Source organism: Columba livia, chromosome 5 (genome assembly GCF_036013475.1).
Source record: "Columba livia isolate bColLiv1 breed racing homer chromosome 5, bColLiv1.pat.W.v2, whole genome shotgun sequence".
NCBI classification, from domain to species: domain Eukaryota; kingdom Metazoa; phylum Chordata; class Aves; order Columbiformes; family Columbidae; genus Columba; species Columba livia.
The window spans coordinates 44,046,589-44,115,284 of NC_088606.1; the positions used below are offsets into that span (position 1 = coordinate 44,046,589).

The 68,696-nt window shown below is 43.5% G+C and overlaps 2 protein-coding genes across 3 annotated transcripts; one reads left to right on the forward strand and one right to left on the reverse strand.

Moving 5' to 3' along the window:
* Positions 1–4,035: 4,035 nt before the first annotated feature.
* On the reverse strand, positions 4,036–17,680 carry LOC102093192 (astacin-like metalloendopeptidase). The gene is made up of 13 exons (XM_065066523.1): positions 16,599–17,680; positions 16,343–16,367; positions 14,054–14,070; positions 13,252–13,276; positions 12,138–12,209; positions 10,987–11,121; positions 10,220–10,337; positions 9,249–9,427; positions 9,038–9,122; positions 8,524–8,651; positions 7,406–7,521; positions 6,764–6,989; positions 4,036–5,775 (listed from the first exon to the last, which is right to left on the reverse strand). Exons 1-13 carry the CDS (start codon positions 16,665–16,667, stop codon positions 5,744–5,746), a joined length of 1,227 nt encoding a protein of 408 aa, XP_064922595.1. The 5' UTR covers positions 16,668–17,680; the 3' UTR covers positions 4,036–5,743.
* Positions 17,681–36,131: 18,451 nt separating this feature from the next.
* On the forward strand, positions 36,132–58,478 carry SYT13 (synaptotagmin 13). Of its 2 annotated transcripts, none has more exons than XM_005500252.3 (6): positions 36,132–36,683; positions 43,210–43,432; positions 45,331–45,465; positions 47,072–47,385; positions 52,109–52,238; positions 52,509–58,478. In XM_005500252.3, the coding sequence occupies exons 1-6, from the start codon at positions 36,501–36,503 to the stop codon at positions 52,811–52,813; spliced, it is 1,290 nt and encodes a 429-aa protein (XP_005500309.2). In that variant the 5' UTR covers positions 36,132–36,500; the 3' UTR covers positions 52,814–58,478. The 2 variants fall into 2 exon arrangements, with proteins under 2 accessions (XP_005500309.2, XP_013227388.2); XM_013371934.3 differs by having other exon boundaries at positions 36,135–36,683; positions 45,325–45,465.
* The last annotated feature ends 10,218 nt before the right edge of the window (positions 58,479–68,696 follow it).

Genomic DNA, 68,696 nt, shown 5'->3' on the forward strand with positions numbered 1-68,696 from the left:
GAGAAGCTGTAAACTCTTCTAGGTGCAGGAGGGTCAGTTATAACAGGAGAGTGCTATAGAGGTAAACATCGTTTGCAAAGAACAGAATCCTGCGGAAGTATGATACAAGTGGCATCCAGTTTATCATCAGGCTGGTGTAAATGGAAAATGTGATGAAGATGAAGACTAATTATTGGATCCTAAAACCCAGCAAAATGGGTTCTGGCTTGTTGCAGAAGTGGCAATCAGTGTGGAAGTCTTGTTTGCTTATCGATTGGGATGCCTATAGTTTGTTAATTTTTACTTCTTTTTAGGCAAATAGCTATCTATTTATATATAAGTAACACTCTTTACAACATTACTGTTTAAGGTGACATCTTGGATGTGTGCATTAGTCCATGTTCCTTCTATTACCATCTCCACATACCCCCCTAAAAATGCAGAAAAAGGATTTTACATTTTATCCACTAGTCTGCTAATATCCAGGAAGCCAAATTCTCAAGTTATTAAATAAGAATAAACACTTCTCTGGAACAATCTTTTCTATGTAGAATGGCTGTTTCATATTTACAGCTTTTTGAGAACCCATTTGAAGAAAAAAAGATTCTTATTACTGTCATCGTTCATTTCACTGGAATTGCCTTTTGAGTACTGAGTTACAGCTTAGTCAAGATACTGTATAATTACAGTACCTTGACTAAATAGTAAATGTAATATATTATAAATATAAGGGAATTAGGGCAGTAACTTTAAAATGTATTATTTTCTGCATGTTTGCATGCATTCTTTCTGCTGTGTGCTTCCCTCTGATACTGGTTTTGCCATTTTCCTAAAAGATATATAAACCAAACAGATTCGTTAATGCCAAATAAATTTTTTAAATTTTCGTTTCAGTTGTCATGTCTCTTAACTCTTACGTCGGTCACTCCATTGAATTAAAAATACAGAGTGACATTATTGTTGAATGAACTTCTGAACGTACTTTGAGCTGCAACTGTTTTCCTACGTTCTCCTGGTAGAGGATGATAACAATTGCTTTGAAGCTAGAATGAGATACAGAATAGTTGCTACAAATTACTGTATGTTCTAGAATGGGAGGGAGAAGGGGGAGGTTGTGCTTGTTTGCACTGGTGTTTTGAGAGGGCATTCAAAGTGGTGGAAAAGACAGACTAAAAGTTACCAGCTTTCTATTAAAAAAAAAAAAAAAAGAAAAAAAAAAAAAGAAGAAAAGTTATCCTTCATATAAAATAATAATGTGAAAGTTATTTGTAAATAGATTTTCCTACTCAGCTCAGGAAGGCTGTGAGTCAATATAACAACTTCCTCACAATGACCGAGCAAAAATGCTTTCAGATGTTTCACCAGCACATGCGGCAGTATATACCAACAATAAGAATTCAAGGCAAAGATTACAGAGAAAGTGGAGTATAACCTCAAATGAAAATATAATCTGTATATGTAGAACGGATTTTCATTTTTGGCATGAAATTCAGTTTGTTCCAGTTCTCTTTTTACTTAGTGCTCCATACCAGAGCTGTTTATAGAATTTTTTTATTCCTTGAGCAGTTAGATTTAGAATAGTGTTTGTTCTTTTCTAGTTCAGTTAGGTTTAAAAGGTTTGTTCAAAGGAGAGCATTTGATCTACAACACAGAACTTTCTTTTTCTTTTTTTTTTTTTTTTAACATATAAATAGTCTGCCTATTGATGCTAAGGTATAGAACACTACTCTTCATCTTCACAAAGTAGTATTTCCATCTCCCCGTTCAAGCACAGTATCTTAACCCAAGTGGCAGCTGGTTAAGAAAGACTGGCTTTCAATAAAGTAACGTTTTTCCACATAAACTAATTGCCTGAAAAAAAACCCAAAACTTGATTATGTAGTGAAGATGTTAACTAAATGGAAAGTAAAATTGCAATTGGTGCTGCTGATGTTCACCTGCTGCTGTTGCAGAGAGGTCTTGGCCCACCTTTTGCTGGGGAGAGGGCAGGGGGGATCTGGTTGAGCGTGGTGCTCCTCTACTTTGAGGGGTCCTGCCCATGTCCAAGGCCTTGACCTGGACACAGCTCTGTGTCCTGTGGCCAGTGGAGCTCAAGGGAACCTTGACTGCTCCGGCCAGGCCCCACACCCAGCCCAGCCTGCACTGGGCCAGCCCCATCTGTATCTGTGCTCCCCTGGGGCATCAGCTCCCCTGCCTGAATCAGTGCAGGTTTCTGCGCTGCCTCATGTAGCACAGGGCAGCCAGAGCCTCTCTGTGTGCATCTCCCCACTCTCTGGAGACCTTATGGTGAGCTCAGCGGGAGCGGGGTCTGGGTGAATGAGGACAGGTATGGTGTGGAAAAAGAGCCCCATGACAGAAAGGGATCCCTCTATTGTCACTGCCAGCATGGGCGGTATGGCAGAATGGTGCACAGACTGGGCACTCTGCATGTGCCTCAGGACTCTGAATGCAAAGACGCCAATGGGTGCCTGGGGTTTGAGGTGACAATGTAGTTCTCCCATGTCTGCACGGTGCACAGTGAAAAGTTCAGACCCTGAGGGGGAATTATACTGCTGAAATAAGCATGGGAACTGCAGCCTTGCACCTCCCCATAGAAGAATCCCTTGTGTTCAAGCAAACGGTTTGTCAGTGTTGGAGGGGTATGTCTGCTTTCTTGCTGGGGTAACAGAGGAAAAAGAAATTGAACGTTTAGTAGCTGCAGACTTGCTGGCATGTGAGTGCAGGATCTTCCACTGACGAGTCATTGTGCTGTTGCCTGAATGGAGTACAGACCCTGTGGTCATGCCATAAACAATGCATTCCTCCATGATCCTCTCAGGTGAGGTGTCATGGGAGAAGTGTCATGGGAATGATGTCCCTTGTTATCAATACAGGCTGTTCTTGTAACCCCTGTTCTGCTGCTTCTTCCAGTGCTTTCTCACACGTGCACATTTCCATCCCTACAGCATTCCTGCCGATCTTTGTATTTCTGTTAAGAATATCTCCACAAGGACTGGCCTGTCTGGATTGCTATGGATGTGGTTTGGGGGAAGAGCTGGTGTCCTAAAAAATATGTTCTGCCACATCCCTGCGGGACCTTGTGCATATGAAGGTTTCAAAACGCTCAAAGTGGATTTGATCTAGCACAAGAAGCAGAATTCCCAGCTTCACCCCCTGGGCAGCACCAAAGGAACATAAACCTTCAAGGGAGCCTCACAATACGTCTGGTGCTCTGTCCTGCTGAAATAGCATCTAGACTAGAACTGCATGAGGCAGATGCCCACTATTGTCCCAGAGGAGACTGTGCACACACCTGGATACAGGTCTGGGAAAATCCCAGCTGTGATTTATGATGCTGCTCTCCCTGCTGAAGTACTCCCTTGCTGGTGTTTCTGAAGATAATGTTGCTGCATTACCTAATGTTTCTTCTAGAGGTGATAAAGGATGAGGAAGAGGATGCAGACATGACTGCATTTGTGTGTATATATGTCTGACAATGAGTTTGGAACCACAATCAGACTCATTCAGTAATAGCCTCATGAAGCTGTTCCTAGGCTGAGATACTCATCAGATGTCCTACTGACCTGTCTGTAGCCTAGTGCATGTCCCTACAGCTGGAGAGAGGCCCCCATCTATGTGAGAGGAAGGTTACACTTGTGCTATAGAGCAATAGGTGGAGATATCAACCCTGTGAACAGGGTGGCTTCTACCCTCAGGTTGAGCTTGGGATGAGAGACATTTATGGTCACAGGAAGGGGATGTGAATCTCCTTGGAACAGAAAGTATTTCCATACAGACAGACAGGCTGCCAAGTGCTGCTGTCCCTGTATCCTCCAGTTCATGGCTGGGAACCCGAGCCAGGTGGAATCAGTGACTGTCCTGGGCTGCTCACAACACTCTGAGCTGTTGCTATCTGTGAAGAGTTGCCTGGGGGCTAGTGAGTGGTCACATGCTGAGGTTTAACCTTGGCTCCTCTTGCAGTGGAATGAGAATGATCTTAATGTCCATTACATTTGTCTTTTTCTTAACACCGTTTACTTTAATTTCCCTTAAAAAAAAAAAAAACACTCTTAATTATTTTAGCAATACACAGATGATCACAGCTTTATTAAATTCTCAGTCATTGCCAACAGTATTTCATGTCTCTTTTCCACAAATCTCATCTGATGTATCCCTCCTCGAAGCACAAGAACCTAGGTCACCTGAACCTGTCTTTTCATCACCCTATGGAACACCTTAAACCCACCTGAAATTCCTCTCCAGAAAAGCATGTTGCTACTCACTGATCTGTCCATTGATTCTGGCTTTGCATTATTATTTCCTCCACTTTGTTTTGTAGGTTATTGGGAATCACAGCTGTCAAATATTTTTCTCTAGAACTGCATATTTAACAATATTTCTTAAGTACTACTCCTTTTGTGATGTATTGATAGCAACACTTGACTGCTGAGAGTAACTAGAACAATGTACCAGGAGCTGAACCTGTTTTGCAGCATCTAAAGAACTGATGAAATGTTTGTTCTAAAGCAGTCTCAAAATTTCTGTCTTCAGAGGCATTTGCAACAGCCACTGTGGATAAAGAAGCGATTGTCAATGGTATTATAATTTTTCTAACATGAGGAAGTGAGTGATTATTCATCAAATAGTATAAATACAGACAGGGCTTTGAGCAAATTCTTGCAAACTGAGTCTTATTAGTGCATATATTAAAAAAAAAAATAAATAATAATTTGGCATTTGCTGTATAAATTTTACTCTGAGATTCAAATGGATTTCCCACTGTCCTTTTCTAGAAATGTATTTCTATGAGAAAAATACCAAGATTCCTAGTGTTACAGAGTAAGAACAGGAAAAGCATTTGATTTTTTTTCAGTCCTGAATATACAAGTATTAAATACACAGGTTAGTCATATGTTATACTGTCTGTCTACGCTACAAGAGTAAAATAACAGCCTATTTAGTTCTCAGATCTTTTACAGGCTTGACATGGTCAAGAGGACGTCATTTTAAAAGTGTGATTGCAGGCAAAGGCTATGAAACGAAGTCTCCAGGAGCTCCACCACTCTTACAGCTCTCTATCCTTGTGAGATCAGAGAGTTGGGCTGCTTGCCTGACTCTGGGGGCATTATCTAGTCCACCTTTTGTCCTGTGATAGGTTTAACTGTATTGGTGGACTAAAAATGGCTTGTGGGTAAACAAGCACCCTTAGCTGGCCCCTTCCTACTGGAGCTGTACAAGGAAAACCACAACAGAAGTACCAGTCCTTTACTGGCAACACGCTTGTCTTCTCCCTCTTTCTTGCAATTTATGGTATAGGAGGATTGTTAAGGGAGATGTCATTTTTGGAAGTTTGAATTTTAGGCTGGGAAAAGAGGCTGCATCTAAGACGTGAAAGACTGTGAAGGTCATAAAATGAATTTGTAAAGTTTTGAGCTGGTCTCTTCAGCCAGCTAACCAGACCTATGATGATGTCAGTGGTATAAGACCACATAATGTGTATGGCTGGAAAGGACTACTGGAAAACAGAAATAGAAACATTTTTTATGAAGCTTTTTATTCAATTGTTAAATAGAAAGAGGTAATAACTTAATTGTGCAGACAAAAGGGTAGCACGCTGGATGTATAGAATTCATACATTCGTATGGCTTGAGGAATAAACTCTCTCAGTAAGATGAAGACTTAGATTCTTATTAGAATTAAATTTGATACTGATCCAAACCAGGACAGGAGCAAAGTAAGAAACACATAATTTCAATATTCACAAAATAGGTTCTTCTTCATTACATCAGTTGTTGCCAGCTCTTCTTTGAGTCTTCTCTGTAAATGAAATGAGAGAATATCAGATCTCTCTGAACAAACCATTGTATCTCTGAAGTATGTAAATGTTAGTCACATTTTATCTGACAACTAGGATCGTTTTATAGTTTATGAAACATCAAAGTGGCATGGGGAGCTTTCTTATTCCTCTTTCCTTCCATAGATACAATGGACAGAAATGGATACTACATAGAAAAAATGCAAAATTGCTGTTTTGATTTGGGTGTGCAGTTAAGTTACTGCATTTCAGTGAATTTATGCAAACTTTCTGTATGCTTGTGCTTATTCCATGGCTAATAAAAGATCATATGACATAGCTGATCTTTTTTTCATGCTAAGTCAAGCTACACTACAGTTGTTGTAAGCTAGATGTGCTCACAGGAATTTTTTTATTCCAGCTGACATATGCTAACTTGGAAGCCTGCGCAACTTAATTGTGTAGTGGTGTCCTTAGTTATTAATTAAATGGGACTGAAGAAAATGTGTTTTAGGTGGATACATTCCAGGGATCCTGACCATGAAAATACTACCTCTCTTCTTGCCATGGGGCTGGGTGACCTGTTTCACCATAGATCTTTCTCACCCTCTGAACTGTGTAATTAAAAACTGCATCTTTTTCAGAGAAGCAATATATTTAAATATTACATTAGGATTTATTCTCAGTAACACTAGCAGTAATATTAAATTGATCACACCCTTAACGATGCATGCTTTGAATGGCATATATCTGAGAGACAAAGCAAACAGCAGATCACCTGGATAACACTATTTACTTGTCCTGAGCATGGCCCCATCTGCCTCAGCAAATAAATAGTACCAGCGTAGGACTGATGCACTGTATCAAAAACAAGGTAGGAACTGATGTCTCTTGCAGAGATCAGTTCCTCAAACAATGTTTTGCCAAATGTCATGTGAAGAGAAAGGTAGAACACTTGTTGATTTGACACAGATCGTTTTTCTTTGCCATTTTCCTTTTTTTCAAACCTACCAGAGGTAAAGACGGCTTGGAAACCAGAAGCTGTATCAGCACCATCTGTGACGAACTCTACGAGCATAAGACTGCCAGAAGCAACTACATCATTGGGTAACTTCGATCCACAGGTCTTGTCCATTAGAACTGCAGAAGACTTGCTGGATCCATCATAAACTTTAACATAATCACCCTGACAGCCTTTGGTTCTCTGCAGGTCAAAGGCTTGAAAGTGCAAGGTAATCTGTAAGGGAAAAGAAAACCAGCCTTTAATAGACATGTATGTGACTTCTTTCATGGAGTGTCCTTTAAAACAGACAGAATCTAAACTGTAACAAGGCCTGAACTGGAACTGCTTACCCAGTCTTGCCTCATCCCCTGAAGCTGCAGGGTTCAGATCTAACGGGCCTGTGACTGAATGCTCCCATGCTCAGACTGCTTTGTCTTGATTTTGCAAACCTGAAGCCCAGTGTATGGAGGTTTTTCAAAATCGCAACTCTGCAGTTGTCTTTGCCTGGCTTAAGGACATGAAGAAGAAGTAGAGACTAGTCTGAAATCTCTAATGGAAAAGATCTTAGCTGGCAGCTGGTAGGCAGGCAAAGTGCAAAATGCTTAACATAGTTCAGCCATATTCCAAGACCACTATTAACACCTGATTACCTTTCTGGATCGGGTTCGGATGAGCCAGACACAGTTGGTGTTATCTGAGTAATTCCTTGGGTGGTTGGCAGATCTCAGTAACCCAGATGCTGCATCCAGAATAGTGCTGCAGCGACCTAAGAAAGAAACAAAGTTTGCTTCAGCACTAAGCATGTGGAAGCTCCCACTGATTTACAATTACAATCTCTTCCGAATGGACTGGTCTTGATTTTCTGATCTGACAGGATTCATTTCAAGGTGCTGGTACATCTTGGTTAAACGAAGAATTGTGTTATCCTAATTTTCACATAATGCATCAAAATGGGAAGTAAAAGAGTGTGTGGGAAAAAAATGAGTTTTTATTGCTTAGCTCTGTAATTTTGCAAGGGATCTCTTTTTTCACCTCTATAAAGACTGTTAGAGGTTTCAATTCACTGCAATTGGTGAGGTGGGCAAATCAAGTTATGTTAGAAGAGTCAAGTGCAAATATGATGTCCTACAATGCTTAGATTCCAAGCTTAGGAGGAGGACTTCGGCTTTCCTCTGTGCAAGGGGTGATACTTTATTCATCATGTTTTTTCTGTTTTACTGAACAAATATCTCGGATTGTATGGGAGAATTTATTCTAGCAGGCACTAAAATTTAAAAGTTAAAAACACACACAAGTCTAGAATGTCAAGTTAGACATTTGAAAACTGGACAAGGCATCATGAAACTGTTCCAGTTCAGAGAAGCCTACAACTGGTTTGGTTTGACTCAAGTTTTAAATACAAACTGCAATGAGGAACAGACATGTCTGGCTCTTTGTGGGATTTATAGTTGTCTCTCGAGCTGTAAGAAACCGAATTACTTCAATGAAGCACACAATGTGGTATGCAGTTAGGCCAGTTGCACAGCAGCCACCATTTATACCAACAGTGTGTTTGATTTAATTTGAAGCAGAAAGCATTTTCTTACTAATCACAATGTGCCTTCAGCTTCAGCTTTGGGTTTTCTTCCAGAGTAACCCTAATAGGTACCACAAATTTAGGAGAACAGTCTCACAGTCTTTGATGAGAAACCGCTGCCTCTGCAGTGCACCCAAATGCCTCTGTGAAGGACCTGAGTAGAAAATGAAAGGATGGATTTGAGATACTTACTGCAATTGTAAAGTTTGTTGATTTTAGCCACGTCCAAGTTGCTCAGTCCCTGCCTCTGTCCAATGTGTATTGATTCATCAGGAATTGGTACAATAGTTGCTTGCCCAGAGGTATTAGTAAATGTGTACCTGAAAAACAAAAACAAGAAGCGTGAAAAATTTTGTTATTTAAGTACAATTACTTCTTTCAGGTTTTAATGGCATGCTTTGAAGGGAGAACAAGAGTTGCACACAAGTTGTTGTATCTAACAGTGCTATTCAAATAAGTTTGATTAAAATGTCCAGCAGTAGGAAGAACCAACCTCAAGATGCCCTCCTTTGCCCCCAAGCTCAGTTGTGAATGGCTCCTTAATGGAAAGCCAGAAGACAATTACTCTTAGAGAATGGTTCTCCGAACGGGTTCACAGTGTTTTTCTCAGAAGGGGAAGCAGGGAAACTGGTAGTTAGGAGAGAGTTACTATAGAAATTAGTGTAAGATTTGAGTTCCAACAAAAGCAAAACATGCTGCTACTTACGGGCCGTAGTGCATTACTGAGGAATAGTCATATGGAAGACCCAAGTTATTGGAGTTTTCAAACTTCCTGAAGTCTGACCTGTCAGCTGTAATATATGATATTGCACTTAGAATATGCTTCCTACCTACTCCCTCCAGAGAAGAAGGAAGGACTGGGAACAGTAGGATGTATTTACACCACTTTCCTCATTGAGGAATTTGAAGGTACTTACATGGACTGATGTACTCCCACATGATCTTTACATGATTATCCCTGTCACTTCGAGAATGTTCGTGCAAAAAGCCCAGAGCATGGTCCAGTTCATGCTGAATTATTCCTTTCCACATGCAGCCTCCTTTCATCACAGAAACGGTCTGTCCACCTCCTACTTTCCCATAGTGGGACCAGCAGCTGAAAGAGACATTGAACACCAAAGAAGACTTATGGGATTTTTATTGCCAGGCAGGCAAAGGGGCAGTACAGAGAACCTTGCTTCAAACATGTCTCAGGGGAGTGGAAGGATTCCTTCCTGTCCACTGTAATAATCAGAGTCTACAGAACGGCAAAACTGACCATGATGAAGAAAACAACAAAGTATGGTCATTGCTAAAGCTTTCTGGAAGAGCTTCAATAGCAAGGAGGCTCCTGAGCTCTGACTTTCTGTACACAGTGACTTTTAACTTCCTAGAAATAACTTCTTTTTTCTTTTTTTCCTGAAATACCAAACTCTGCATCATTAGCTGGAGCTAAGATGAATAGCAATGTCAAGCTAATGGGTGTTGAGCAATTCTCTCGTAAGCTCTATTTCTGACCTTGACAGTCAGCTGTGTGATTCAGAAAACTGTTTACTTCATAAATTTAAATTGGTTTTGCCTGTGCAAATAAGACCTACAGTCATCTGTTATATGTTGTGCTCAAGCGTGCATTATACCACACAGAAATCATGAGCTTAGGTATTATTTCCATCTTATTGCTGCTTTCCCATGATCTGCTTCACTTCAGTGTCTACAGTGAGTCCCTGATGTAATGGCTGAGTCCTTGCACTAGCAAGGTATCCAAGGAGGACACCTTGGCACTGGGATAAAACATAAAGTTTCTTCTCTAAATCCATTCCTCTTTCCTCTCTAAGGTCACACAGAATGAGTAGAGTGAAGAATCGAAAAACAATGTAGAAATCACTTGTTAATTTATAATTCAACTCACCCATCAACAGATCTAATGTTGAGGTAGTCACGTTCTGTCTTGCGCTTCACAAAATTAATACAAGTCAGTGTTTCAAATTCTGCCATGGCATCTTGAATCCCCTTTATGTGGCTCTCCTCTGGAGAAGAAAGGGTTAATTTTGGGGGTCAAACGAGGACAATGGCAAATGCCATTAAAGTCTCACATGAGCTCAAAAACAAGATAAACGAGGCACAGAAACACTAGCCTAGGCTCTTTCTTGCCTTTTGATCAGTAATTAATTTCATTTAAGATATTAATCGCCTAGCACAAGATCCTCTTTATCCAAATATTTATCCAAAGGTATTCAGGTGGGAGCCTTATTTTCTCCGCTACTTGTTTTAAATTATAGAGGTGATTGTTGATGTATTTTCTGACTGTACACTTAGAGACAGCTATGGAAAGTTATTTTGCTAATGAAAAGTAGGCCATTGAAACAACACTTCAACAGGCATGTACCTTATAAACGCAGGTATTCTGGCAGGTACCACTAGACAGAATTACCAAGAGATCAGACCCAAAACACTACGGATGCAAACTTCTCAAGGAATTTTAATGTCTTTTATTTTTCCTGTGCAGGTCTTTGTAATTTATAATTCGTTTGTGCTTGCACAGTGCAAGTAAATCCTTAGAACTGATTTAATCAACTCTTTGTGTGGCTACTAGAAGCAGGTATATACCTGAAGCTTATTGGATAATACCCATTAAAAAAAAAAAAAAGAAAAAAAAAAAAAGACATTTGCACTTACCGTAAGCTGGATCCAAGACATAGGGAATACGAACAATCCCATCGCTGGACTGGGGCCATTTGCATTGGCGACAATTGATGGCACTGCGACTTCTTTGTGGAACTATGTCACCTTCTTGCAGGTACTGAGAACTCGCTGTGGTGAGGGAGAAAGGATGGAAAAATCTGAGCCAGATTACTGGGTGCTGGCAAAGCACACTTGGAAAACTGTCACTCTCTACTCATTTTCCTTTTCTATTTTTCCCTAGGCGTCTGCTCCTGAATAGTTTGAGAAATGGACTATTGGGCTAGATGGACATTATCCGCTTCCCTACCTTTGCTGCTGTGTCCTTAGCTAATAGGAGAGGTGGGGAGCTCCAACTCTGTTGGATGGGATTGAGACAAGACAGGGAATGACTGGAAGCAGTTGCAATAGTGAGAGTGATGTTGTACCTTGGTACTGTTTCTTCACCCATCATGAGACACTGAATAAATGGTATCAGATATCTGTCCACGAAGGGTTCTGGGAGAAGGCTGGAGGTGCCAATAAGTAAATGTAAGAGGGCATGCAAACTGAAAAGAAGTGAGTGTTATCTAGAGAAAACTGTAGGAATGTTTGGTCTCCAGTTCTACAGACAGTAGTAAAGCTTCTTGAATGACTGATGAAAGGGAAAATGTGAGAAAGACAAGCTGATAGAAAGTGGGATGTTTGAAAGAATCAAGGAACAGAAGTTTGGAGCAGGGACCATAGAACTGACCATAGATTGTCTAGGAGTCTGTAGCATAAAGCCATGTGATGCCTGGATGCAAGTGATGCTTGCATTCAAGAAAAAGGAAGTTAAATAGTGAAGCATCCAAATATCCAAGTTCTCTATTTATGTCCAAAGAACAGCAAAGATGTCAAGAACTAAAGCTGAAGAAGCTGCTTGGAGAGTCAATTGCTTCCACTCTTGGCATCATCTTCAGTATTGACACCATAGGTTTGAGATGCCACAGGGCTTCAGTAGACCACACAAAGTAGTCCCTGTGGCCTGCCTTTGGCCACCTCTTATATGACTGTCTGTAAGATGGGAAAAATATTTGCACAGTCTGTGCTAAGACATTGTTCCTCCCTCATCACCCCCAAAAAGCAACAAAGACAGACCCATTATGAGCAGGGCTTGCTGGCATTACCTTTGTTAACGTCCAGAATTCTGTTAAAAACAACTTCATCCTCAAAGTCAGTATCTGTAGGCAACGGAGATTCTGAGTAGAAAGACAAGAGTATCAGTTTCTCATTCCCAGGGAAAATATGTATCCTGATTTTTAACCTGATGAGTTTCCAGGAGCTCAGTTAGATGGGGTCCTGATTAGAGTGATGCATGTAAAACTTACAGAGTCTATTTGGGGACTGGCATGGCATTCAGTTGTGTAGATATTTGCTCAGTGACACAGTCTTGTGAATCTTCTGACACCTGCGGTTGTTTTGGAAATTACCCAGTCCCAAAGCCATTCTCTTTTGATCTTTCTCTCCTCTCCTCCTTCTCCTTCTCCTTCTCCTTCTCCTTCTCCTTCTCCTTCTCCTTCTCCTTCTCCTTCTCCTTCTCCTTCTCCTTATTTTTTGTTTTGTTTTTTTTTTTCCCCCTAGCCTTTGCATTTCAAGGGCTGGACCTTTGGCTCCTGTAAGCCTGTCTTGTCCTGCTCAAGTGGCCAGATGGCTGTATGGCTCCCTCTGTGTGCTCAGACAACAGTTTTCCTTCCACACACTCAAACCCCCAACATAAGACACCAGGAGTAAAAAAGGATGAAGAGCAGTCCTACTGCCTGCTGCTGGACATGCTGACCCCTTGAAAACCGCTTGAAACCAGTGAAATTGGAACTGCAGTCCTATTCCATGCATAGTCAGACTGGTGTCCCCAGCTAGGCCCAGCATCAGGGACTCCTAGGCCTTACAGGTACATAGAACCAGCGAAGTCTGAGCATCATGCAATAAGTTTTAACATCAATGAAACGCCTGAACACATGGCCTCTGCACTTTCTGTAAGCTTTGGAAGAGACTTAAATCAGAAGATTATTTAAGCAGAGCTATTTTTAGCAAAAGTAATAGGTGAGGTTTTTAGCAAGCCCAAGCAATTGGCCGGGACCAAGAGACTCTACTTTGCATGAAATATTATGGTGAGTGCATTAATTTAAAATTTCTTCTTTGAGATTAATTTGTGTTAAGCATGTGTTATTTTCTGGAGTAACTGGGTAGCTAATGATTAGTATATCCTATCAAATACTTACAATTAGATGGAATAATACATACCATATATATCCTCTTGTGTAGTAACCTGCAAGAATTATGCATTATTTCACACTTTATACTATAACATAAGTATTAAATAATGTAACATGCAAAGGATCAAAAGTGTCCAGCCTACCATTGAAAGTATCTTTCACAAGTGTAGTCTCAAGCTTTTATATACTGGGCCATGTGTAAAGAAGTACCATGGTATGGCAGATATCCTTCTTTGATATCTTGGCAAATATGGATATCAGAAAGGGAATCAGTGTAGGAGGTTCAGGAAATGCAATTTGGAGTGCACAGTATGTTTCAGATCATCCCGTTTTATTTACATCCCTGCTAGTAGGTGTGCAAGGTCAATGAAATCTCCAATTAAATCTTCCCAGTATCACCTCACAACACAACAATGAAGGGCTTCTAGGGAACTACTCCTGCTCTGGCAGGGGGATTGGACTAGATGGTCTTTTGAAGTCACTTCCAATCCCTTACATTCTGTGATTCTGCGATTCTAGGGAACTGGGAGGCTGGTACTCAGCTCTGGGGGTCATGTCTGTAGCAAAACAGTTTGCCATACTGCCCTTGCCTTGCATAAATAAAAAACAGATTTGAGTTTTCTCTATGAGTCCAGAGAAAGCAAAAGCTTCCTGGGCTATATCTGGGCATTGTGGAGCAATAAATGGAACGGGGATGGTAACCGCTCACTCTGTTACACTGCTGAACTGAGAAGACTGAGAAGATACAGGTGGAGTACAGGAGCCTTGGCCTCACTTTCCATAATGCTGAACCCCAAAGTGATCAAAAGAACTGATTTAGCTGTCCTTACCTCAGTAGGTTCTGTTGCTGCAAAAATCAAGGAAGAAAAAAGACAAGCAAAAGGGAGAAGTTAGATTCTGAATGCAGCTTCACAGTGTTCAGTATCACAGGCCTCCTCAGCCATGGGAATGCTTTTGGCAGGTCCCTTCGTTTGGAGGGAATGGGGTACAGTAACTGATGCATAGGCACAGAAATTAAATTGATGTTTACACAAGCAGCTATGAAAGTTCCTAGTAGATCATGCTGAGCAGATCATGCTGACACAATCCTGGTCATTTACCACCTAAGAGTCAGCAAACCATTTTATCAGCTTCAGTGTGGAAAATGACAAAGGAAACTGGGGTGGGGGGGAGGCGAGGGAGCGGGTGAGGGGGAAAGCTCTGTCCCTAGGTTTCACTGCAATAGGTGCAGGGTAACCAGCTCAACAGTCCTCTCAGGTTTCACAGTGTCATACAGTAAAGTAATAAATGGACAAAGGCTATAATTTAGCATGCAACAAATAATCTTAGCTTCAGTATGCACCCGAGAGCAGCTTGGAACCATTCTGAGTCCCAAGGTGTCTTTCTAGTGTGACACCTTTTAATTTCTACCAAATGTCTGTTTCTAGATACAACCATGGAAGTGAAAATCTGATATGATATATAAATTTCTGACCAGAAACCTCATTGTTATAATATGATAAAATTTAGAAATTGCGAGGACCTCCAGAGGTCATCAAGTTTGTCTGCTTTCCCTAAGGCAGAAACAGTTTTATCTATGTTATTCCTGACCACAGTTCGTTTGACCTGTTCTTAACTATGATGGATATGCTGAAAGCCGTTCTTGAAATTTCATCCTGTTTGCCAATAATTGCACTCTTCCTTGTCAAAATTTAGAGCCATTATTTTTTTCCTATCCAACAATGACACAGAGAATTCTTGTGCAAGTAGCTCTTATTTCTAAGCCTTTTGTGGTTTGCGTTCCTTTTCTTTTTGACCACATTTTTTCAATAGAAGATGTGCCAAGCTCTGTCACACCTTGCAGTGTCTTTCCCTTTTCACAGTGGTTATTGCCCAAAAGTGCTGAGGAGACTTGCTCCTGCTCAGAATCTTTCTAGAACCCACAAGAGAATTGCTTTTATTGAGCCAAAAATGCTTCAGTCTGCTTTCCAGACTGTTGCTTCTGTTATATGGCAATGAAAGTCCACTGTAATGCTGGTGGTTTATTATAGAAAAGTTCAGTCAGTTCCCACCAGCTGCATCAGAGAAATCCATGACATCTAAAAAAATTCTGCGGGAAAGCACATTTTTGAGATGAGTTGACCATATTCAGAATTCCTGTACCCAAGAGGCATTAATTGATTTCTCAAAGATTAATTGATTACTCAGTCATGGAAATTAGGCTCCAGATTCCTAAAGTCTGTGACCCCTTTTTAAAACCCAGAAGAGACACTACTGAAGGCATCTGCCATGTCCTTGATGAAATGAACGTCTGGTCTGATACAGTTTTCAAAATTATACAGTTCACTTTTTCCCTCCACTAAAAATACTGAAAGGAGTCTCAAAAGGCACAAAAAGCAGTAACAATGGTAAATCAAAATTAATTCTATGTGTTTGGCCCAATAACCAGGCAACTCTGATTCCTAGCAACTGATTACTCAAGTAATCATGTCCGTCAGTCAGCTTCAAACATACTGAGCAGTAATTTTACAACATCCATTTACTTCCATGCCATAATTGACAGCTCAAAATAAGAATTGGTCAGTTTTCGTTAGCCACTTGCTTGCTTTGATTATGTCAAGCAAATTTTTCCAAGGCCTCTTCCTCTCACAACACATCACCCCCAACTCTGGAGACCTGCAATGATCTTCTATTTTGTGGGCTGACAAAAGCTGTTCAGCTAACCCTGTACTATTTGTTTTCTCTCCCAGCACAAAGCAAAGCTTTCTCTGATGCCAGAAATCCCTTTCTCTTACTGCTGCACCAAGGTAGGCAAAGAGGCAAATGAGTAGCAGGCATTTTAAATGCTTAACTTAACTCAAAGGTATCAAAATGTCATATTAAAATTTTATTTTCAAGTCTGTAAAAGTGCATTTAAATTAACCTAACAAACCATACCCCAAAAATATGTGTAAAGCACATCTGTGTGAAAACACATCTGCATTTAGCCCAATAACAAATTTAGAAACGTGGCTTCATTCAAAAGACCTGAGAGTCAGTGCTTTCACATGCTCTAAAGTCAAGTTACAAACCAACAAAGTATGTGATACACAGTCAAGAATTAACAGTTTTCTTTAAAAGACAGTATAAATCCTACTTACTTGTTGTGCTGTTTTCATAGGCCTCCTGCAAAATCAATAAGTAAAAGGCATTATTTTTCCATAGCTCATAAATGCAGCAACAATAGCATTAAAATCAGCCTAAAGGGAGGAACTAAATTGTTAGATTGGCTTAAGATAGCATTATACTACTAATATTTTTCTTGTGGGAAATTATCAAAGTGGGTGTCTGCAGCTTCTTTCCTGGAAAAACAGGCAAATTAGAAGACAGAGCACGGTTTCATGGAACTGCTCTCACCTGAATAGGGAAGCCCAGGGCAGCATGAAGCAGAAATGCAGTGAAGACTGGGAACATCTTCAGGTCCATTCTCCAGCCTTGAGAGACCACCAGCGCTTGCCTTTTTCTCTGCCCGTTCAGGAGTGCTGCCGGCTAGATATACTAGCAGAGCCTGCCCTGCCAGGGCTGAAAAATCTGCACCAGCCAATGGGGATGCAGGCAGGAAACAACTTCTTTTGTGTCCTCAACAGCCAGTTTGGCCTCTGGGCATCTCCCGGTGCTTTGCTATTGCTGTCACTCTGATCTATAGCATCCCTTGTCTTCGTATTCTCATTCATCCTGCTCTCTAGACCTGGATCACCCTCATGCTTGTGCTGCCATGTGCTTCCTCTGTTTCTTGGAAGAAACTTTCCCTAAGTGTTCAGTTTGATTGCCACCACCTTGTGCCTGGATAACTTTCCAGAGTACTGTATTGGTGAGATTTCAGATGATAGTTTACTTTTTTCTTTATGTCACAGAAAGCACAGAAGGTCATGACAGGATCATGTTGCTTTGGAACATCCAACACATCACTAGTGAGGTCATGCCTGTGTCTTCCCTGAGAAGATATCCTTCATCTTCTCAGATTATGGTTCTGTAAGTGGAATTTTTATTTCCCCCTCTGTGTTTCCTGATGTTTCATAACATCAGGAACGTTTTCTGTGTTCTATAATTTCTGGCAGTCTGACAGTTATAGGTGCTTTGTGCCCAGCAGTCAGAGAGGGGAAGAAACACAGCAGCAGCATAAGCAGCACTTGCTCCTTTTGAGAATGATTAAAAGATCTGCTACTCGCTGAAGTGCACTTCAGCAGAAGTGGATGTAGGAAGCAGTGAGCAGACCTAGCAAGAAATGCTTACAGGAGGTAAACCAGCAATCACAGAGCCCCTTGTTGCAGCAACCTTTTGTCACAACCTCTTCTCACAGCAAAGCTCTGCCTGGTGAAGGTGCTGTATCTGGGGAATTGTCTCATCTCTGATACACACTTGTTTTGCATTAGACTACAGTTTCCATGCATAGAGAAGGAAACTGAATTATAGAAGGTACAGATTCTGTCTCTAGACCCTGCCAGTGCTCAGGTACCCTCAGAATAAGTTTTAAATCCACTCACAGTGTTATTCCTTCTTTCTGCATTGAGTAAGACATTCTAGAAGTTTTCCCTGCTGGTCAATGAATCAAGAAGCAGTAGAGGGCTTTCCACCTATTTGTCACCAAATCATCTCCAGTCAAGGCTAGAAGTTACATGGAAATGTAATCTGGATTGCATTGGTGGGGATTACTCTTCATTCAGTGGAGGACAGTTCACAGTCACACACTGCTGAATATTTTAGGACACTCTGAACTGACAAAGTCCAGGGGTAAACTTTCATTACCCCCACAGGGAGGCAGCATAGGGAAAGACGACTTTTTCCCTTTCTGTCCCTGCACTCTGGCTGAAGCAAGGTATGCCCTAGGCACCAGACAGTGAAAAGCAGGGTAACGTGGTCCTTGTGACCATGAAAGAAAAAAGATCAAGTAGGCATTGTCAGCATGCTAATCCTGCTGATACAGGCAGTTGGTGTGTCCTCTGTGCACATAAATGCTTGCTCTAAGCAATGCCAAATGCCTCTTTTCATATTTGGGTTTAATAGGGATAAGATTCTTCATCAGGCTGAAGCAAGGTTGTGCAGCTTTGGTCTGCAGTCTGAGATGGGTTCTTCAGGTTTCTCACTTGATACAAAGGCAAAACAGATGCCTGTGGTGCCAGATGCCCTGGTATGCCAAAACATACCAAAAAGGCACTGCAGAATGGGGCTTGTATATAATCTGCTTCCATTAGAGTTAGAGGGAAAAAGGAAAGGTCAGACTGCCCTCAGGGAAAACCAGTCCAGGTGCAAAAAGAGAGATCAGCGATAGTGCGGGAATAAAACAAAGTTAAAAAGCAAGTTAGGAAGGTTGGTAACCTTAGCACCTTTGTAGCATGGAAAAATACTCCAGCTTCCTGAGTGACTGATAAACTGCTTGTGCTCAGGAAAGAGGGAGGTAACTGGGATGGCAAAAAGGATTCTACACATTTTATGCTGAATGTGCTAATATGCTGACACCTTTTCCATATGCTAAAGCTAGTGATGATGGCGAAGGTTGCTGTTACAATCAACGATGTGGCTGTAAATGCTACAGCTGGCACGCACGCACAACAGAGCAAGGGGGAGTGGTGACACTCCTGCCTGGTACTTATCCTGAAGATCCTATCAGCTTTGTTTTGTGCCTGATGTTTATATTCAATATTTGATTGTTTTCCTAAGTGTGGTGTTCATGGAGGAGGAATTGTCAGCAGTCCTGTTTTCACTAATCAGAAAATTACCTAATTTTTTGAGATATTGCGAAAATAGAACATGGTTTTACCAGGTTTTACCCTGCAGTAAAGCTGGTAGCTCCAGCAAAAAAACATTCCACAGAAATTGTCTTGAACCTTAAAGAACCAAACTAGGGCTCAGGAAAAAGAAGCTGTCTTTGCACGTATAGAAAAAAATTATGTGGGAAACTTTGGCAGGACTCAAGTTTTTCTGTCTGTATATCCCAGTTTCTGGTGGAAAGTAGGGACCACACAGATTTTGCAAATGTGACCAATGACTGGCAGGTGTCCAAACCCACCAATAAAATATCAAGAATTATTTGGACAGTGTTGTAGTCTGCAAGAAGTCTGTCAGCAAAAAGAGCACTGCTTCTGAAAGACCACTACAAAACTTAGAGTTGCTCTGGAGGACATACATACTCTGATTTGACCAAGAAAAGACTTTACAGACATACCAATGAAAGTATGTGTTTTCTCTTCTGTTACATATGCAAGTTCACTGCAAAGTATACATAGCTGAAATCAAAACAGCAGATGTATAAAAGTTACAACACTTCTGTAGACATTTTTCAGAGTTTGCTCAATTGTGTGTCATTGAAGCATATGTGTTATACAATTATTATTCTCACAGAGTGTTTCATTGTAAACAGCTCCAAAAATGTAATGCAAGCCATCAAGACCTAGTTACAAGAAAGAAATGAAGTGTCTATGATGGCAAACTGCTGACTTCTATAACTACTAGCTACTAATTGCTGTGTAGTAAAATACAGGAAAAATAACTCCAGGAAATAAAAAAATAGACACAATTAGGTTGATTTTTATATATATGTATACAGCTTATGGAAATCATGTGGTAGCCACCATGGTAAGATATTAAAAAATCTTAAAGGTTTAAAATCATCTGGCTTTACCAAAACCAACCCTTGAAGTAATGGTATGATCCACAACACAGAAATAAAATTGCTGTGGATTGGCGTTACATAAACTCCACACAATTACACTTACGGTCTGGGGTTAATGACAAGTTTGAACCAGGAATAAGTTTGTTAGACAGAACTGCTCAATATCATTTCTCAGAGATGTTGCTTTGTGGGGCATTTTTGCATTTGGCTCACTTCTATTTGGAAGAGAAATTCTCTTTTCAGCTCAGCTATGGGCTCGTATCAATGAATAGCTCCAGCAACAGCCCAAGCCCTGGAAGTGTTTCTGTGAGAGAACTCAAATCTAAATGATGAACATTGGCTTTCTATTGACCAGTTACTTCAAAGAGCAAACCTAGAAACATTGATTTTCAGTTTGTCATCAGAAGAAGAGGAAAAATAAAGAATTTTTTTTGGTGATGGATTGTTCTTTATGAAAAATATGCAATTAACAAAACAACAAAAACCAAACAACAACCAAACAACAACAAAACATTGTAACTTTTAAAATAAATGTTGAAACCAGATTCATTTTCGTTTTGAAATCAGATTTCAAGGCCAAATTTAGTGAAACATAATTTACCAGTTAAACTAACAACTGTAATGACATATGATCCAATTATTATTTGGGCCGAGGGAGTGGAATGGAGGTGATGAAACTGGAACTTTAATTTGGATAACTCTAGTAATGAACTTCTGATTGTCTTGAAAAGGAAAAAAAACAAAAAAAAAAACAAAAAAAAACCCAACAACAACAAACCACCAAACCACAAAAAAACCCGCAACAAATTCCTTTCTTTTATCAGAAGAAGCCATCTGATTTGTCTGCTGCCCTTAGGTGAAGAATGGATGGATCAAAGGTTTTACATGATGTTTCCAGCCTGCAGAACAATGTTATGCTGATTGCAAAGGAATCCGTGTGATGGGGTAAGGTGAGGGATTTTGGAGCAGTGCCTGGGGTTATCTTTGGTCTCTGCCCTCTGAAGAGAGACATGCCATCACATGGTGCTGCCCCAGCTGCACACGTAAAGCACTGGAGAGGTCTTCTCTCCACATCTCCTTGCGACAGATTGTGCAATGCCAGCCAGATCTCCTGCGTGCTTCCATCTTCTGTGAGAAAGGGTCTCCTCTTATTGATGAGTGGCTTTTGGTGACATTAAATATGCCATGGACGTCACCTTTGTGAACACTTGTTTGGTGATTTAACTATGGGCTTCCAAACATCATCTCATGTCTGCTTCTCTGATGAGTGCGTGGGAGGTGACTGTGCACACTGTAAGTGAAAGGCATCACTTCTCTGCTTTTGCGGTACACAAAACTGCCTGGTAAAGAGTCCATTGGTAATTCTAGACATTGTCTCTCACCCTGAAACAAATATGCTCCTATACCCTCTCATCACCATCAGTTAGCTTCACTTCACTGACTTTGTTTTTCCTTTGCACATCATCAGAAAGGGTGTCTGTACTGCCTATCTCAATACTTTTGCTTGTGTTTCACTCACTGGCTTCCTGACTGTCTTCTCTCAAGGATTTTTGAGTATTTCAAATGGAGTCTCAAGAAGACGGTTTCAGTCTTACTCTGTTTGTCTGAATGCAGATTCGCTGTGCAATATGAGACTCTCCATGAATTACACCCATTTACCAGGATGGTGTATGGCTTTGCTTCCTCCTAATTTGTAGTTGCGCTTATGCCTCCTGGGCAGGTGAGTTCGAACACCTTCCCTGGCTGCTTCTGACGTTATCTGGATCCACAGAAAAGTACTCTGGGGAAAATCAAAGCACAGCCTTTGCAGTCCCTGTCCTGTTTTAAGAGAGCTGCTATCCAGACAGATAATAGTGACTATCTATGGACATTGGGAAAATGGGTTGGTAATAAACTTTATTAAATAAAAAGGAATCTGCTTGTTGCTCCTGAAGTCACTTACCATTTGCCTCCGAAGAAGAAACCATAGATCTTTGACAGCTTTCACCACCATAACTGATATATCTCAGGGCAGCCTGGAAGTTTGTTTTGCTTGTTGTCTGTTGTGCTGTTGCACATCAGCAAAACCCATAGGGTCTCAGGCAGACAGACTGGGGGGCACGGTCTGGCCTGGGGGCATGGGGTCTGGATGGGACCAGCAGGTCCTGCCACCCTACTGAGTGGGATGGGGCTGCTGCCATGGAGCTGGGGACAACAGGGCCACCAGACTAGCAGGTTTGCTTCATGGGAAGCTGGCAGAGCGCTGGCAGAGCTGCAGCGGGTGGGGAAGAAGGGAAGGAAGGTGACGCTTTTCTGCCTTGTGCTGGAAAAGAGTCCTTGGGGTGGTTTGCACAGCACAGCCTTGGCCTGGACTAAGCACCCCTGTTGCCTCTCATTGCTCCAGTTTACCTTTTACAAAGGAAATAATTCACATTTAAAAATCCACAACTACAACTCAAGATTTAATCAGGCAGAACCACAGAATCACAGAATGTTAGGGGTTGGAAGGGACCTCAAAAGATCATCTAGTCCAGTCCCCCTGCCAGAGCAGGAACACCTAGATGAGGCTACACAGGAATGTGTCCAGGCAGGTTTTGAACATCTCCAGAGAAGGAGATTCCAGAACCCCCTGAGCAGCCTGTTCCAGTGTTCTGTCACCCTCACTGAGAGGAAGGTTCTTCTCAAATTTAAGTGGAACATCTTGTGTTCCAGTTTGAACCCATTACCCCTTGTCCTACCACTGTTTGTCACCGAGAAGAGCCTGGCTCCATCCTCATGACACTCACCCTTTACATATTTATAAACATTAATAAGGTCACCCCTCAGCCTCCTCTTCTCCAAGCTAAAGAGACCCAGCTCCCTCAGCCTTTTCTCATAAGGGAGATGTTCCACTCCCTTAATCATCTTTGTTGCCCTGTGTTGGACTCTCTCCAGCGGTTCTTGAACAGAGTAGAGGGGAAGGAGAACCCCTCTCGACCTACTAACCACCCCCCTTCTAATACACCCCAGGATGCCATTGTCCTTCCTGGCCACAAGGGCACAGTGCTGGCTCATGGTCATCCTGCTGTCCACCAGGAACCCCAGGTCCCTTTGCCCTACACTGCTCTCTAACAGGTCATTCCCCAACCTATACTAGAACCTGGGGTTATTCCTACCCAGATATAAGACTCTACACTTTCCCTTGTTATATTTCATTAAATTTTTCCCTGCCCAAGTCTCCAGCCTGTCCAGGTCTCGCTGGAGATCTGTCACAGGAAACCCAGCTTCATCCTCTTTCAGTTTCTGAGGGCTGCTTGTTCCTCAAAAAGCAGAGGATTGCCTCTTCTGTTGTGCTGTGCTAAGGCTCTTGCTATCAGCATGTACAAACGCTCCATAAATCATTATGGATTTACCCTTCCAGCACTCCCATCTGGAAAGGAAACAAAATTTTCTGTATTTCACAGCAGGAGGAGCTGAATGTGTACACACATTCACTCATGCATGCACTCCTAGACACCGCCCCTTCCCTACTGATTTGCTCCAGGTCGCCCAGGTGTTGCAGGACTGTCCACCATGGGGTGTGGAAGGATCCCAGAGGAGACGGATGCCAGCTCAGTGCCTCCATCATTCCCTTAGTGAAGAGGGGACCTAATAGAGAACAGCGGATGGCTGCTACCCAAACCATGACTGATCTCTCCATGATGCTTCCCAGGGGAGCTGTGGCTACATTAACCTTGGCTTACAGCTATTAATACATTAAAGAAAAAGCTTCCAAGGGGCCTCTCTTTTCCACTCATCTGCAGTAACTCTGCCATTAGTTACTGAAGACATTAAAAGGACATTGGCAAATTACCTACAATTACCATTTTTTCAAGCACCTACTGGTGTTCTCACTGTTTTTCAATGAACACATCAAGAAGGCCCTCTCCTTAGAGAACTTGCAGTTGAAATAAATTAGGGAGGCTGCCTTGAGATCTTCTGCTGGAGAGAAAAGCCTACCTATGTTTTTGTATTTAATTTATTTTAGACTTATATAATTAGCTGATAAAGATGTGCACAGACAAACTTTAACCTGAGGGCTTTCAAGTCTAGCCTTTAGCTTCACATTTGTCTTGGCTGCAGTTTCCATCCTTCTCAGTGGACTCAGTTTTGGCTCTCAGTTCACAGGCTTGTATGCAGGAAAACCATTTATTTGTACTGGAAGGATTGAATTGCAGCTCTGATTTCTTACAGGCATGGTTCTGTTTTGGATCTGCAAATGACACAGTGTGAGTTCGGCAACAAATCAGGGTCGGCAACAAATCAGGGTCAAGGCACTCTGACAAAGCTTTTACTTAGAGGTCTGCTCCCATGCTTTACATATGTATCTGCTTTCTATCTCTGATAAGAAATGTCATAAACAGGATCTGTGAGTGTATTTGTATTCCTCCTTTAAATTAGAAAACTTTTTGTAGGAAACTGAAGAAGTGGCTGATGTGGAATATTCAACGTGGTTGGCTTCTGTGAAGGAGAGAAGGGTGGAGTACTTATCACTTTCTTTGTTCTGATAATCTTTTCTGATGTAGAAGAGAGAGGCCCATGTGTTACTGATTTTGGACCATCACAAAAATGAGAAGAGAATGCCAGAGTTTGTCTCTCCAAGAATTTATGAGGGCCACAGAGCCAGTCTCTGTGGCTTGCCATTAGATGAATTATGGCTCTACCCTTAGACCATTGCAATTCTGGTATCTTGAGGTCTGATGAAGAAACATCACACCGTTGAGGTGCTGGCTTATGTGGTGGCATAATTAAACAAAAGTAAAATGCAAACAGAAAAAAAAAAAGAGACCTGGTTTAAAAGATGAAGCTACAAATTTTCCAGCTTTGGGTGAAGAGTCCGTCTGAGGGCCTTCTCACTTACACTACTTGGGCGTTGCTGCAGAGTACAGTATTGTAAGGTATATGGATGTGGCACCACATTTTGTAGACTGGTGTCTTTTTGCCTTGTCTAAAACAAATTATTAAATCAACCTTTTTACCCAATTAACTGAACTATCCAGGAAAACTTTTTCATTTTTTGCCTAATCATGCAACTAACTGGGCATCAGTCTTGATGACCTACTGCTGCTTACAGGACCAGGACCACATGCACCTCTGCTGAAGGGTGTACTTAATTAAAACACTGAAACTCGTGGGGATTCTCTTTGCTGTTAGTGAAGGCGGTCAGCCCAAATTATGAGCTGTTATGGTACAAAAATATCTTTTCCATACTCCGGTGTATAGTTACTGTAGCAGATGGCTTGACTGATAGCCTGGGGTGATTTAGAGTAGCCTTTCATTAAGCAGCATTTTCACTTAAATTCCTCTCACACTGCTGCTTACACATACATCTTTGCTATCAGCCACTTGCTAAGGGTAACAAACCAAGCCTAGGAAAAGGGAAGCAATGGTGTTCCTCCAGACTGATAGATGGGCACTGTCACTTTGAGTGCATTTCCCCTCAGATCACATCAGAATGGGTCGTTTCCCCCAGGCAACTCTTCTGTTCTCAGCCCAGGTTCCTGCTGGTGGTAAAGGGACTCCCTCGCCTTTCTCCAGGGCTTCTCCCATCCTATGCTATTGCAACTGCCAAGGAATTGCAGCTCTTCTTCCTGGTGGAAGGATCTGCAGCTGGGAATGAAGGTCTGAGTACATTTGGAGCCCATACAATCACTGCATGTCCCTTGGTTAAGTAAAACTGGGGAGGTGGGGGGAACACCAGGCTGATCCTTATACTGAATAACTGTCTGGGTTCACAGCCCCCAGCTCATGTCTAAATGTTCTCACCTGGCCAGGTCTGGATGGAAGTGACAGAAAAGCTGGGGAGAAAATGGTACACTGAAGTGTTGGTGAACTGAAGTTCACCTTCCTTCAGCTTCGGAGTAGCTTCTTCTCATCTGCCTTCCTTGCCCCACACCTTTCCTTATGTTGCAGGGCATGGGAAAGGAGGCCTAGCCCTGAGGTCCAGGCGCTGCACCTTGTCCTACCCATCAGCAGTGCCACCGGACAGAGGCAGTGGTGACAGGCTCCCATGTGCTGGTAATGCAGCATGAGAAAGGGCTGGCACTATTTCCTGCCTGGTAGCTGTAGCCTCATTTAGATTTATGATTGCTCTAATAGTTTAATTTCTGATTTTGCCAAAGATCATTGGTGCATTTGGAAGTGATTCTGCTCTGTGGCAACACAGGCAAAAGTTTTTCTCCTTTCTCATGACATGCCAGAGACCTGGTTTAAAAGATGAAGCTACAAATTTTCCAGCTTTGGGTGAAGAGTCCATCTGAGGGCCTTCTCACTTACACTACTTGGGCGTTGCTGCAGAGTACAGTATTGTAAGGTATATGGATGTGGCACCACATTTTGTAGACTGGTGTCTTTTTGCCTTGTCTTTTCTCTGTCTGTGACATGAGAAGAAAGGGGCTTTGGAGCTTCCTCTCAGGGTCCATTAGTATCACCCAGAAGGCACTGTGTACTCCACTGTGGCTGGAAGAACTGTGCCAAGATTTTCAAGATGTTTTGACCATTTACACTGCTGTTTTAAATAAAGAAGTGGCCTCTGAATCCAATCATAGTGTGGTTTCTGTGCCCCATCATTTCTGTGTCCTGATCTGTGCAGAACTAGCCAAACTGGGAAAAGAAGTTGTAGGCAGCTGTCTCTCCTACACACCTTGCCATGCAACTGCTGAAGATTACACAACTGTTCCTGTTCTAGAGACAGGAGCTGACCTTTCCCTCTTACTGTCTGGTACCAAGTGTGTCTCAACTTTGAACAGAAATTTTGACACAAGATTCATGTATTTTGCCACAATTTAGGTGAAATGCAAAATTTAAACTTTGTTGGAACAAAAAGTCTTTCTTAAATCATAGCTTCGGGGTGATTTAATCTTGATGACACAATTTTGTCTGATAATGCCACAAATCATCTCTAGTATAATTGCTACTTCAGAGGAGTTAGCCTGTACAGACAGCAAGAAGAGCCTGGCACTGACAAAGATACAAACTGCTGCTGATGTGATGTGTATGCTTCATGCTAGGGACATCCAAGATGTATGTGCTTGAGTGATAGGGGCCTTTGATGTGTAACTAGTGGTGTGACAGAAGATGTTGGATGGTGAAGGCAACTTGGATGGGAAAATAATGAATTCTAATATGACTATGCTAGACTTAAGCTCATGTAAAGTCTCTTGGGGTGTCAGTGTGAACCTGAGATTTCACGCTGTAAGAAGACAGACCAGTCAGATGTTGGTATGGGCTCTGTAAACTATTTATGAAATATGACAGTGGGAATGGATCAGGAAAAGATGTAGTGGAGATAAGGTACAGAGAAAGAATTTTCTGGTCTCTTCATGGATAGTGAATTCTCATATGATGAGGGCAAGAGAAGAAGACCTACAAAATTAACAGATAGAAGTAAGAAGAGAAAGAAGAGAGGAAGGTTTATGAAAGTAGAGGAAGGATATAACTGAGTTTCAAAAGTCACAAATGTGTCCAGGAAAGAAGGACAGAGTGAGCTGGCCAGTGTAAGCACAGCAGCGCAGTAGAGACTCTGGAAAGAACTGAGTCAAGTAAGGGAATTTACAATACGCGTTTTACTCTTCACCAGAACTGTGTCAGATTTCCCCCTGCTTTGCCCAGGGAAGAGCCTCTGAACCACCTTGCAGTTTTGGACCTGGAAGACAATTTACTCAGAAGTTTTGAGAGGCGTTAGGGAAGAGCTGAGGACACAGGGCTTCAAGTAAGGGAGCCTACTGGGGAGAGGACAGTCCTCTCTGAAGTATAATATGGGCAAGTGTGAAATTGAAGAAACAGTTCCCTAAAGCTACTGAAAAGAGCACACATGGGAGGCCTCCTTTCAAATTTGGATGTAACTTTTTCAGTCTTGTGTTAGAGGAAGCTTTTCCCATGTGACTACTTTGGAGACTGGAAGTTGTGTACAAAGCAAGTACAGCCCTCTGGGGCAATCACACGCAACGTCTGTGTTCTTTCCAGCACAGAAATACCTAAATCCTGAAGTGGTGGCTATCTCAAGATCATTTAGGTTTGGCCTGATTGCAAAGCTGCCAATAACAGTGTGGCTGGAGTGTGAAGTGTGGAAGACCTATTGGTCTATTTCACACATTGGACAACATTGCTTCTGAATAGCAATTACCTGTCACCAGGATGAGGTCACATCTCACTATGATCTCTGAAAAGCTAAAAACAGCACATATTTGTGCAGACAGCAAAACAAGTTCCCAGTCTCAACTATTTCAAAGGCAGGCATTGAGGTCAGGTGGTTCATAGCAGTGGAGCAGTGAAGATATCATAAGCACAGACCCATGCCACTCTGTGCACTTAACTCATTGTCAATAAACTTGATGGAAGGCATCTTTCCAGACAGCTGGAGGCTGTTTTCTGAAAAGGCTGTTTTTGTAGAGGGTATTTGTGATGTCTCTGTCTCTCAACTGGAATGTCTGGGTACACAATTGTATGCACCAACTCTTTTTATTGGAGTGATGGCTGAAACTCGTATAATATCAGAGTTATAGAAAGTTCTCCAAAACCAGATGAAATGTTGTGGATCACAAGCAATAGCTAGAGGTGAACATGAACAGAAACTCAGCTTCTCAACTCTGGAACTAGAAACTCTGTCTCTTATCTGTAATTATTGCCTCTGCTCTTTTCTCTGGGTCAAGGAACAGGATCAAAAAATGTTGTCTTAGGGAAATTTGTCATGTTCTTTATGTTAATAACAGTACAAAAATCACTGCAAAAAGTGATTAACCATTTGGCACTAAGAATTACCACTGCTGAGGTACTTGCAGCTTCTGCTGATGGAGATACCTAGCAAAAGACCCAACAAACACAGTGAGCAACTAGGCAGAACAGATCGGCTCGCAGCCTGTTTACAGTGCTTTCCTACCTGTGCCTCTTTGGCTGAGGGATGGAATACTCTGACTGAGGCTCAAAGGAAATGTGAAAGAAAAGAAGAGGCCAACAGCTGCTGCCAAACTGCTACTTTACATGAGTCAGTGACTCAAAATAACATTTCCAGAAAAAGATGTTGAATCTTCTCAGGGCTCTTACCTAAAAGATGATGGAAAAAAAATTGTACAGTATGTGATGCCTGCTAGAATAGCCACCCAGGATTAGACCAGAGCATAGCGCTATTTGTAGTTAACTTTTGCTTTCTCTGAGAGACAGCAAATAATAAGATGTAGACATTAACACCTCGTGAATACGTTTAACTTTCCATTTAGCTATAGCTTTATTCAGCATGACTGTAGATAAGGGTAGCAGCAAACAATCATTGGAGCTTAAAGAACATTTTTAAAATAAGTACCAAGGCCTCATATGTGTTCTGAAACTGCTTGTTTTATTTTCAGGGAATACTTTTTAATTTAATTGTCTTGATTTTAGACCTCTCTGACCCCGTGTCCTCTCTCTGATAGGAGCCAAAACTGGCTGCCTAGAAAAGCACATAAGAACAGGGAAAACATATATGATACTTCCCCTTTGTTTCGAGCATGAATCCTGTTTGAATCTTCCCTGTAGTTCTTATACTGGAGTTGGGAAGTTGATCCCTAGCCAGTTTCCCCAGTATACTCAGGATTTCAGAGACTTCTTTCTTCTCCCCTTACAGCATCTCTTTTACAGGCTGAGGAATTGTAGCTTGCTCATCATTTGTTCCTCGTGCAGAAGCTGTTCCTCACCTTTGACCATCCTTTCTGATCCATCTATGAACATTTTTCAGTTTGGTGACAACCTGTTCCAGAATGGAGAGGCAAGAATTGCACATAACATTTAAGGGAATGGCAATCTGTTCCAAAAACAGAATTAACTCACATAAAAGCAGGTGATGCATTGGCCATTATGTTGCTAGTTTGCTTCTTGCACTGCAATGCAGAATATGACAGCTTTTTTAATGAGTGTCCTCTTTTTTTCTCTGAAAGCTTCTCCTGAAGTGACAGTGGTGTCTGTGGTCTGAGAGGCAGTGGGATGAGGAACACAGCAAGATGGAAGACACAGCCCGCAAACCCTGCTACAAATTCAGAAGGACTTTTTGCCTTCTTGGGCTTTCTCCCAAAATGCTACCTCCTAAAGATCTTTTGTAGGGTATTTCTTTCAGAATGCTTAATATTGCACCATGCTGTACATGCTCCAGCATGGATCCTGTGGCACCCTTGGAATTTTGCTGCAGAAGTGAGCACCCAGCTCTTGTGCAAATCAGATCACAAGGTACTAGGTTGAGTGTACAGAAAATGAGAAAGAAACATGTAATTATTGTGTGTATTTCCAGCTATTTAAATCATAAGATCAGCCAGAAATCTAGAATCTTATTTTTCTTTATCTACTCCTTCATGGATGGGGGACACACATAAAAAAAAACAGCTCCTTTCAATGCATAACCCTGATTCATTCCCAAAAAGAGTGCATCTTATCAGCAAACTATTCAGAGTTCATTTGGAAATAAAATGGCTTGCCATCCTGTACTTAAAGATTTGAAGGCAAGGCTGACAAGGCTCTATAGGCAATGATAATTTTTGAAATTCCTGGCTTTTCAGCCTTAACATATCTAGAGATCTAATTTTAACTACAAGTATGAGATCCCAATGCATTTATCTGCAAAGTATCATTTACATTAGTGGCATTGTGAAAAAATCGAAGCTCTAGCAACTCATAAAAGAAACTGTAAGATTAACATTGTCACCTCTAGGAGGCAGCATTTTATTGCAAATACACAATGTATAATTTGGTGTCTGACACTTCAAAAGGTTTTGAGGCTTCCCAAATCTACTGTGATTATAAAAAAGTCTAGTAGAAAATAAGTAAACATACACTTGCAGTGGAACTACCTGTGCAAAAATAATCTCTGCTTCACCAGCCAGCTAGAGCCAATTCTCAGATGAAATTGAGATAGTCAGGCACAAAAGGCACCCTGTTTTCCTGGGTTTTCAACAGCAAGTTAGCAGAGTTGGATGGCAGAATATCTGGGTTGTTCATCTGCTCTCAGCAAGAAACTCTCCCCATTTAGGAAAATGTTTGTTTATCTTCACCTGCTAATTGGGAATGTATTTAACCTTGCACTCACAACTTTACTAAACAACACTTTCCTTTCAGTTACATTTGCAGTGATTTGTTTTTCTTTCTTTCACCCATGTCTTTCCTGAGCTGAGGCTGGCATTTCCTTTCAGAGTCTCCATTACTGAGGTGCTAAGACTTCACAATAAAGCAGCTCACCTGGTGAAGCACAGACATTGTTTTTTCTGCTGCTTTTGTGGTGTGATGTAACTTTCTAAAGCATTAATACTCTGATAACATCCCAAGCAGACCCTATGTAAACATGAAACAACAGAGGACACCACATCGGTCATGTCATTAATGGTTGACCATCAGGTTAACTTGTAACGGAATGAAAATAGATCACATAAAACCAATCTGCACAACACTAGTCTTGATTTCACAGCTACCCATGATGGAGAACTTTCCTACTGAAATTATGCCCATTGTTGGAAATCTGCAAAATGTTTCTACTCTGAGTTTGTCTGGCATCAGCTTCTACCCATTAGCTCCTGGCAATGCGTTGTTTGCTTGAAGGAAGAGGACCTCTGTTATCAAAGGTTTATTCGCCAGCTGGGTACATAAGAATTTTGATCAATTCACCCTTTAGCCTTTTCATCGATGAACAGACTGACTTCCTTGATTCACACTCTGATCCACTGCCTTCTAGCCCTTTATTTATTCATGTGGCTCTTCCCTGAACTCCTCTAGTTGGCCCATTGAGCTGGTGCTCTGCCCAGCAGAGCAGGGTGCAGCTTTGTTCTACAGCAGTCACACCAACGCCCAATTCACATGTTACAGACCCTTCCTATTCCTGCCCAATGTTTTCCTCTTACCCTTTTGTGGATCATGCTACCCTTCATGACCACTTGTGATTTTTGGCTCCTTCTCCCTGCTTCCTAGTGTTGAGTCTCTCACACTCTGGGAGTATTCATCCAATGTTGCCACAAGGGATGAAAGAGCTGTACTGCAGCCAGGGTTTCAGTGGTTGCTGGTGACAGGGGGTACGTGGCAGCCTCCTGAAAGAGGTACACAGCCAGATTTTGTCCACAGATCTCGTGAATCCCACAGATCTTGGTCTCAGGACAGTGTAGTATCCTAGTACAGAATCATTTACTGTGAGGCTTACACTGCACACATGCAACTAGCTGTACCCTTTTGCATGCTAAATCCTTATAATCATGCTGAGTGGCAAAGTCTACACACACACAGCTGGCAGGTACTCATGTAAGCCTGGAGGTTTTGGAAGCTCTATATCCATTAACACCAGCTGAAGTACCACAGCTTCAAGCTCAGTTTCTTAAGGCTGATCATCGTATCCCTTTTAGAAAACTATTATTTTTTTCTTCTCATAATTACTTAATTCACTTGATTTATATCTACAGGTCTGTTTCAGTGACAGTGATGGAGAGGCCAAGCCCAGACTCCTCTCACAAATCGATCTTCTTTTTCTTCATTTGTTTTTGCATATAAATATGTGGAGACAACTGCTTCATCTTAAAGCACTGCAAAAGATTATTTCAGTGGTCTATAATACTTCACCATCTGGTGGAGGAGTACTTCAGCACCTGGAAGAAGACAAAATCCCTTTCTTAAAGTATTTACAACCTGAGGCAACAGCATATAAAAGCATAAAGAGATAGATGTAGTCATTGTAACCACAAGCCTTTTGCCCTCACTTTTGTTTTCACCATGGTTCGTTTCCTTGTTAAAGAAATGTGTGAGAGCTATTTGTGGTCTTCTGTCATTAATTGACTATTTCAGTGCCAAAAATTGGGTGATGTAAACCCCTTGCTATGATCCAGTAAGCTATTTTAGACCATCAGCCTGTTCAAAGTGTCCCAATTCTGTAGCAGAGAATCTCAGAATCTCATAACAAGTCAAGACAAGTGAAAACATAATCTTACACCTTCAGGATAAATCTGACTGTTACAAGGATTTCCCTGCAAAAAATCCCTTTCCCATTTCCCGCTCTTAACTCACACTTCTGCCTGGTGAAATGCCTCAGTGAGAATCAGAGATCTTTTTGACAAATACCAGCCCCTGACAGAGTGGTCTGAGTCAGGGAAAGTAGTTTGCAACCATCCTTCATTCAGATGTATGTCAGCTTTTCCTTGTGATAGTGAGGGATTCTGGGACTTTGTGTCTTCTAATGCCAGAATAAAAGCTGCAAATCCCTGACCTGCTTATTCAGGTGGCTGGCAATTGCATTAAAGGGCTTCTTTCTGGTAAGGCGTGAACTACAGCTAGACAATACAAAAGCTTTTGTAATTGTCCATGTGAACTGTGCTACGAATTCTTCATTCAGAGAAAGCCTTTTTCATATAGTACATGGACAAAAAGTTCCAAAATATCAGTGGATAAGCTCACAGCAGGAACAAAGAATCTATAGGCATCAAAGGTTGTCCAGTGTCTTATATTTTGTCACGATGGAATATTCATATCTGAAGTATCAGGAGCCGAAAGACAGTATATGCTTTTGTCATTCTTATACATGTATCAGAATCTAGATAAATGATGTGGATAGAGTGACTGTAAAATATGCTGTCAGGCCTGAACCTGCCCATAAAGTAAAGCTTGCAAAAGCAGGCTTTTGTCTTTCTGCCTTGGCAAGTCTCTTTCCAATGGCAGACCTGACAGATAAAAAAATCTATGTGCTTCTGGACAGTACCAGTGTGAACTGGCCCAATTTTAACCTACTGCTGCGTTAAAGAAAAAGAAGCAATTTTATTACTGGGTGTTAAAACCAGCAAATGTAAATCTGGCTTTGAAATAAATTTATGGTCCATTTTTTTTAGAACAGGATGTGTTAAGAATAAGCAACCATGGCAGATAGATGCAGTGACTGTACGTGCCAAAGATACAGTTAAATTATGTATCTGTACCAGTTACATGCATCAGTGCACACAAAAAATTCCACAATCTTTGTCCTGTCACTTGTAGAAGCTCACATACTGCTAATATTCAATGTTTATCAACAGCTGTTTTGTTTTCCTAGCAAGAGCAGGAAAAGGCTGCTGTCTGGCTATGATTATTAATATATGATATCTGATAATGATTCTGTACATCTTACTTTTCACAGTATATACAATTTCTGGCAAGTAAAACTTAATCTTCATGTATGAGCAGCTAGAAAACATCTTGGAGAGGTACACTATTAGATTATTGCCTTACAGAGAGATTTTAATGTGGACTTCCTTACACAGCTTATTCTATACAAGATGATCTTTGAAGGTCCCTTCCAACCCAGACCATTCTGTAAAACCATTCTGTTGTATATAATTCTCAGAACAGCTTGTAGAAAACACAGGAAGATTGCATGTCATGGATGGACTGAATGCCTTCTCCATTCCAAATCTCCATCAATGTATTCCACCCTTAACAACACCTTCTTCCTTTTCATATGGTTTCCAAATCTCAGGGGCCTCTGATCTAGCTGCGTTAGATTTCATGAGCACCTTGGGGAAGATCCCATTCTGTGGAGGAAACCAAAGGCATTTAAACCGTATGTTCATCCTTTTTGTCCTGTTTCAGACTCTCTTCTACTGCTCTTTAGTGGTTGTGGAAGTCTGTGACAATATGGTACATTCTTCAAATTCAAGATAAGACCTCATGGCCGTATGATTACAATGTTGCCTGTTCAACTATGGGCTGAATGAAGTAGTTCTTAGGTAGGTCAGCAAATTGTCGCAACAGTTGAACTGCAGAGCAACAGAGATAAGCACAAGGATGCAACTCAAGGCTTTGAAAGCTCCTGAGCCACAAAGAGCAAGAAGTAAAGGAAGCATTTAGCCAGATTTCTGAATCTCCTCTGTGTGATGTTCTTCCCACTACTGAGCACAGCAAGAGATTTGATAGTGGTCCAGCATGGTGTGGCCACTTTCATGTTCTTGTATAGGCAGAAGACAAAGCTCAAGGCTTTGCTTTTGTGGGCTGAGCTGAAAAGCCAGTTTCCATGGGCTTGGCAGAGTATTGGGGGATTGTCTTTGCTTAAGGAGTCTATAGTGGTTCCTGATGGGGCGTTGGGAGGGTTGGAAGTAGGGGGCAAGATGCATGTCTGACTAGCCTGGCAGGGTGAGGAGAAGGCAAGATGACAGAACGTGCACTGCAGCCATAAGGATGTTGCAGTGTTAAAGAGGAATCTCTAACAATTAAAATGAGAGTCAGATGTGTGAGGAAAGCTTTGTGCCAGGCAGGTGAACGTGTCATCTGTAATGGAACAAAGGCTGAGTAAGATGAGAAAGAGTAAGATGAGAAACATTTGAAAAAAAAAAAAATCCATGGCAAAACCTGAGCTGCAGAAAGATCATAAAAACTGGATTTCTAAACATTTCTGTGTATATAGTTCATTTTTTCCTGATCCAGAGGCATCGACTCGATTCCAAAACAGAAAGACAAAGAAACTCCCAGTAGAACCGAGTATTTTTTCCAGAGCCTTATAAGGAATATTTTGCTTCTTGCTTGCTAGTTCCACTCTGGACCAGATATATAGTGACCCAGCATTGTAATAATCTTCTGGTCCACTAGGTACTCCTTGTGAAGTATTTGGGAAACAGTTGTACATGTCACAGGAAAAACATCAAAGGATGGAATTCATTCTCTTCCTCAAGTTGGGCAGTTTGAGAAATAACACAAAAATAAATGAGTCAGGGAAAGTTAATCACTCTATCACCTCCAGAGAGAACTGAGACGGATGTGTAGCCCTTCAGGTCTATTCATGTAGGTTCTTCTACTCTGCTCACCAGCCCACTGCCTGACACCGGTGTAGTAAGCAGTGTGACTAATACCAAGCATATGTTGTTTGCTCTCTCAGCCTCTCCAGAGGAAGCAGCATATATGCCAGTATGTCTTGTTTGATAGGATTTTCTGCTGTCTTTTAAAATAGAACGGCTGTTCTGCATTGATGCTACAGAAAGCGGCCCCAAAAGGTTCAAACCCTGCACTTTGAGGGGAACCTGTTGAGAAGTGGGACAGTGCTTAATTCTTGCATGTGTTTGTTTCCCAGCCTCTGAAGGATTGCCAAGTTTTGCCTGACTTACACACAGGCTTTATTTTGACTACAGTGCTATTGTATGTATAATGCTACCACGACAGGGATTCTCAGGCCAGCACTTTCTGGCAACTGATATCTTTGCCTTAAGACAGCAAAAATCAGCCTCTCGAGTAAATTAACAAGGTAGCCCTCAGAAATATTGCTAAAGAGTTGATCGAACATTTTGGATGCACTTTCTGTGAGTTAGCTAGCAAGGCCCAGCCCCTTCTGCTGACGTCTTTCCTCTCTATCACACATCAGACTTTTCCCAGTGGAGCTAGAGAACAGGCTTCAATGAAAACTGCCTGTTTACAGCTATATGGAGATTGCAGGCACCACAGCCACTCTTTCCTCTACCTGACTTGGAACAGAAACCCCATCATCAGGACAGAGAGGTAGCCTTGTTGCCTAGCAAAGGTGGGATGATTTATCTCTGCCTCTAGATTGGTCCCTTTTTCTTCGCTGCACGAGAGAATTGTTTTCAGACTTCCAAGGAGAATGAAACCAGGCTAGAAATCAGCGTGAATGTGTGAGAGCTGCTCTCCCAGGCAGAAGAAGGAGTCACAGGGTTTCTGTGCTTTTTGTTCCTGTGCAGAGCAGGACAATGGTTCTATCTGCCCCAGTTATAGCCCTGGGGGCTACCTTAGGGACTGCAACTAGCATCCTTGCCCTCTGCGGTCTCACCTGCTTCTGCAAATGCAAGCAACCTGGGAAAGGACTCTCAGAAAAGGACCAAGAGGAGGACACAGAAAATACTAAGCCCAGTGTGCTTCAGCCAGTCCAGCAAGTAAGACACAGTCTCTTAATTTACTCTGTGATTTTTCCTTAAATGAAGAGGGTGGGAATGCGACTTGCCTGTTAGGCTAATCAGCATGTGGTTTATGCTGCCTATTTATCTGCTTACAGTGTTCAGGATGTAACAACATGTTAATGGGAGGAGGATTGCAGGAAAAAGAGAGACAGGAGCTGGGTGACCCACAGAATTACTGGAGCAGGAGACAGCTGCTACATTGCCAAAGAGAAAGCTGCTAGTTGCAAAAATAAGGGAGGAGGACTGGAAATGCTGCTTAGCTGTCAAGCTAGATCACAAGGGAAATAATTTCCTGAGGAGAGAAGACTGGACTTTACCAGGTGGAATGCAGCATTGTAAAGAGGAGACGACTCCTGCTGGGATCTCCTATAACATCTGTTTCTCTAACTCTATTCAGATATCTTATGGTTCATACAGGATAGTTCCCTGTCAACAGCTGGTTTCTTGTGAAAACCATCCCTCCTCCTCCCTGCCCCTCTGAGGAGATTAATTATCTGTGAAGTTATAATGAGTCATTGAAATGATAATAAAATGCAAGTGAGAATCTAAAGTGTGATGACCAGACAATCTCATCACACTGTGAATTGCTTTTTCACTTACTATAAGAGCAATGTGGAGTATGGATAATGTCAGGCATCCCTGTGGGGTCTGTCTTCCTTGCTAGAATCAAAAAAAACCCCTGATTTACTCCTGAGCTCATTGCAAGAGAGAACAAGAAGAACTATAGGAACCTTCTAATATACTTATTAATGGGAAGACCTCCTTTAAAGGGAAATGTTTGACTTATTTCCTTGGTTGACTACAATTTTTAGCATGAGCTGTAGCACTGTCCAGTCTCTGAAAGTATTACCTGTTGGTTGTTGCTCTTGATGTTTGTATATGCCTACATCCTTTTTGCTTTCATCTAGCCATTCAACCAAATGTTATGCCACAGCAGCCTGTTCCAAAGGCCAGTGATCCATTGTGTAAGTCTTTGTTCATCTTTTAATTATCTGAGCTGCCTATTAGTTTTGTATTATAAAAAGTGTAGCAGGAGTCCTAACTGCACTTCTCTGTAATGTTTACAGTTATATATTCAGTCTCTCTCTGGCTAACACTCTTAGGGTCATAGTGGAAAGGAGCCCTTGCACCCTCATGCTCCTGTTGCAGTTTGTTCTCAGGAAAGATGACCAAATCTACCAATTGTATTGTGAGATCTGGTGCAGATACACAGATTGGCATTACCAGAGCTTCTGGTTGCTGGAAGATGGCTCCACTGACCATGGATGAACATCTACACTGAATTTAGGACTTCTCAAGAGATTGCTGCTAATTCTGAGTGTTCATCCATGAGCACGGTGAATCCCTCCTAGTACCTGTTTGTATTTTACTAGGATGATTTTCACCTGCTGTCCTGTTTGATAGCTTTGTCATGTCCTTTCCAGGCCCCTTTTTTTATTTTCTAACCCGTAGAGAGGATTTGCCAACTCCTCTGAGTTTTGCTGAGTTTTTCCAAGTTTACTGTTAAAATGAATGAGAAGTGTATCACTTTGACAGTCATGTCACTTTGCATAGCATTTTTTCTAGCTGTTGTCCAGAACAACCCTACCCAGAGATAACCGCACCATCAGTCCATTTTTACAAGATGCTTTTTGTTGTTGTAATCTTAAAGCTCACAAACTTCCCAAATATTTACCTGAACTCCATTCTTGGACTGGACATTTTCTTTTTTATACAGCCTTTAGTGAAATTTTGGAAAAGTGTTAATCCATATTGGAGCTTTTCCTCCAGGGTGTCACCCTGCTTGCATGACTGAAATAAGCACTAAGTGACCCTGAAGTCCAAATAAGCTCCCAGTACCCAGCAGCTATTAGGTTATGGTCCTCACAATATTTCTACATTCATCAAGCTTTGCCATGACTTAATCTGGTATTTGACCAACAGGGGATCAAATTATTCAACCTGCCCTCAGTGTATCACTGTTACCTGAGTGATTGTATTCTTTTAGCATTGTAGACTTTCTCGTTATAGGTATTATTTCTAATGTTACTGGGTTTGGGTGTTTTTTTTTAAAGAAATAGAGCCAAATTACAGCAGCTGAATGAACATTCTGTCACAGAAAGTGCAAAATGTTCTTAGTTTGCATATTCCGTATGTTTAACAATTCTTTCCAATTAAAATAGTTTTCTTGCCAGGAACATGTTTTCTCCTATGCTGTCACTGATTCAGAATCAGTCTATATACCTTGAAGGAATTAATCTCAAATTGAGTTCTGAGCTTGTGAAGTTTTATCATCTCTGTCTGTGTTTATAAATTGACCTGTTGGGACTTTTTTCTGATTACATTAGTACACTGTTTGTCCTAGCCAGTGCTTGGCGTACTTAATTATTGAAGCCTGTCAGGGCCACTGATTCTGATAAACAGAGATGACAAAAGAAAGATGAAGCAAGACTGCATTTTATTGACTTGGCATGTCTCCCATGACAGTGATGCTTGTATTTGCAATAGACAGAGGCTCCCCATGGACACGCCCTGTATACGTGAGGAGGAAGCGTTCAAACACAAAGATACATCTACAGATCAATTAAAACCCACTGTATATCTGCAAAGTATCAGAAAAACATGCAGAATGAACGTTATTAAATGCATCCAGCAATGGCAACAATCTGGTGCATTGTTTGAGTGACACCGAGCAGGGACCCAGAAGAATCAGTTGCAGCCTCCTTGCTGCTTTCGTTTTTTTTTTACTTTCACATGTTTTATGCACAACTGTCTGAAGTCTTCTGCTCATCTCTTTAAGATACTGCTGCTGGTTTGCAAAGGGAACTTCCGTAGGGCACTGCTATGAACTAGATTAGCAGACAGCACTGGGGAACAGAGCTGGCAGCAAAAATAATAAACAGAGGCAGATGCAGTTGGAAGAGGGGGTGGGCTAGTCCCACTGTGCTTGCATATGTCTCTCATCTCTAATTCTGTAGAGCAGACAGACAAGAGGAATATTTAGACCCAGTGAAGCTCTATTTGCTGTGTGCTGATGGATTTCCTGGCTGAATGTCTGGCTTTTAGCAAGTGCAAGAAAAGATTCTACTAACAGCAACTCAGCTTTGTATGGTGTTTTTCTTCTCCAAGGATCCCAAAGTGCTTCATGTGCTAGCAGCACACAGCAATGCAGGCACACTGCCCTGGTGTGACAGTCAGTGACTGGTAGGACAACAGCCTTATACAGGAGAGAAGGAGCAGCAGAGACTGAGCAGCATGGCAGGCACTGTATGCGTGTCAGGAGTAACAAAACAGAACAAAAGCAACCTCATTTTTCAAACTGTTGTGTAGTGACTCCTAACATACTTCTCTTTGTCGGTCCACATTAATTTTAGAAGAAAGGAAAACTGCATTTAAGGTTTGGATGAGTAACTTCAAATTTCCTATATATTTTAGGACTGATGAGGCTCACGTCCCTAAAAGCGGGATCTCGCTTACAGACCCGCACCATATGTCTTACATAATATCTGAATTCAGCTAAATTCTAGGTGGGGATCTGCACACAGTGATGTCTTTCTTTCTCAACCCACTTCTCTTTCAAAGCCCCTAAATTTAGACAAGACAAAATGCTATGTTATATAGTGCTCTTCTTAAACACTGATGCTGCCTTGGGAAGATGGAGTCACTGACCTATTTAGTTCTTTACCACTACCAAGTGCATATAACCATAGTGCTATGATCTCTGGCAGAAGAACTTGCCAAGCCGCTCTCCAACATCTTTCAACAGTCCTGGCTCACTGAGGAGGTCCCATATGATTGGAAATTGGCCAATGTTACCCCAGTCCACAAAAAGGGCTGCAGAGCTGACCCTGGCAACTACAGGACTGTCAGCCTGACCTCGGTGCCTGGCAGGGTTATGGAGCAGATCATCCTGAGTGGAATCACACAGCACCTTCAGGATGGACAAGGGATCAGACCCAGCCAGCATGGGTTTAGGAGGGGCAGGTCCTGTCTGACCAACCTGATCTCCTTTGATGATCAGGTGACTCACCTGGTGGATTAGGGGAAAGCTGTGGATGTGGTCTATCTGGACTTCAGCAAGGCCTTTGACACTGTCTCCTATAATATACTCTTGCAAAAGCTGGTAGCCCATGGCTTGGACAAGTGTACTCTACGCTGGGTTAAGAACTGGCTGGAGGGCCGGGCCCAGAGAGTGCTGGTGAATGGGGCTGCATCCAGCTGGCGGCCAGTCACTAGTGGTGTTCCCCAGGGGTCAGTGTTGGGTCCAGTCCTGTTTAACATCTTTATTGATGATTTAGATGAGGGGATTGAGACCATCATCAGCAAATTTGCTGATGACACCAAGTTGGGAGGGAGTGTCGACCTGCTGGAAGGCAGGAGGGCTCTGCAGAGGGATCTGGATAGACTGGAAAAATGGGCTGATTCCAATGGGATGAAGTTCAACAAGGCCAAGTGCCGTGTGCTGCATTTTGGTCACAACAACCCCCTGCAGCGCTCCAGGCTGGGCGCAGAGTGGCTGGAGAGCAGTCAGACAGAAAGGGACCTGGGGGTACTAATTGACAGGAAGCTCAGCATGAGCCATCAGTGTGCCCAGGTGGCCAAGAAGGCCAATGGTATCCTGTCCTGTATCAAAAATAGCGTGGTCAGCAGGACAAGGGAAGTGATCCTTCCCCTGTACTCTGCATTGGTGGGGCCACACCTGGAGTATTGTGTTCAGTTCTGGGCCCCTCAGTTCAGGAAAGACATTGAAGTGCTGGAGCGGGTCCAGAGAAGAGCAACACGACTGGTGAAGGGACTTGAACACAAGACCTATGAGGAGAGGCTGAGGGAGCTGGGGTTGTTTAGTCTGGAGAAGAGGAGGCTTAGACGTGACCTCATCACTCTCTGTAACTATGTGAAGGGAAGTTATAGCCAGGTGGGGATTGGTCTCTTATCCCAGGCAGTTAGCAATAGGACAAGGGGGCATGGGCTTAAACTCTGCCAGGGGAAATTTAGGCAGAAAGAAATTCTTTACAGAGAGAGTGGTCAGGCATTGGAATGGCCTGCCCAGGGAGGTGGTGGACTCGCCGTCCCTGGAGGTTTTTAAACTGAGATTGGACATGGAACTTAGTGCCATGATCTAGTAAACGGACTAGAGTTGGACCAAGGGTTGGACTCGATGACCTCTGAGGTCTTTTCCAACCCAGCTGATTCTGTGATTCTGTGATTCTGTAAGCAGAGGATGACTAAAGAGCTCAAAGTCCAAGACTGCTCTCTTTCTTCAGCTCCCTTTCTGGAGGAATAGGTATTCTCCCTCAGGACACGTGAACTGGAACCACAAAGTCCCAATGCAGACAAGTGCTTCAGGGCATCATCTACATTCATTATTAACAGGAAACAATGAGACTAATGAAAAACTTTAATTACAATTACAAACATTTTCTGGCTCACCCTTGATCTGAACTTAACACAAAATAGGTTGGCAGGAAGTGAAGTTGGAGAGAATCCCACTGCACAATAATCAACCAGAATGGCAGTTTTACTTCTGCTTTTTGTCTTTCATGTTCTGGAAACATTAATAAAATCTGTTGCAAGGGTTGGGGTCATTTACTAGTCAGCTCTTGTTCTTTCCTATTGATGAATCCAAATATAAATGAATCTAGAATGATTTCAGCTGTAAGCAGACAGGATTCTTTCTTGGGACATAGGGAAAAGAGGAGTGTTGTATTCCACTAAAATATTTTTCATTGTTTTGGGAGAACAGTAATGCCTTTGTGACAAACTTCACTTGGGCTGCCTGAGCATTATACAGTCTTTCAGGTTCTTCTGCTCATTCCATGTTAATGATTCAGCAGGGGATCAAATGTTAAGATCAAACTTAGTATAATAAAGGGGAAATGTGTGTTTAAGGGTCAGGTGGAGCCAGGAGATAGTCCAAGAGGCTGAGATGACCAGTGAATCAACTACTTTTGGTTTGCCATTTCAGGGCTCATTTGTTCAACCAGTTCTCCATTGTCTTGTTACACCATGGTCATACTAGCACAAAATGGCTGTATGAGCCACACCTTTGCTTTTCTAATGCTTACTACATACTCACATAAAATGTTATTAAATCTGTGGATAGCTATACCCTCTTGATCTTGGGTTTGACTTCAAACATCAGGGTAAAAAATACCATACCTCAATCACAGCAAAATGAACTTCATGGTTGATTTCTATGCTAAGAGAAAACAGACTTAGAAAAGAAGGATTAACTGGTACAGGAACAGAGGAATAATCAAACAATAAGGACACATATTTTTTTCGTGGCAACCAAACATCTGTAGAGGCATAAATCTGAAAAGACATACACCAGGTAGAAGGGTGTCAGCTTTGACAAGAAAATCTCTGAACATGCAGGCAATGGTTTCTAAAACCCAAGAAACAATGATGGTAAGAATGATCAGAGGCACTGTATTTTGTCCCTTTGTCTCAGCTCATTTAACATTAAGAGAATCTGAAGAATTAGCCTAATTAGTGCAAATAACAAGTTTTTAATTTTCAGTTCAACGTTAAGAAAACTGCAGAGCCAGTCCAGCCTCGAGCACTCCTGAAGTTTCCCAACATTTATGGCCCCAAACCAGTAGTAACTTCACCTGAAATCGTTAACTACACACAATACTCCCTGAAGACAACAGAAGAACCAGATGCTGGAAAACATACTGGTTTGGATGAGAGCAGGATGAAGATACAAGTCAATGAAGAGCTGTTTGTTCTCCCTCAAAACGGTAGGAGCATTTGGTCTTCAAACCAACAACTGCTTTTCTAGGTGTAGATCAGTAATACTTCTGAGCATAATGTGGTTGTAGTTAGATAAATAAATGTGAAAATGGATATATAGGTTTCTTTTCACTGTCTTATAATTGGCATTATAAGTGAGTTCTGTCTTCAATGCATGTGTTTAACAGAAAGTAGTCATGGAGTTCATCGTGACATTCGGATAACAAAGCTGTAGTTGTGTCTGGTCGATTTTTTTCTTTTTTTTACCTAAACATCTTTTATTTTGAAGAATCCGTCTCACTGGAGGCAGGTAGAAAAACATGTATTTAGTGTAGTTTTACTGAAAGCGGTTGACAGACTATGGCTGAAATATCTGGCCAGAACTAGGCAGAGTATCTCCTCCAGGACAAATGCTACCTGTCCAGTAACTGTCCTTGTCAGGGACTTCAGCAGCAGGGGTTGAATCTTCTGCTTCATTTTCCCTACTGCTTTTTTTCCAACAGTTTGGTGAAATGGTCTTGGCTTGTTGTAATGTGCAGTGAAACCAAAGGCTGACACCTCAGACATTTTTGCCAAACGCAGTTCTTGTTTTTCAGCCAGCCCAAAGGGTAACATGCCAAAGCCTGGAACATAAGATTCCTGGAGCCTGGGAGAAAATGCAATGATAATTATATACATCTGGCAGCATGTTTGAGTTGCTTCCATACTGATTTTTACCTTCACAGCTGCCTTTTAACTCTTCTGGTTACCACATTAATAAAACCTTCCTGAAGGTTTGCCAGACACATCATGCCATCTGTTGTAATTTTTTTTCAGGGAACTCTTTCTAGTTTTTTTAAATTAGTTGAGATTGTATTTTTTTCCTTTTGGGAGGACAATTGCTACATTCACCCTTCCACCCTGAGACTTATGAGTATGGAAAAGAAAGTACCACGGGAAGCAGCTGGATTGGAGGAAGAGGCTGTCTGTGCCACATCCTTACGTGTCAGGGAGAAGATTATAGGGTGGAGAGGCTGAAGGATGGTGGCTGTGTGTAGGCTAAAGCTTTATATAAGTGTGTTGATCTAAGAGCCTCTCTGTACTGCTAGTGGCACAAGCGAGTTTGCTTCCTGCTGTGACTGATTTCAGAGCTCAAGTGTTACTGAAAATAAAGCAAGAATTGTTGCATTCGCCTTTTGGTGTCACATTGAACTGGTCTGGACTGTGGCTGAGATTTTTAGGAGGAAATGTGCTGGTCCCACTACTGCTTTCTGTGTGAGTCAGAACTGACCTTGCAGATATCAGTTTCTGATGAGAAAAAGCTGTGGCTTCTCTTTTAGCCTTGCAGCTTGCTTTATTTCAGTATGAAATAAGTGCTAAGCTTCAAAATCACACGTGGAGAAGCTGCCTCACAGCTTCTCATGCTCATTATCTTCAACCTGGTCAAGCACTATGAAAGTTGACATCTTCTGCATGACAAAGATTGCATTGTTGAAATTTAAAAGAGATCTGAACCAATGCAGAGTTGCATGGCAGTTCAAAAGCAGATTAAAGTTCTCATTCCAAGGAACACAGGATTTAATTCACCAACGCGAGTTAAAAATTATATGAAATAAAATTACAAGTAATGAGTGTAGTTTAGACACCTTGGCCTAGGCATAAGGTGAAAGAGCAAGTGCGTGAACCGTCTTAGAGTACAAAGAGGTAAAGAGCAGAAGGCTTGTCCAAGTGCTGTAGAAAGAGCTGAAAGTGAGAAGACAGAGCAAAAAGGATATATGTTGATGGAGGAAGAAGGAACACAAATTATATTCCTCCATACAAGGTGCAGGAATAGTAAGACATTTAGAAAAGTCAAGTCAAGGCAGGGTGGATTTGTTCTCCTTGGAAGGTGAAGACTTGCTTGCTAAAGGGGTTATTTCAGTTCCAGGTGTGGTAAAGGACGTGTGTGTCACGGAGCACTTGAACCCCGAGAGGGCAGCGAGCTGTAACCAGGCCCCTGAGCTGCACTACTCCCTTGCATATGATCGACCAAAAGCTGAGCTGCGTGTGACCCTTCTGGAAGGTAAGGGGCAGAGGTCTTCCACTGGTGGTTCTCCATCCGGAGGGTACAAGGCATCTGCTGTTTTTATAAAGAGGTCCCCTCCTGCCTTTAAAATCAACATGCGACCCCAGGATCATTGTATGTTTCATTGGTTCTAGGCTTGCAGAATAGAAATATCTGTTAAAGTAACTGTGCAAGACATGGCTTGGGAACAATTGTTTGCACAGCTCAAAAGCCGAAGCCAGGAACCAGGATGGGCTCCTCCAGTCCCAAACATGGTGCAAAGCAACCTCTTTCTTTTTTATCTTTTTTTCCTTTGAGGGCAGGGCTATCTCCCTTCTCTCTATAACTTTAATTCTTCAACTTGACCCACTCCCTACTGTCTCTGCCTCAAGTCAAGGGCTGAGCTGGAGATAGCAGACTTATCTTGTTGGCCACTAAGGAAGGTCCCTGTGGCTGCATCTGGCCAGGCAGCCAGGCTCTGTGTCACTCTCTGAAGTGGAAACTGACAACTGTAACAGCTTCTCTGCTCAGGGCTGGAGCACCATCAGTTCCTCTGGGAAAGTAAAATAAGCTGACTGAATAATTCATGCACAGTGCAGATCTCTGTGGAAGCCTAATCAAATCACACCCTCTGAAGCGAGAATTGAAGGGGTGCTAAATGGCAGCTGCTGCTGTGGGCTGCCTGCCAGCAGCAAGCCACAGCTCCCCTCCAGGGTGAACACCCATGACTGTGGGATGCTACCCTGGCTCTCCTGCACACGTGCTCCTCCATGGGTGCCCCACTACCACCCAGGCAGGATCCAGCTCTGCTCCGCAGCTCCGCTCCCCCAAGAAACCAGGAGACCCCTGTGAATCATGAGACCTGGAAGCTCAGGAACAGCTGTCCTTGGAGTGGCTGCAGCAAGGACTTCAGTTTTGCCCACAAAGCTGTTCTGTTTCATGACCCCACAGAGGAAGGCATGCTCCTCTTCCTGTGGAGATGGCAGCACAATTCTGATGATGCAACTGGAGTATGAAATGTCTAGATTCACACTCTAGACTTTTCAACATAAAAGGGATATAAAATCAGGGGCGAATGTGTCTTGACACAGATCTTTTGGGATGTGGGATGGCTCCTGAAGAAGTCATTTACCAGAGGCTGGATAAGCAGCATGCAAAACCCATATCCACGCTGGCTTGCAGGGGTGGATGTGTGCCAGTAGGGAGGTCCCTCCCATCTCTTATGTCTGTGACTGGCCATCCTGCTTTTAAAGCTTTTGTAACAAGCTTCCTTTGTATGCTAAGGTAAAAGTAAATGAGAGCTGCCCATCCCTGTGCCATGCAGTGTCTCATCTCATTGCTGTTGTTTATCTTCCAACAGAGCATGTTTCCTTAAACTCGGCTGCTGGGCTCCCAAACACTAACAGGTCCTTCTGCAGAGGCAGAAAGACAAGGACAATGTGCAGCATGAGGAAAATACCAGAGTATGGGCTCATGGGTTAATCTGCCCCATGCAAGCAGGAACAGAGGTCAATGTCTATGTAGCTGTTTTATTTTATGACTCTCATGAAATAAGCAATTAAGCCACAGATATTTCAAGGCTGTGTTTTATGAAAGGTCCTTACAATCAATCATTGTTTTCCAGCTATGCATGGCAGAATGAGTGGGGACCAGGATGCTGGCTGCCATTGCTACATACTGGGCACACTGGTGAGCAAGTCTGGCATTGCTGAGGCCCAGACAGAGCTGAAGAAGAAGATGCTTCACACCCTCTGGGAGGAGGTCCTGAGGTTCCCATTAACAGAAGAGGAGATGCCAGAGGGGACACTGACTCTTACACTGAGAAACTGCGACAAGTTCTCCAGACACAGCATTGTGGGGGAACTCAAACTGGGCCTTGCTAACATGGAGGAGTCCTTTGGGGTGGCCCAGTGGGAAAGGCTAAAGACCCCAGAGAAGGTATGGACTGAGTTTGTGTCTGTAGTACAGAAACTCTAACGATTAATTGTTCAGACAAGAGAAGCCCTCTTCCAAGACAGCTGCATGTCAGTGGGTGGCTTTATTTGTTTGGAGCCAGGTTTAGAGGGGCGATGTGTGACTGCAGAGGTCACTTGGCACTGCTCTTCATTGGTCGGTAGCTGATCATTTCAGAAAGCAATCAAAGGCCCATCAACCCAGCCCTTCCATCTACAGCTCCTGGCAGTTAAGACGTGTCTAAACTCCCTCTCCTCGCTCAATTACATGACAATCAGACACTGATATCTGTAATTCAAAGCCTATATCTAGAAGAAGTTCTAGAAGTGCATGAGGTCCTGTGAATTAGCAATGCAGGACAGTAGTGGCAACAGCTGAAAAACCAGAGAGTGTCTACAGAGCAGGACAGAGGGACTCTGCAGAGCTGGCTGTGGGTAGGGCATACAGTGGCACCTCAGTGTGCTTTAAGCCAGGAGTGAAATACATTGTTGGGAATGAAATGTTTGACTGAAGACCACTTATCCTTACTGCGATCAATACAGCAGTGCTATTCATTCTTGGAGATGTCAAAATATGACTAATTTCACTGTTTTGGTTTATTTAAACATCAAAACAGCCCTTTCCTTCCTTATCCACCCCTTCCTGTCTGCACAGGCAGGGAAAATAGAAGGAAGGATCCCAACGGTATTCGATGCAGGTACAGGGGATGCTTCATGTGCACTAAATTGTTGCACATTTCTTCAGGAGCGTTTTCCCTGCCATTAACTAGATTATTCTTCTAGCAGCAGCAATACACTTAACAACATGGCAGTAGGGCACTGCCATTGTTGCTACTACATCGCTACAAACAGGTGCCTATTGTATTCCGGTATGGTAGGGGGTGAGCAATGCAAAACAACAACAGCGTTGTCACTAAGCATGCTGAAATAAATGATTGCGTGTCACTGTCAGGGATGAGGGCTCTCCACTGAGTTGGCCAAACACAGAGTACAGAGTTAGCATTTCTAATTTCCAATAATGCTAATTTATCTGATTGCCGTTTGAATGCTAATTGGGCTGGCCACTCTAAAAAAATTCTGGCAGAGAGAAAGGCAGCAGAAATAAATGGGTTATCTGAATTAGCTTAACAAACTTCAAGCACAAAGCTAAATATTTGTCTAATAGCTGTAAATTGAACTGAGTTCCCAGTTCACTGCTGCAAAAAAAATATGTCCAAAAGTAATTATTCCAAGATAATGATTTAAATTCCTAAACTGAGATAGATGGAGGCCCCGCATCCCCCTAATCTACTGTAGTATCTGCTTTGTAAGCGATACCCGAGGAACAGCCTGTTCACAGCAATGGTCAGTTATCACTCAGTACACCTGATGCAGTCCTGACACACTGGGTACTCTGTCTTTGTCCAGTTTCACAACCGTGCATATAAGCAGGACAGCATTCATTTCTTCTGCATGCTGACAGCACAAGGTTAACACTAACAGTACTGCTGAACAGTGCCCCAGTTTGAGCTGAGGATGTGCAGTGAAAGCTGAATTTGCGTCATCTGGGACCTGAGAGAGCCAACCGTTACACAGATAGCTTATATACAGATTCTGAATCATTCATAGAGAAGCCGAGAGGGAGAGAGGGAGGAAGAGCTGATCAAAAGAAAAAAAAAAAAAAGGAGCTATTTTTGACAGCATCCATTCAGGAACAAAGTTACTGGCCTTTGTTTAAAGTCTGACATTTCCTTGAAAAGCCACAAGTGGCAGAAATGTCATTCCTGCCTTCCCAGTAAGTCTCCCACACATAAGGGAAGGAGCTCAGAGAGCAGCTTACAGCTAACCAGATAATGTAATTAGTATTCAGGAATTCATGAAGTCCTGTGAGCAATGCAGAGTGTAGATATTGCAGACTGATATCCTTATCTTGTCTTCCTTCCCTCCAACTGCTTTGCTAATGACAGTGATAATAGTGGCTCCTTGCGCAGCACCTTCCCTTTTGTGATTTCGCAGTGCCCTGCACACGTAATTCATTGATGACCCCCTGATGCTTTTTATCCTTATCGGGCAGAAAGGAAGACTAAAGCTCTGGTCGTTATTTGAATTTGCAAGGTTGCAGCACAAAGTGCAGGTTAGGGATTTAATAGGAAAAAGAAAACAAACAAAAACCCCAACAAAGACCCAAACAAAACCCAGGAGGAGGGGCAAGGAAAAGTACCTCTGGCTTGGTCTCTTCATGCAAAACTCCAGCAGACACCAACCATTGTAGGTTTTGGGTTCCTGTGAATACTGGCTGGTCAAAAACTTGATCAGAATATTAGGGGCTAGAAGGCCATAAACACAAGATGTGACATGTGTGCACAATGTGTGCGTGTGTGTATTCCCGTTTACAGAGCCTTGCCACCCAATCTCCACTTTATCTATTCATGCCTGGAGCTACAGGAACCAAATTCTAGCCAAGAGCTATAGAGTGGGACCTGGTAAACTGTAGAATGGATAAATAAATAAAAGCAGCTTATAACTTGCCTGAACTGTGCTTTAGTATTGAGGCAGTATTTGTACTTGTCCCTCCATGTACAAACACTTATTGTTTTGTAGTTGACTTACAGTCATTTGGATTTACCTTTGTTTTTATGTGTGGGAATTTTTAACACCCACTTAGATTTAGGATAGGATTTATGTAAGACAAATGCGTACGAGCCCTTTGTTGCTACCTGAGTGCATGAAAAAAATATTTACTTGGGTTGCTTTGGGATTGAATTTCAGGCTTCCTTGCTAATGGCCTCCCACCTGATTTGTGCACGACAAATAAGTCATTCAAACCAGACAGCGATGACAGCCATGTTTTCTGGAGACTCAATCAGCTCATGCGGAGCACACAGGGGCCTGTCCTTGCCTGTTGCAAGTAACTGGGTGAAAACTTAATTTGAAATATTTATGGCTCGCTCAGAAGCAAGAGTGCAGAGCACAGAAATGGCCTGGAGAAGGGCTGTCTGTCCTAAAGCGTGTAGATCATGCTAAGGAGTCCAAAGGGAGTCTGTTGAATTGACATTGGCTTTCGGGGACTCTTCTGGGTCATTAACCTCGCACTAAACCAGATTTCCGTCACAATCACCTACTCGCTGAGAGAATAACAACTCCCCTTTTGGCACTCGCCACAGGCTGGCAGCTCTGCACACACCAGTGGGGACTTTCTCTCCTTACCACCCGTTCCCGGGAGGAAATGGCCACTGCTCTCCCAGGGGAGAGCGACGGGCCCTGTGCTCCTGTCCCTCTGCTTCCCAGGTGCTTGTCCATGGCAAGAGGGAAGGAAGGGGAGGAAGGTCAGGAGGCTAAGAGTCCCATCACTAATGGGAAGAAAGGAATAATAAAGGGAAAGGGAAAGGGAAAGGGAAAGGGAGAGGGAGAGGGAGAGGGAGAGGGAGAGGGAGAGGGAGAGGGAGAGGGAGAGGGAGAGGGAAGGGAAGGGAAGGGAAGGGAAGGGAAGGGAAGGGAAGGGAAGGGAAGGGAAGGGAAGGGAAGGGAAGGGAAGGGAAGGGAAGGAAAAGAAAAAAGAAAAAGAAAAAGAAAAAGAAAAAGAAAAAGAAAAAGAAAAAGAAAAAGAAAAAGAAAAAGAAAAAGAAAAAGAAAAAGAAAAAGAAAAAGAAAAAGAAAAAGAAAAGAAAAAGAAAAAGAAAAAGAAAAAGAAAAAGAAAAAGAAAAAGAAAAAGAAAAAGAAAAAGAAAAAGAAAAAGAAAAAGAAAAAGAAAAAAGAGAAAAGAGAAAAAGTGTGGTTTGCTGAAGTGAGGCCCTGATGGTTCAGAGCATTTGCCCCAGAGGAAACCCCACAGGGGTGGCAGGGAGAGCTGCTCGCAGGCCTGAGGGAAGACAGGCTAGGAAGGAAGAGAAAATGCCAGGCGTGGGGCCATGACTACCTCCCTATGGGACCTGTTGAGCACTGGAACAGGTTCCCCAGGGAGGTGTCACAGCCCCAACCCTGGCAGTATTCAAGAAGAGACTGGGCAAAGCTCTCAGACACATGGAGTGAACTGTGGGGTTGTCATATGCAGGGACAGGAGTTGGACTCTATGATCCTTGTGGGTCCCTTTCAACTCAGGACATTTTGTAAAGTGCTGTGCCAAGCTCATGGAGGATTTCAGGCTGACTGGGTTTTTCCCATATCAGCCAAGTGTATCAGAGAAGGTTCAACTCCAGCTCCAGGGTCTGTCTGTGTGGCACAGACCCTAGAATCACCTAATCTTTTCCAGGGAGCCCTACACTCCTGCCAGGCAGCATGGACTGGGTGGGATCCATGTCTGATCAGAGCCTCCTTCCAGACAGAGCAGCTGAAATGCAGAGTGAATTATGAAAAGCAGGAATGGAAGCAGGGGATATAAAAAATAACCTCTCAGTAAAGGGATATCTGACTACTTGCATGTAGTTCAGCCTCAAATCCTCCTCTTCTGACTAAATATTACACTAAAAGGAGATGCTGGGAAGCAGTTACTCTCCAGCGAGAAAAGCAAGCAGTAACTGACATGATCAAGGACTCATGAGTGGAGTCCTCTCAGACATCTTTGCCAGGTTCATTCTCATCCAGTGTAACTGGAAATATCTCCTGTACAAAGACAATGACACAGCTTGGTTGGTTCACAACTGTCCACTCATCACCTTGTACTGTTTAGTTTTCCTAATGTTACAGCCAAGATTGTATAAAAAATTAACCCTTCCTGTGTCTCCATTTCCAGGAGCCATCTACAGGCCATGGAGAGGTTCTGCTCTCTATCAGCTACCTGCCAGCAGCTAACCGCCTGCTGGTCGTGATTATTAAGGCTAAAAATCTCCATTCCAAGCAGCTGAAAGATCTACTTGGCAATGGTGAGTAGAATAGCAAGAAAACAGAGATTCTTGTTTCTGCTATTATGTAAATCTAGAAATAAAGTGGAAAGGGTGGTCTTTGGCAGAAAAAAAATAGATGTTTGGCTTAGAAAGCCAAAGAGATTTGAATAATTTCTAAAAAGTGAAAACCAACCCCCCAGGATCAATGTTTCTTATGTTCTCTCAGTCTGATGGCACCAGTTAAAATTCTCTTGCACGTATTTTGTTACATGCTCATTAATATGGTGTTTCTCTCAACTTCCTACACAGATGTTTCTGTCAAGGTGACACTGAGGCATCAGTCCTTGAAGCTGAAGAAGAAGCAGACCAAACGTGCAAAACACAAGATCAACCCTGTGTGGAATGAGATGATCATGTTTGAGGTGCCTCATGAGCTCCTGCGTGCTTCCAGTGTGGAGCTGGAAATGCTGAGCCAGGATGGTGCTGGGCAGAGCCACGTGCTCGGCAAGTGCAGCCTGGGCTTGCACGTCACGGGCACGGAGAGGAACCACTGGGAAGAAATGCTGAAGAACCCCAGGAGACAGATAGCCATGTGGCACCAGCTCCACATGTAGGCTCATCATGATTACTGCTAACCAGATTTCCACCAGGCCTCTGAGCCTGAAGGAATAAGCTGCATTTCACCTTCCATCTTCCTCTCCACAAAGTTGCTTGGCACAGCATTCTTCTTACACCACGTTCTCTGATTTTCCTGCTTCATCCTAGCCAGGGAAACTGTCTGGAAAACGTGTTTAAAAGACAATCACCCACCTCAAGTAGTTCTCAGAAACAAGGGATTTGGTTGTCTGGATGATTTGAATTGGTTTTATTAGCCTGCCCAGTGTAATTTCTGAGAGGTCCCTGTATCCGTGGAGAAGCAGAGGTGAACAAAGGTATCACGGAAATGTAAGCCACTCCTTGACATCTAGCACTGTCATCCAAGTCCCTTGATGAGTGCTGGCTCCATAATCACAAACATGTGGCAGATGTTTTACCAGTCACTGTTTTTCATAATACTTCACAAGGCTGTGAGAAATGGAGATCACAAAACTGTCACTGCATCAGTATGAGAGAGTGAAGCCAGCATGCAGTAGATGGATACCTAGAGAAAGATACAGAACTAAGGGAGAGAACAGAGAAAGAAGAGAGAGCGAGACAGTCAACACTATCATCCTGTGTAGCCTTTGAAGCAAACACTGCCGAACAAGAAATCAAATACCTTCCTTCACTTTTATTTCCTGGAATGTTTGATACCTTGTATTCGGGATTCATGAAACTGTGTTTCAGGATCCTTTAGCAGAATACCTATATCTTTCTGCAGTGTCACCCAGGAAGACTCTAAACATGGATAAAAGTTATTGGTGATGTTATTTCCAAAAACCTGGAGCAAATCTTTCTGCTTACTGCCATCTTTTCTGATGGGTTTTTCTGAGCTAGAAAATTTCAAATATTTCAGTTATATTCCAGGCAACATCTAAGACTAGACAAAAGAAGTGGGATCATTTCATACCTTAGCAGTTGATTGATGGTTTTGGTTTGACAGTTAACTATCGCACTCATATCCTCATACCAGCATTAGTCAAAGACTACCGTTTAGAACTGCCATGCATTTCATCACTTCCAGACAGAAGGAATTCACTGACCAGACAGACTCTCCAGGGCTTGTTTTTTGTGTGTGCTTTCAAGACTCAACATGGCTTAAATGTTACTGTTTACTGCCCTTTTTTTTGTCTAGATGGATTGAAAGTCTGGCACGGGCAGTGTTAATTTTATGACCCCCATACGCACACTGCCTGTCCTACCGCTTTATTTCAAGTAGTAGACACAGTGTTAAAGGACTTGCATGGGGATAAGACATCACAAAATCTAAAACCAGAACCATATATTTTATAACACTGAAAAACTCAGCGTTCATTTCTGCAGGGTCAGATTGATACTTGTTTAAATCAGAATATGAAGCTAGGCTTTATCTAGCATCCATCCTATTTTGATGACTTAGTCAAAAGAGTCCAATAGACTGTCAAATGAAGGCTGCCATACTGATGGCACAGGAAAACCACCAGAAACAGTATCTGGAAACTGGCTGATGTGCCAGGCACAGAGAGCTCTGAACAGGAGAATGAATTTCAGCTGGAAGCCCATCACTAGTGGTGACTGGGGCTGTAGTGGGACTGATGCTGATTAACATCTTCATAAGTGACCTGGACAATGGGCCAGAGGTGCCCTCAGCAAGTTTGCAGATGACACAAAACTAGGAGTAGTGGTTGATACACCATGTGGTTGTGCGGCCATTCAGATGGATGTGGAAAAATGGGCTGACCTGAACCTTCTGAAGTTCAACAAGAAGAAGTGCAAAGTCCTGCACCTGGGGAGGAACAAGCCCATGCACCATTGTAGGGCTGAGGGCTGCCCATCTGGCAAGTGGCTTTACAGAAAAGGACCACAGTGCCCTGGTGGACACCAAGTTGAACATGAGCCAGAAATGTGCTCTTGCAGCAATGAATGCCAACAGTGTCTCGGACTGCCTCAGGAAAAGCATTGCCAGCAGGTCAAGGCGGGATGATCCTTCCTCTCTACTCAGCACCAGTGAGGGCACATCTGGCATGCTGTGTCTAGTTCTGTGCTCCGCAGTGCAAGAAAGATACGGACTTAAGGGAGAGAGTGCAGCAAATGGCCATAAAGATGGTTAAGGGACTGGAGCATCTTCTGTAAGAAGACAGGCTGAAAGAGCTGGAACTGTTCAGCCTGGTCGAGAGAAGGGTCAGGGTGGAACTTATCAGTATGTATAAACACCTGATCTGGGAGAAAAGAAGATGGAGCCAGACTCTTCTCACTGGTGTCCAGTGACAGGACAAGAGGCAAGGGCACAAACAGCAATACAGGAAATTCCATATGAGCACATAAAAAAAAAAAAAAAACCAAAGCCGGTTTCCAAGAGAGGTTGTTGAGAGTCCCCCTCCTTGGAGCCACTCAAAATCTGATGGGATACAGAGCTGAACAACCTGCTGCAGTTTACCCCACTTTGAGCAGGGGTGGATTTGGACAAGATGAACTCGAGAGGTCCTTTCCATCCTCAGCGATGCTGTGATTCTGTGAAGAGACTGACAAGGCTGATGTACACTGAAAACTCTGCTATCTTGACACTGCTATTCCCTTTATAGGTGATATAGCCAGGAGTTACAGGATCACTTTAAATATGGCGATAAAACCAGCTTTGACCACACAAGCAAACAAACAGAAAAACAAAGTATGTCAATGAATCTTATACCCGATGTTTTAATCTCTGATATTGCTTCAACTGGCTAGAGGGGATTTAAACAAAAAGAAATTTGACTTCCTGTTTTGCTCTATGGGCTTCTGTTTGTTAACAAAAAGCTGTAGGATACTGTGAATTAAATTGACACAGGGTTTTAGTTGATAGTGAATTCTTAATAGCTGCTGTGTTCATGATCTACCTGTAGATATTCCTGTAGATTTGGAATCATTATTTCCATTTAAGTGCAAAATTCGTTGTGATATTTGCCTAATACATATAGATTCCTGGCAGTGTTAGGATTCTTTTTTTTTTTTTTAGAGTAACTATAAGAAGGATAACTTCATGGTATGATGCTACTCAGCTGGCACCGGAAAGCCTGAAGGGCCAAATATTTGCCTTGCTGCCAAGAGATTTCTCTAGTTCTGCCTCCTGCTTATTTTAATGAGCCTTTTATAACATCTTGGTGACTGATTGTAAACAGCACTATCTGCCTCTGCCCCTGGTGATTTTGGCACACCCTGTAATTAGACAGCAATCCTATAGCATCTAAAGGAATCACCTCTCACAATCTGATTTTGCTGTGACAAAATAATGTCCTCTTTTATAGCAGAAAAATACCTGTATACACACTACTTAACCACAAATCTGTCTTACGTGTGAAGTGGTGCCATTAGTGTTAAAGGAGGGTGTTGTTCCCTCCTTTACTGCAATGGGATTTAAATGGGGAAGAGAGGAAGAGGGAAAATGCATGCATCTTTCCCGGCTGGATCATTTTTGGTGTCTGGCATTTCAGCCTGGAAAGAATGTCTCTCACATTCAGTGCAGCCCGAACAAAGGCTGCCAGGTGGTTATTTAACGAGGCAGCCATTTGCTGAGCAGGGGCTGAAAGCAGGCGCAGTTAAGGGTGCTGGCTGTCCTGAACAGGAGGAATGCTGCGTACGTGTGGTACCGGAGGGGCTGGGACGCTCAGACTGGGCTCTTTTGAACTCTCTGAATAGGAGCTGTTTGTCATCGCATTCCAGCTCTGCCCTTATCCCTCTCAACCTCCTGTATTGCCTGTTTAGCAACGCCTGTGTGCCACTCAGCCCCAGCACCCCAAGGGCTGGAGGTGCTACACTGGCCCAAGCAGACAAGCTGCAGGGGGCTGTTGTGGGAGATGACAACATCATGAATACAAACGCAGAGTATCTGGAAATGCTCAGTGCCATCAAATCAAACAGCTTCAGCAACACAAGCTGTTAAAGTATTGCTTAAGCACAATATGGCCAGAGAACCCAGCCAGGCAGCTCCATGGTTTGCAGCTCCTGAAGCTGTAAATACAGGAGCAGGAACAAGCAACACTAACACGTCTTAAATTAAAGGGTGCTGCTTCTGAACTGCACCATAAGAAGCAAAAAAAGCCTAGTTATGGCAATTAATGTTCTTTAGGTATGCGTGTGACCACAAATAGCCATTAGAGTCCCCAGTGGCTATTCAGTGGTTGCACTGATTATTATGTCTGCTGTAACCCATTAATGTGAAGCTGGAAGCTAAGAAACAGTAGGGAGGCCAGAGAAAACAAAACAAAACAAAACAAAAACCAAATCAACAAACAAACAAAACCCACAAACAAACAAAACAACAACAACAAAAGCACAAAAAAACGGGGGGTGGTGGCAGTCTACTTGATCAGAATGAACAATCCTTTTCACAAAGGGCCAGAGAGCTGTGAGTTTAAGGACAAGGATTCACTGTTTCTCATCCAGTGACAAAAGCCAAACAACATGACTACTGTAGATCAGAATGAGAAATGCAGCTCCTATATTGCATCCAGCATTGCCTGGGAGAGGTGCTTTCCTGCTGTGGCCTCTATTCAGAAGAGGGGACTGAGAGGCCAGAGGAAATAATTTGTGACTTCATTAAGGAGTTACCTGCTTAAAAAATAGATTGTAGCCATATGTTGCTTTGCCTTGACCTGCCCTCAGAGCTAGATCTTCCAAAATAAATGATCTAGTTTGATTTTCAGCATTGCAGTAGAAGAGATTAAAAAAACCACAGATCATCGATAGTCAATGAAGCAGCTCTGGGATGTTTTAGACTCATTACTACCCTTCGTCCCCTTCTCCATGTATAACAGGGAAGTGGTTGCAGCTGGTCTCCTGTAAGGGTAACACTTTTTCAGTGCACAGTTTTCCCCTCACTTCTCGTCCCAAATATCCTTCATTGAATGGTGATAGGAAACATGTTTGCTTTGCAAAGAGGTAATACATCAGAAAAGAATGGAAAGAATGGAAAATTCCCTTTAACAGGTCTGGGAAAATTTTCAAGCTTGAATAGTCTCCCAGGCATTATTGTGCTTTCAACACCTTGAACAGAAGTACCTCGCATTTTGCTGGCATTGGTATTATCTGGCAGTAGTGTCCAAAGACACCTATTTTTTTTTTTTCCAGAATGGAGGACATCGTATTTTGGGCTCTACAAATACAGCCCAAGGTTTGCCAAAATTTTGCTGATGTCTAAGATAAGCAGAGCATAATGACATTTAGTGAGATATGGGAGATAACGTGGCTTGGACCACACTTCCTGCACTCTTTTGAAGGTCTGATTGAACTGAAGGACAGAGCTTTGGCAGTATTATTTATATGTTTCAGAATTTAACTAAGTATCAAAATATATTTGGTTCCGTTACTGAAAGATTAGCATGATGAGTAAATACTAATACTTGACACTTTATACTGTTTTTTCTGTTGGTAATAATCAAATCACACAAGAATAGTAGCAAAGTGAAATAGTGCTTTGTGGCCTTCCAGCATGAAAAGGCTTTTCTGCTTACTTGGTCCTTCAGTGTTCTGGTGTGTTTATTGTACAGAGCAAGATATTGTTTGTCAAGACTCTATATTGTTTGCACAGTCCAAAGCACAAAGACAGAGCATGAGGCTCAGCCATTGTGTCTAATGTTACAGCACAATATGTAAATCACTGCGAGTAAATAATTCCAAACTATATCAACAGTGTGTCTGCATTGCTTACTCTAGGGTAAGTCCCCTCTGCTTGCAGCTTCTGTCAGGGGTATAAAGTGCTGGGGTGAGTCAACAGAACGTCCTCTGAAGGGTGTTGTAAGGGATGGGAGTACAATGAGAAGGGTAGCAGTCAGCAATGGAGTCCTATCCTGGCCAAGCACAGGCTCTTTACTGGCTATTTTCAGCAAGGTGGCAGATCAATAAAGCTGTAAAGGCTTTCTTCCAGCTGCCAGGAGGTTAGGGAATAGGATCTGGGAACCAGGTTCCTCCCAGATACTGGCTCCATCTCTGAAACAAAACTAAGAAGTGAATTCGGATTCAGAATTTCTGCTGCTCTTAGTACTTTCAAGGTGATGCTGATGATATTCTGTAAACTGTGCATCTGTAAGAAGAAATACCTACTTAGCTGACCTAATACCGTCACTGGAATTAGCTGGTTCCTAACAAGACATAGAGATCAAAAACTGCACATGAAAGTAAAAGAAACCAGATTTTGGGGGGCAGGAGTGGGAAGTATTTACCACATTGACAGTTTGGGGGCACTTGCTTACCCATCACAAGGATAAACAACAAAGAGAGTCTGTCGGGGCCACAGGCTGCTGCTGGCTTTGGAAAGAGTGTTGACGCCAGCCTGTCAGCTGCACAGCCAGGATGATGCTACTGAAGCATTCACCATGGAGGTGGGGGGAAAGAAGATGTACTTTTGCCGCATAGGGAGTCAAACATGGATGCTGCATTTGCCGGGGACAATCCTTCCCTCCCAGAGTCACTCAGTGATTGAAAAGCAGCAATAGCTGCCACAGAATCATTCTTCTCTTAACCCTGCTATTCGTTGTCACTTCGGGTTTATTAGAAGCTTTTTTCCTCCGAGGTATTTAAAAATTCAAATGCAACTGGCCCATAATCCTCTATCCACTAGGAGAGAGTGGCACCTAATCCATCAGTTGTGTTGCAGCTGTTATCAATAGCTGGAGGTTTGCAGCCAGTTCCTCTGCTTCCCTCAACTCTTAGTGACTGCTGAATCTGGGATAAACCCAGCAAAGAAAGGGCTTCAAGATGCCCCTGAGAAGACAGCTCAGACCTAAAACCCACCTGCTACCCAGTTTTCCAGTACAACTCTCCCAAGCAACATGAGTTCCTGTGGTGGCTGGGAGCACAGCTCTGTAAACCCTGTCCCCACCACTCATGGCTCCCTGTCCTGTCCCTGTCCTGTCAACTGTGCCACCTCCATACTGCTTTCCCACTCTGCATGTCTCCGAGGGGCCACCAGCCTCCCCAGAAATGGGGTGACTGAAAGCAGTGCAGACAGCACACTTGCTTTTCCCCTTGGATCAAAACGACTTCAAACGGGGGACTTCTGAGAGCTGAAATGTCTAGTTAGCGCATATGCTGTTCTGCGGGAGCCTTTGATTATCCTTCAGATATTTTTAGAGTCCCTTGTAAATGAGCTGCGGCTCCGTTCATGTGGCAACAGCGCTGCAAGAAGCAGCCTCTGGTCCCCTGTGCTCACCACTCTGTGCCACAGTGGAGCCAGACCCACGGCAGCACCCCAGCCCTCCACTTTAAACACCCTGCGTGGACACCTGCTTAGATCCACTGATTTGCATGGCTACCCATGTTTTCCTCCCCACCTCAGGAGAGGCAGACAGGGAATCAGCCCCCAGGAGACACAAAGAACCCCCTCTGGTTATGCTTGCGAGGTCTCAGCATTGCAGGCACCACAGTCCTTCCATTTCTAGGAAGGAACAACACATGATGTTTTTTTGCTAAATCAGGTTTTAAGTGCCAGCTGCTGACAAAAGCCATCCTGTGGAGCATGTTCAGGACACCAGCAGAGCTGGGGAAGAGCACACCAGGCTTTAATGCTATGACAACCATCACAGACAAATTTTTCAATTTCCTTTTCACTCATATTGACATGAAAGTCGGTGGTCCTAAAAATGAAAAGCACCTTTAGCCCTAGATCAGATAAATTCATGCAAGCTTCCCCTCCTGATACCGACTCCAATTGTGCACTCTGCTTGAAGGGATCTTGCTTTTAAGTCCTTGGACTGAAGTCATCAACAAGGAGGCTGATCACTGCCAACAGCAGTGGTCAAGTGTCCACAGCACAAAACCACTTATAGGAAATTAATTACAAAACAGCAATGAATTTCACATGCTGATCTTACTCTTTACACACGGTTGAGCTGCTCCAAGTGAAGCATCGTCCTGCTTTGTGTGCGCGTAATTGACTTGCAAAGGCAAAACTGCAGAGGTGAGATTTCTACTGCTGGCTGCTGGGTGCTCCACAAACCTGGAGCCCGTTAAGTTGGACCTAAGCCCTGACAACCACCAGGATTTTGTTGGGCTTGCTCACTGCTCAAAAAAGAAGTTATTGTAAATCATTACAGTGAAGGCTGCCAGAAAATGGCAAATTGTTTGTAATACTTGGACAGCTCATTGACTTTGAGGAAGTCACTAAAAACAACCGTTTCTATTGGATCACTAATTTTGGGTTATTATAATTTCTGAGTCTGGAAATTGCCTCTTGCTTCCAGCCCCTGTGGTTACTGTCCCTGGTTAAAATCATGGGGTATTCACTCTGAAACTAAAGCTTCTGCACAGCCCATCACCCACAGGGACTGACATGTCTGCATGCTCCCTCAGGTCCAGAGCTCTCTAAGCCCAAATCTCCCTCAAGGCCAGAATTTCCATGCAAGTTTCCTTTCATTCTGGGAATATAGCACTTGCCAGAACAGTCACAGAACCACAGTATCATGCTGTTTGGGATTGGAAGGGACCTCAAAAGATCATCTAGTCCAATCCCCCTGCTGGAGCAGGAACGCCTAGGTGAGGTTGCACAGGAACATGTCCAGGTGGGTTTTGAATGTCTCCAGAAAAGGAGACTCCACAACCTCCCTGGGCAGCCTGTTCCAGTGCTCTGTCACCCTCACTGAGAAGAAGTTTTTTCTCAAATTTAAGTGGAACCTCTTGTGTTCCAGCTTGATCCCATTACCTCTTGTCCTATCATTGTTTGCCACCGAGAAGAGCCTGGCTCCATCCTCATGGCACTCACCCTTTATATATTTATAAACATTAATAAGGTCACCCCTCCTTTTTATATTTATAAACATTAATAAGGTCACCTCTCAGTCTCCTCTTCTGCAAACTAAAGAGACCCAGCTCCCTCAGCCTTTTCTCATAAGGGAGATGCTCCACTCCCTTAATCATCTTCGCTGCCCTACGCTGGACCCTCTCCAGCAGTTCCCTGTCTTTCTGGAACTGAGGGGCCCAGAACTGGACACAATATTCTAGATGTGGTCTCACCAGGGGGGAGTAGAGGGGAAGAAGAACCTCTCTCGATCTACTAACCAACCCCCTTGTAATACACCCCAGGATGCCATTGGCCTTCCTGGCCACAAGGGCACAGTGCTGGCTCATGATCACCCTGTTGTCCACCAGGACCCCCAGGTCCCTTTCCCCTACACTGCTCTCTAATATGTAATTTCACCACTGGGACAAAGCTGGGCACCAGGTTAAAGTCCAAGATTATGAGCATCCAAACCTATGAGCATCCATATGAAAATGGAACCTTAAAGGGGGAGCAAAAAACTTTTATACCACATGCATCAATTACATTAAACTTTTGCTAGAGCACTAAACTGCTTGCCCACTTCAAGTAACACTGGCTTATCTGCTCATATTCATTCCCAGGTATCCACACCCAGGAGCCATTGGAAGACGGAGGTCCTTTCAGACCGAGTTAAATAAAAGAGGCAGTCCTGTTTATGAGAGCTTTCACCTCTGCATATTGAAGCTCAGCAATACTATCAGTATCAACACTTGCAGTACGTACTGCCACATACAGGATCCATACAGTGGCTGCATAGCTTCCTCCTGTGTTGTCTGGTTCCTGCCATTGACACACAAACACATTTACAGCTGAGCAAGCAACAGTTTAAGCTGGAAAGGTGGTGTGTTTTTTTTTCTGCCTACGTTTCTCTTTAGCTGCAGTTGGCCTAAACCTTCGCAATGCCTTGCTTGCACTGGCATGCAAACCTGAACTGCAGCGAAAGAAGGTTGGCCCATGGTCGCTGCTGTGCCTTGGCTGTGGGGCGCAGCAGCCAGGCTGAGCCCAAGGAAGCAACAGAATCTGTGATTCTGTGAAGCAGTGTTTTCAGCCTTGATAGGTGTTTGGTCATAAAACACAACTCGGAGCCCAGTGCTAACCCATGGACACTTGTACTTGTTTCAGAGGTTGGCTCTCTCAGTCACGCTGATTTAGCAGAACCTCTATGTACAAAATTACTCCTATTTCATGGAACTGTTTTAAAAGTCGCACCTTTAGTTAATCCACCCAGACTCAACCAAAACTTTCACGGCAAAGAAAAATCCAAAGTTAAACCAGCCTTTTCTTTTAAGGGTAGTAGAAGTTCAGCTTCCTCTAGGTTTTGGAACACAGAGAGCTCAGGAAAAGATTCTCTCTTTCAAACCAATCCGGGCACACACGCAATTTTGTCCATGTGCATTAGAAGCACAGCTCCCCGCAGCGAGGCCAATGATACTGCTGCTGTACTTGACTAGAAGGGAGCACAGAGGCTGCAAGGACACCCACTCTGCGCCCCTACCCAAGCACAGCATGTGCTGCCAGACTGATCAAGGGCAGCCACAGGCTCCTAGGAGGCAGCAACCCCTCCTCTGAGCTGCTGCAGCCTCAGCACAGCACTGGCGTAACCCAGAACATGCTGAAGTGATGCAGCTCCACCACAGGACACGCTGGACCTGCTCATGGAGGTGCGGACGTTGAGGGGCTGCAGCTGCAGCCAGTACGAGAAGGGAGGGAGCGAGTCACCCAGAAGGGAGAGCTGTCAGTACCTCAGGAGGCTGCGAGTGACCCTTCTGGATAAATCAGCACTGGACACACTCCTTACAGTTGTGAGCTCGGGAAGGAGTGCATCAACTTAGATGACCTGGCTCTGGGAAAATGACGTTAACTCTCTAAGAACAACGTAAAGAATTAGCAACCCAACTTGATAAATTTAATTTTTTTTTATTAACAATCATTTTACATTACAAGGATAATATGACAAAAGGAAGGTTCTCGTGTACATACTATGATATATCAACATAGCTCTATTCGTATCCAGTGTCCTAGGTCCTTTCACACAGGTACTATAAAGCATAGTCTGTAAAGTAATAACATTTTAATGTTCTCCAAAAGAGTGATATTAACATATTAATACATATGTAGTAATAGACATCTAGATATTTTTCTCTCATTTTGTGTGTGTGTGTGTGTGTGTGTGTGTGGTGGGTGAGAGATCGCTTGAAACAGTTCAGCAGGGCTGTGCTTGTATCTGGATATGGAGAGGTCTGAGAAAATCTCTTGTTTTCTGGAAGTAGAAATGCATTTTTGCCAACAGTCGGGTGAGTCTATGAGGATGCCATGACTGGCAGAAAACTCTGTAGCCCTCCTATAGCAATTGGGATATTACAGCATATGAGACATGGTTCCCCCACGTAGCCCAGCGAGCTTATTTGACATGAGGTGCAGTGCATGGGAGCCCCTCGCCAGGTGACAGCACCACCGGCACGGGCGGTGAGGCCACGGGCTGAGCCTACGCAAGTGTCAGTGGCATCCAAAGGAGGAGGCTGGGAGCGAGGAAACCATCTCTGAGGTTTGTGAGGAACACGTGCCGGGGAGCTCCCCGCTGGCGCTGCGTGCCTGAGGCTGCAGCAGCACTGGGAGCCACCGGCGGGTGGGTTGCGGCTGAGGTGGATTACCAGTTGTGTGGAGGAGAGGCCTGGGAGAGGGCGCTGAGGTGTGTGACAGGGCTTGGGGGGAGCTTGCACAGCATCTGCTCATGCAAAACCAGTGTAACGAGTCATTCGGCTGTCAGAATTACAACTCACCCTCCTCCTGATCGAAGCTAACCATTAAAACAAACGGTGAGGAGCAGAGTTATTGCCAGGCCTGGCGTGGAGCTGCAAAGCCAAACCTCCATGTCGCCCCTTTGACCCTCATGGGGAAGCAGCACAGTGACCCACCACTGGCTGCCAGCCTGGCCAGAGGCACTTCTCGGGTCCCTCCCGTGTGCCAGCCAAGGGCTTTACCCAGCAGCAGGGTCAGTGTCCTTCAGCAGCTGTGCAAAGGGAGGGAGGGATGGAGGGACAAGGCGGTTGTCCATCCTGCAGGCATCAGCAGACACTCAGGGAAGGCTGATCCATTGCCCAAATCCACCACCAATCGCAGCATGGAAATGCCTATCACGCAAAATAAGTGTCTCTTTGCACGGGCAAGGCAAGAAGGCTGTACCCTTCAGTCAGGCAAGGTCAGCATGCCACGTGTTGGGGCCCAAAGGCCCCACACCCTCCAACCGTATCTTCCACGCAATCACATCATTCCCTTTCCTCCAGAAAAACCATCCGGGCCCCCGGCCAGGCAGGCTGCTCACCAGCTGAGGGGCGGCTGCGAGACCTGAGAGAGTGAAGCAGCTCCTGCAGCAGAGCAACAGCCAGCCTGACCCGACAGAGCTGCACATGCCTCCGCAATGGGGCTTGCACGCTCCTATCCTTATCAATCCAAATTTACGGTCTCCTCTCACTCACACTGCTCCAGCTCTGTACGCCATCCCTGCCACCTCCAACTGCGTGGCAGTGACCTTCCCTCCGCTCAGTAACGCTTTTGCACTCCTGCTGCCATCACCCAGCGCCATGGCTGTCGCCGACCGATGCTGCGAGTGAACCCACGCTCTCGCTGGGTGCTGCACAAGCACCTGCTGGCACAGGGTCTCCCTGGCAGCATGCCAGCGACAGCCAAGGAACACAGGTGGAACAGCAGAAAGCACCAGTACCCACAGTTGCCAAATGCATCCGTGCAGAGAGAAAAGTGCATATGAGGGTGGGTTACATATCTGTCCAAGTGTGAACACACAGGACCTCAGGCAGAGGTTTACTCAGGAGAAGACAAGGACACTTGAGCATTTTCCCCCACCAAGACATTCCCCTATTACACAGACCTTACTTAGCACTTGGTTAACATGCCAGCAAGGAAACTCCTTGCCCTAACCACAACAAAGCCCCTCTCCATAGAGTGCTATACACATAAATGTAGGCCTCAGTGTATGGCTAAAACTATCCCAAAGTCCAAAGTCTTCAGTGTTACGTGCCTTGTGCCAGAACACAGGGCCAGCCTTACACAAGGGTGGTTGAGTCTATCTCTATATTATATCTTTATATCTATCGAAAACATAGAAATATATAAATATATAAGATTTTATTTATAGATATATAAGCATGTGATTTTTAATCTTTTGTACTGTGTGTATATGTACTGGGATGTGCGTATATACAATAGATAGACCATATGCATATGTACTGTATACATACACTAGCTTACATGCACACACATCATATGTGTCTCCAATGGAGACAGGAATTGCATAGGCATTACTGCGTTGAATATAATGGCCGGGGGAGCAACGTACCATTTCTCTGCTTTTAAGACCTCTTTTGACAGGGCTGAGAGGGGAATCTGCAAAAGCAGAGGCTGATGCTGCTTATTTGCAAGTCAGCTGTCTAGGTTGTCTTACCCACGGGTTAAACAGCAATCCTCATGAAATAAGAAAGAAACGGGACCCCGAAGACCCTGCGGGCCACCTGGTTGAGTTTGTGCTGTAAGAAAGAGATGGACTGAGTCTGAATCACGTCTGAGGAGTCCTATCAGCAAAAGCGCGACCAGCACGGGGGACATCACCATGCTCAGCTTGAGACCCAAGGCAGACGACACACCAGGACCCTGCCCACCGCGTCTCCTCATAACCCCCCGTGGTTCCCATGTGCTTTTGCTGGTATGGGAAGAGCTTTGGTCTCTTGTGAGGATTATCCCTGCTGAGTTCAGTCTCGTGGCTGGAGGCCCCGGACCCCTGCAGCCACCGGCAAGCCCTGCAGAAGGACATGTCTCCCATGTGCTTCATGGATTTCTGCTTCACAGCACGGTAAGAGAGGCAAGGAGCCTGGGCAGAAAGTGGGGAGGGGAAACTGACAACAAAAAAGCCCATGGGCTAGAAATACAAACCCCAAGGGTCTGAAGAAGTGTGCGTCATTCACAGGCAGATGCCATAGCCAAGATATGGGAGGAAGGAGAGAATAAAGAGCTCATTTGAGAAAAACTAAATCCTTCTCTCTTTGCAGCCAGAGCAGTTCAAGATGCTGTGAGCAACACATTCAAAATAACCTCTTCTTGCTTGCTCAGCACAGCAGGAAAGGCATCAACTAAACTCAATGCATGGCAATCTCTCAGCTAAGGAGTTTTCCTTCTGCAGCACACTGAGCCCTCCCCACGGCCACTGCTGCCCCCTGGCCGGGCCCTGGGGTTTGCAAACAGGGCACAGAAACGCACCTGCTCCCAGGCAAGGCTGGGCAGGCGGGGCACTGGGAAGCCAGGGGCACTTTGCATTGGTATTCCTCCCTATCTTGCTCGTGCTGGCAGTCACGTTTCCATCCACAGACCATCCATGGGAGTAACAGCTACAGATCTGAGATAGGCAGGTAAACCTAGAAGAAAAGCTTGCAAAGCACCTGTGTTTGTCTAGAACAATACTGTGTTTATTTTCTGACGTGAGGGAAACGGGGAATTGTGTTGGGGGAGCTGGGCTGGGCCGGCTGCTCCACCAAGCGCTCATTTCCCTCCATGACCCATGCAAGACGGCTCTGACCTTTCCCATCGTGGGTGTCTGCAATATCCCACACAGGGACCCGCTCTTCCTACCGACACCACTCACAGGTCCATGCAGAGTTACTTGCAGAAGAAACAAGTGCCTTCCCTTTGCCACTGACTGCCTGAAGATACAAAACACCACTCACAGCATGTTTCACTGTGCCATTAGGAATAAGAGCAGCCAGGGAAAGATGTCACTGATGAAGGCAGGATTTGCAAACGAACCAAAGGAAAGGAGTGGCAAATTAGAGGAATAATTTCTGAACAAGTCTCTAGCAGCTCTTACCTTGCCAACAAGGCGAAGCACCATTTTCTCCCCAGTGGCAAAAGTCAAGAGAAGAGGCTCAGAGCAAGAGCTGTTAACAGGCCTCTGCTGCTCCTGTCTGCAAAGGGGTCTGGAGACCGTCCACAGGTGTCTCTTGCCTCCACGCAGCCCAAGCGCTCTGACAGGCCTCCGTGACAGAGCCACGTGCCAAGGAGCTTTCACTGCTGCAACAGAAGGGCACATGATTTTTTTGCCAAAACAAAGAGCTATGGAGTTGAGCAAAGAAAAAATAATTACCAAAAAAGAAAAAAAGAAGAAGGAAGCTGTCTTTACAGGCTTTTCAACAGCCACAGCAGCTTGCATCAAATATCTTTGTTACTTTTGCTCTTACTGTCACATGCATGCTTGGCAAGGAAGACTCTACCTCACCTGCCCATTCCCCTCTGGTGCATCAGTTCACTGCTTCTCTCCAATATCTACCTTCGCCTTGCCCATCTCCAGGTCAGAGAGTAACGAAGAGGCAATTCTTCTACCATTTTTATCTTTTTTTTATCTCCTCAAATTTCATCCAAGGAGGGTGCCTGCCACCTCCCCGGCCGGGAGCAGCTCTGTGAGCTTTGTGGCAGCACCCTGAGCAGAGCTGACTCACCAGGCCTGGCGGGATACAGGCACCTCGTGTGGAGAGATCCCTGTTTTATGCTCAAGCAAACAACCTTCCAAGTCTGCAGAGCTGGTGGAGAGTTTCCAGTTTAATTTTTACTTTTCTAGACGAATGGGTCAATTTTATCACCTAATTTATTGGGAAAGACTGGAAAAAAATGCAAACAAAGCCATTATTCTGCTTGCTAGGTGTTGCATATCAATGCCCCGGCACGACGCCCTGAGCTAGCTCGTGATGTTTCCATGAAGACCGCAGGGAGAAGTAACCCCGCCAGCATTTCGGCAGCAGGCGGGTGGCCTCGGTGCAGCCTGTGTGCTGCACTTGCCATCTGAGGTAGGGCAAAGGGGCAGGGAGTAAGTGCTGCAGAGGGTACCCCGCCTGCCCAGCCCTCACCGATACATTCGCAAGGGTCTGCTCTGCTCCCCTCGGACCATCTGGCCGAAAAGCCTTGTTTTACGGCAAAGGGGGCAGAGTCAGGACGCAAAGACTGATCACCACTAGTGCTTTGGATGGGCTCAGTCCCTCCTCAGTCCCACAGGGACAGAGGGGAGACACTTCCAAAACTCTGGTCAATAC

What these genes read in the sequence shown, in the direction of transcription:
- LOC102093192 (XM_065066523.1), bottom strand. Translation starts at nt 16,667, where the DNA reads ATGGACCTGAAGATGTTCCCAGTCTTCACTGCATTTCTGCTTCATGCT. An exon ending in CCCTGGGCTTCCCTATTCAG is followed by an intron (nt 16,368 to 16,598) that starts GTGAGAGCAGTT and finishes TTGATTTTGCAG; the next exon opens with GAGGCCTATGAAAACAGCAC. An exon ending in CCAAGCCGTCTTTACCTCTG is followed by an intron (nt 5,776 to 6,763) that starts GTAGGTTTGAAA and finishes TTTCATTTACAG; the next exon opens with AGAAGACTCAAAGAAGAGCT.
- SYT13 (XM_013371934.3), top strand. Translation starts at nt 36,501, where the DNA reads ATGGTTCTATCTGCCCCAGTTATAGCCCTGGGGGCTACCTTAGGGACT. An exon ending in GTTTGTTCTCCCTCAAAACG is followed by an intron (nt 43,433 to 45,324) that starts GTAGGAGCATTT and finishes GGGTTATTTCAG; the next exon opens with TTCCAGGTGTGGTAAAGGAC. An exon ending in GCGTGTGACCCTTCTGGAAG is followed by an intron (nt 45,466 to 47,071) that starts GTAAGGGGCAGA and finishes ATTGTTTTCCAG; the next exon opens with CTATGCATGGCAGAATGAGT.